We start from the raw sequence: 72089 nt of genomic DNA, 5'->3' as shown, positions 1-72089 counted from the left end.
CTGGTGTCAGTGAGAGGAACAGTGCCCCATCGCTGGTGTCAGTGAGAGGAACAGTGCCCCATCGCTGGTGTCAGTGGGGGCAACAGTGCCCCAAGAAGAAAGGCAAGTGAGGGGCTGTGCGAGTGTCTGGCGAGCTGGCCCTGGCGGAGTGTCTGGCGAGCTGGCCCTGGCGGAGTGTCTGGCGAGCTGGCCCTGGCGGAGGGCCTGGCGGAGAGCCCTCACCAAACCAGCTAGCTGTGTGTTAAGCAACCAATCTTCTCAATGCCCCATAGCTTTGCAGGGCACACCTGCATCACCTCGGATGTCCTGCAGACTTCTCCCAGCACCAATGGAAGCCAAGGATCAGGGTGTCAGGAGATACCAGTGTTAGGATGGCAAGTGTGACATGAACTACCAATGGCACGTGTCTCTTTGACCCTCTGTGGACTCCAAGCTGTATACAGTGTTAGGCTGTGTGTCATTATAGAGATCACAGGGAGGGCACATTCTAGGATGACAACATTTCCTAAACAGCTAGACAAGCAGGCACAGTGTTGTCATGCAAGGATCAGATGTCAAAGAAGTTGCAAGGACAGAAGGGTAAAAAAAAAACCCACCACAAATGAAGGAAAGAATGATACATCCTCAACAAGTGTAGAGTCTATTATTTTCTTCCTTTTTTTATTTTTGGGTTTACTATCTAATACATTTGTTCAGAAGAAGCTGTTCTAATTAGAGTTCAGCAACTTGATAGTGTTTATAAAAGTAAATGGGGAAGTAAGTCAAATTATTATTTTTTTTTTTACCATAAAAAGTTGAGCTTTAAGTTTAACATTCTCTGTGATGTACAGTATGTAGTATTTGTCATTGCAAAAATCATGAGCAATACAGATATTTTGTATTTAAACAGTAATTCTGTATTTGGCCCATTGAACAGGCTGCTCTGACTGAGGAGTACGCGTGTCTGTCGTTTGTCTCCATTTTAATTTTTTTTGTTCCTTCCTTTAGGCTATGCAAACTCCTACTGATGGGGTGTCAACCCCCAAAAGTAAGTCAGTATTGCGGAGCAGCATCGCCCCCTACCAGAGCTCTAGGTACCCTCTTGGAAGCCTAACTTCTGCTCGGCGACGTTCATCATACCGCCTCGCATCCAAGAGGAGGGTACCACAAAGCACACCTATACAGGTAAGTTCTTCCAGTCCATATTACACATTGTCCAGTTATTTAATGTGCTAGGAGGATTTTTATATTTCATCGGTTTATGTTTCTTCTATTTTATTTAAAAAAATACAGCCCTTAACCACTAGCCTACCGGGCACTTATACCCCCTTCGTGCCCAGGCCAGTTTTCAGCTTTCAGCGCTGTTGCAGTTTGACAATTGCGCAGTCATGCAACACTGTACCCATATGAAAGTTTTATATTTTTTTCACACAAATAGAGCTTTCTTTTGGTGGTATTTATTCACCACTGGGTGTTTTATTTTTTGCGCTATAAACAAAAAAAGAGCAAACAAATTTGGAGAAAAAAAAATTTTCTTTGTTTCTATTATAAAATTTTGCAAATAGGTAATTTTTCTCCTTCACTGATGTGCGTTGATAAGGCTGCACTGATGAGGTGGTACTGATGAGGCTGCACTGGTGGGCTTTGATGAAGAGGCACTGATGATGCTGCACTGATAGGTGACACTGACAGGCGGCACTGCTGGGCACTGATCATCGTTGCCGAACTCCTCTGACAGCTGCCGCTTATCGGCAGTACTTTCCTCGCGCTGTGACAGCGTGAGGAAAGTGCTGCCGATAACTGGCAACTGTATTTACTTTGTGATCTGCTGTGTCAATGGACACAGCTGATCATGTGGTAAAAGGCTGCTGTGATTGGCCTTTTACCTCATCAGGTCTGTAGGACACAGCAATCACAGAGATCGCCGGGTGCACGCCCCTGGGGCTGCGCGTTCTGGCAGGACGTCATATGACGCCCTCCCAGGACTGGGTTACTGCGCTGTAGCTGTCATATGGCTATAGTGTGGTTAAAGTATAACTAAAGGCAAAACTTTTTTTTTTTTTTTTCCAGTTTTGGACAGAGTGGAGAGAGATTAGAACATCTGTCAGTTGTTATTGCTGTGTCCCCATTAGGGAGATCCACCCTTCTTCTCCTCCTCCCCGCAAATTGTCTGGATACAAGGTTAACACAGCTAAAACCGAGATCATACCAGTTAATATCCCAACACTGTGTCTCCAACAGTTACTCACTTTATAGCTCAAAGTCGGACTATATTAAATACCCTGGTCTTAGATTGTAAGCTCCAAGGAGCAGGGCCCTCCTAACCTTCTTGTATTGAACTGTATTTTTGCTGTATTGTCACCCGTTATATTGTAAAGCGCTGAGCAAACTGTTGGCGCCATATAAATCCTGTATAATAATAATTCACATTACACCCACGTATCAGACTTTATACAAGCAAAATGTCCTCCTTGTATATACTGTATAGAGATAGCAAATCTGCTTCATAAATGGACACCCCAAGCCTTATCCATATATCTTGAGACAGCCCAGCAATCAAGATGGCTATCATTCCTAAACCTTTATATTTATTTGAAACCTTACCTGTAAGGGTCCCAGCTACAGACCTTAACCTCCCTGGTGGTATTCCCAAGTGTAGCTCAGGGTAAAGTTTCAGCACCACAAGCGGTAACCCCGAGCTACACTTGGGAATACCCTGCAGCGCTGCTCCGGGATCTGTTCTGCACTTACCTTATCCTGCGCTCCCGCGATGTCCCTCCTGCAGTGTCCCCTGTAATGTCCTCCAGCCGATGCCAGCATCTGTCTTCTGGGTTCCGTTCCCTGCAACGTCAGGACGTACGGGGGACGGAACCGGCGGGAAATTTAAAAATGTCAAAAAGTTTCATTCACTAAATACACTAAAATCACACAGTATAACATTCCTGTATCAAACCATTTCACATACATTTTGTCCCGAGTGCTTTGTCCTGTGTCCTGCCTGCATTTTGACTGTTCTTTCTGCCTGGAAACTGAGAAACGTCCATGGCGTCCAAAAAGGTCAAAAGCGGTTTTAGACCAGCTAGAGAACAGCGAGAGTAAATTAGAACTACTTGCAGAATTGAGTGATAATGATTCGTGGGGAAATTCATCATCAGACACTGAAAACGATTTTGCGACTTTGCTCAGTGATGTGAGAACTTGGCGCTGTATTTCAAATTTCAGTGTTTTTGGTTTGATTATATTATTGAATTAAATTTATTATTATGTTTATTATTATTAAATTATAATTTATGATTTCATGTTTCAAATTTTAACATACCCGGGATGTTTACTAGACTCTTGTTCGGACAGATTTCAGTGAGTTATTCCTAAAAATTACAGGTCTACAATAAAAAAAATACATTTTTTCATGCAAAAAAAAGTACCGCTTTTAGCACAGAAATATGGATATAATTAGACTGCTAGGGAGGTTAAGAAAACTTCAGATAACTATATTTAACTGTATATGGGTTAGTGGTTCAGAAGTTACGAAATACTATTATGCCGCACACTTTAGACATTTTTTTTTTTCCATTATGTCTTTTATTAAATTTTCCCTTAAGAAAAAAAATACATTACAAAACCATCACAAATCTTTTTACGTCATACATATAAATTTTATCCCCAACACACCCCTGTCCAATCTCATCTTATCCTCTCTTTGCCCTCCTATTAATCTAGTCATATATACAGTATATATAGATCTCTTCAACCATTTAAATTCTCTGGTACTACTATCGGGGGACCTTTTTTCATTTTTAAATATTTTTTTCTGAAGTTCTAAACTTATACCATTTACCCCAAATATTTCTAAACTTTTCCATTTCATCTTTCTACATGTAACAAAGTTCCTTCATCCTACTAACATATATTCTACTCTGTCTATCCAATACCTCATTGTTGGTGGATCCTGGGCCTTCCAAAACCTGGGAATTAAACCCTTTGCTGCTCCAATCAGATGATATAATAAACTGTTTTTATATTGTTTTACAGACAACTCTGTTCTATAGAAAAGACATACCCATGGATCCTTCTGGATAGATGTCCCCCAAATCTCATGTATATGATAAATTATCTCCTGCCAATATAACTGAATGTTTGGGCATTCCCACCATATATGAGCCATTGTCCCTATTGCCCCACATCCTCTCCAACATAAAGGTGATACTTCTTCTCTCTGTTTTATGTGCCACACTCGGTGTACAATACCATCTAGACAAACATTTATAGTGAATTTCAACTATATTCGTGTTCATTTACCCGTGCATTAACGGCTTGCCGTCCAGCCACTGTGGAAAAACGGCCACAAGGTGGCACAATCACGTTTTAAAACGTGATCCGCGCTCCCTAGGTTTTCGCGGGGGGGGGGCACGCGCGCGCCTCGCCGACCCGCAGGTGTCACCATTTGATCCCGGAGGGATCAATCATTCGATTTCAGCCAGTGATGTCCGGCTGAAGTCGGATGATCGGTCCCTGTCCTGTGTTGACATTTATACAGGACAGGATATGATGTAACTCTGCTCTGCCTGGGCACATAATGTCCCAGAGAGAGAAGAAGACATACAAAACGTGAGTAAAACAGCACATACTTACAGTTAGAACACACCTAGGTCACATTTAACCCATTGATTGCCCAACCCCCCCAGTTAAACCCTTCACAGCCCTGTCACCAGTGTCATTGTTTACAGTGCGCAGATTTTTACTGATCACTGTATTAGTGTGTAAGTACTATGTGAGATTAAAAAATTGCAGCACCCATCATTTTATTCACTAGGGTGTCTGCTCTAAAAATTGTATAATGTTTGGGGGTTCAAATTTCCTAGCCAAAATACTGATTTTTTTTTATTTTTTTTTTTTTATTGTGAACAAAGTGGCAGAAAAGGCTTGATCTTCAGGTGGTTAGAAGAGTGAATGATGTGTGGCATAAACTTCTAATGCTGGGCGTAAAACGCCCCCACCCCCCAAAATGACCCCTTTTTGGAAAGTAGACACCCCAAACTATTTGCTGAGAGGAATGTTGAATCAATAGAAGAATTTATTTTTTTTTACCACAAGTTTTTGGAAAATGACAAAAAAAAATTTTTTACACAATTGTAATTTAAATAATTTATTGCTCATGCATGCCATAGGTATATGTGCAATTACTCCCTAAAATACATTCTGCTACTTCTCCCCAGTATGGGGGTACCACATGTGAGAGACATTTTGGCGGTCTAGCCAAGTACAGGACCCCAAAATCCAATAAGCACCTTCAGGCTTTTAAAGAGCTTTATTTCCTCATTACACTTCCTGGCTACCTATTACAGTTTCGGAGGCCCTGGAATTCCAGACTAGCACCAACCCTCCCCCCCCCCCCCCCCCAATGACCCATTTTTGGAAAGTAGACACCCTAAGGAATTTGATAAAAGCATTGTGAGTATTTTGCAGATCTCGTTTGTTGCCACAAGTTTTTGGAAAATGAAGAAAGAAAACAAAAACATATTTTCTCTTTTTTTTATATATATATTTCAAAACCTTGTGAGAAAAAATTAGATCTGCAAAATGCTTACCATGCCTAGTTTTAAATTCCTTGGGGTGTCTACTTTCCAAAAAGGAGTCACTTGGGGGGGGTTTGGTGCTATTGTGGCATTTCAGGGCCTTCGAAACTGTGATGGGTAGTGAGGAAGTGAAATGAGGAAGTTACGCACCTTCAGGCTTTCAAAGTGGTCATTGGATTTCAGGCTCCTGTATGTTGCTAGGCTCCCAAAAAGTCTCACGTGTGGTATCCTCATACTCAGTAGTAGTAGCAGAATGTATTTTGGGGTGTAATTCCACATACACCCATGGCTTTTGAGAGCAATATATCATTTAAGTGACAACTTTGTGTAAAAAAAAAAAAAAAAAAAAATGTTTTTGTCATTTTCCAAAAAGTTGTGGAAAAAAATAAATCTTCCATGGACTCAATATGCACCTCAGCAGATAGCTTAGGGTGTCTACTTTCCGAAAAGCGGTCATTTGGGGGTGTTTGTACTATCCTGGTATTTTAGCACCTCAAGAAATGTGATGAGCAGTCAGAAAGTAAAAGCTATGTAAATTTCAAATTATCTATACCATAGTTTGTAGATGCTATAACTTTCACACAAAGCAATCAATATACACTTATTGGGATTTTTTTTTTACCAAAAACATGTAGCAGAATACATTTTGGCCTAAATTTATGACGAAATTTGAGGTTTTTGGAAATTGTTTGACGGAAATGAAAAAATATTATTTTTTGGGGTTTTTTTTTTTTTTTAATTTTGGGGGTTTTTTGTTTGTAGCGCAAAAAATAAAAAGCGCACAGGTGATCAAATACAGCCAAAAGAAAGCTCTATTTGTGTGAAAAAAAGGACGTAAATTTTGTTTGGGTAATATGGGTTTAATATTTATCAATCAGCTGCTGCACCTATAAGGTTCTAATGAGGAAAGTGACAGGATCTGCATCCCTTTTTAGATGTGATTTCCCTTTTGGGAGTATCTCTTCTTGGGGGCGCAGGTAGCCATATTGCACAGCATTTTACAGAAAATTACAGAGCTGCAGATTGAAAAGGAAATGTAATTTTTAATAATATTCAGTTACAATATGACTTGAGTCGTTGTATACGCTATATTATTTTTTTCTAGTTTTTGTTTTCAATTTGCAAATTTTCTTCCCCACAAACTGGAGTTACCCTTTTAGATGATAAAGTGCTATTACGTGTGATGTCCTACATGCCTTCCCCTTATATCATGGGTGTCAAACTGGCGGCTCTCAAGCTGTTGCCAAACTACAAGTCCCATGAGGCATTGCAAGATTGACAGTTTAAAAGCATGACTCCCACAGGTAGAGGTATGATGGGACTTGTAGTTTCACAACAGCTGGAGGGCCGCCAGTTTGACATCCCTGCTCTATATGCTCGAAGGCCAGCAAAACCTTTTCTTTGTGTATACTGGTCTGTTTCTACCTATCTTGTTAATAAACATTTGTTTAAATCTGGTCATTTTATGTGTTTTCATACAAGGAATCTTTGTATTGACTGTTTCAGGAAACCCTTGATCCACAGAAGGCAGCTCTGTTGCTTCAAAAACAATGGACTATTTACAGCGTGACACCGATGTATAATTTTTCATATGACAAGCTAAAGGAATACTCAAAGCATCTATCTGCCACTATAGCAGCTGAAAAGCAGAAGGGTGTCGCTGTTGATCCGGGGTCAGACTTTAACCTGAAAGCCAACTTTTCCTGTCTTCCTGGACTCAAAGGGAAAGAGAGGGATCCAACTGCAATACTAGTTCAGGTTAGTATATCTGCACTGGACTATTCCTAAAAACTAAATCTGGGCAAAATAAAAAAAAATCTGTAATATTGCACATTTCACCATGTTTTGCCTCTAAAAAAAAAAATACTGTAGTTATTGAAAAATATATGTTGATCTGCCAAAAACCCAGAATAAGTTTTCCCTACCCCCCATGCACATATGCCCCTAATGACGGCTTGTTGTGGATTGCTTTTACTGCTTGTTCATAATATATATGTTTGCTTTCATTACTATCCTCACCAGTTGCATATAGTCACCTTCCCTTTACTTTCCCCCACTGCTTTGTTCAGTTGCTGGGAGCAAAGGGTAATATTAGGAGCTTCCAGGTATGGGGTGCAAGTGTGCATGGCTAAGTAGCAGGTTCACTTTAGCATTGCCCACCCTAGCAGTGCAGCCTTTCCTTCTGCACACCACAATTCAATATTTTTTTTTTTCTTTTCACTGCTAGATTACTGGAAAATCCCAATCCCAGCTCTCCAAATCGGGCACAGAGGAGCGGATTGTGTGGACTGGTTGGTTCTGCGGGACATACACAGAGGAGGACATATTAGAAGTGTTACCAGAGACCTTCACCTGTCTTCCACTATTTCTTATTAACGGGTCAGAGTCATTCACGGCTATAGTGGGCACCTGGTTCCAACAGGCATTTGACTGCTGTTTTGGTAAACTGGTGATCAGGTCACATGATCTTAGATGGTTGGTGGCTATGTGCGCTGGATATGAAGTACATGGACACGTGCCCACCACAGAACTGGTATTCTCTGTGCCAGTCGAACCACACATGGACATCTCTCTTGCCATTCATCCGGAGGATTTTAAAACCCTGTGGAATGACATTCAAAAATCTAAGGATGAGGTGACGGTGGAGGAGGTTGAACATTTATTTCAATGTCTTTATTCACATTTCTTCAGACACTTTAAAATTCACTTATCGACGACACAGCTGGTAAAGGTGACCGTGGCTGTGGTCTCGGCACACTGTGACGGCAAAGTAAAGGTAAGCTTTTTGCCTTGTGAGTTGTGTAAATGTATATTTTAGTAGCTGTGTGTGGGGTGTTCAAAGGACCTGGTGCAAGGACTGGATGGATGGATAGATTGATTCCAGGGCCAGACAGCCAGTTTTAGACCTGGCCTACATGCTACACCCATATTTTAGGGAGTAACACAAAGCATGGTTGCGTTACTCCTTTCACACCTCTACTGCAAGCAACAAATTAACACCTGGCTGAGCCCCTCATGTCAAAAGTAAAATAACTAAATTCTTAACATGAAAATTGAGTAACAAAATGTGCACAATAAAAAATGCAGTAACAATTAAACACCCGACTGAACACCTCTCAAATGAACATGGTAATCATCCCATTGTAACTACATATAATATAGAATTCAGGTGAAACTAATAAAAAAATGGTGATTGGTAAACACAAGGCTGAGCACCCCTAAAATCCCAAATGTACTAATGAAGAGGAATTCTGTGATGAACCAAATTGTATATAATTTTCATTTATGCATATTTACTAAGTGGTTAAGCAGCTGAGCACCTTACATGAACCACAAAGTGAAAATAATTAAACAATACTGCATACACATAATAAAGTAAAGAATGAATGCAATAATGTTTTAAACAAACCCCCAAGAGGGCTCCCCTCAAATGTCAGATACTCAGTGTACAAAACGTCTGTGATAAACTGATATAGTTCAAAAAATTCTTTCATATGAAGATTCTTTAGTCCATATTCAATCCACCAGTGATTTTCTGCTTAAATTACCCACCACTTGTGCTTCCTCCACCAGCTAGTGTGTACGCTCACCTCCAGTTTTGACCTATGAACTTTATAGGAACCATGTGCTTTTACTGGATGAATTTCCAACCTGCTCTCATCCAGAATCTGCTCCTTTTTAAGGCTCCTTCAGCGTCTCCTTCACATCGATCAATACTCAAAATATAAATAATATGGGACACTCCATAGTGTAGTAGATTCTTATTTTAATGCTAAAAAGACAGATAAAAAGCTACTCCACTTTAAAACCGGGTCCACAGACCCATACAGGCATGGTGTTTACTAATCAGCCTGGTGTTTACTAAGTGTCAGGGCTCCCAGGTATGACCAGAGATGTGTGACTGACGCTGGGAAACGCAGACTTCAGATATGGGATAAACAATATAATTTATTAACACTAACAATACAAACATAAACGCAGTGCAATACTAAACATAATACAGTGCAAACAAACCAAACCAACCACCCACAGATAACAGTACATACAAGCAAGCGTCGTCAGGCAGGCCGGGTCAATATCAATTGGGCAGGTAGGTACAGGGGGAGCAAGCGGAGAATGGTCGGGGTCACAGGCCAGGTTCAGCAGGTAGCAAGCAGCGTAGTACAGAGGGTCAAGCAGAGGGATGGTCAGGGTCACAAGCCAGGGATCAGAACAGGTAGCAAGCAGCGTAGTACAGAGGGTCAGCAAAGGAACAGAAACAGGATGCAGGACAGATACAGGGCCCAGGACAAACACACACCAAGGCAGAGTCTGTGGGTCTGGCCATCCCTTAAATACCCCAGCATAATCAGTTCCAGGTGTTAGCTGGCTGCAAAGTTGAGTCTCTGATTGCTGGGAGCACCCGCTGGCCAGCCCTGGTACTGCAGATCAAAAGGCAGGTGAGTCCCACCATTGCTGGCCAGTCCATTCCTGACACTAAGCACCATATTTCACTATTTCTCCATTTGTTTCACCTCGGATTGAATTCTATATTATATGTAGGAACAATGGGATTATGATTACTATGTTCACTTGATGGAGAGGTGCTCATTTGGGTGTCTGTTTGTTACTGCATTTTTGATTATGCACATATTGTCACTCCATTTTCATGTATTTATATGTTAGTATTTTATTTTTGAGATGAGGCGCTCAGGCAGGTGTTTATTTCTTGCTTGCAGTAGTTAAGTAAGGTGTGAAAGGAGTAGCGCAGCATCTGCTTATCTATATTTATTTGGGTTGTGGGAACATAATTTGGTGCTTGCAGCCACTCGCATTTTTTTTTTTCTATTTTTTTTGTGACCAGGGGGTGGCACGCATGAGGATTTATCCATTTATTATAAAGCACCCACACCCCCCACAACCAAACTGCTCCTCCTGTTACCTGAATTGAAGGGTGATTTTTGGTGTAGTTTGTTTTAATTGTCGTGTGTGGCTCCACCCTTACAACCAGGTCACTGAAGTGTGGCTTGGATTACATGACTACAAGTGCCATCTACACTGTTAGAGGGGACTCAATGGAGGATGCCAGCAGCAGGACGGGATGTCACAGCAATTGTAGTCCAATTGCATTTCTTCCAGCCCTACAACAGAAGCTCCACACAGACCCAGTGCTGGGGGTTAAACTTACATAAGAGCCTGTGCATTGCATTGAGTCACCCTGATCTACGTTTTTTGCAAAAAGTGAACTTGGCCTTTAACGTTTACCTCCCAGGTTTCATTTCATTTTAAATGGTTTGAACAAACTATTTAATTCACTTAGGGCTCGTTCACACTTGACTTTATTTCTAACTCTTGCCAAACGCCCCTATAGCATTTGACAGGCGTTAGACAGGCGTTTGGGAAGTGTTTTTAGCGCTCCCAAAACGCCCTATGTGTGGTTTTGAGACATTTGATAGACTTTGCCAAGCAGTAAAACCGCACCACAAACACCTATAATGAAGTTAAATGGTATTAACGCTCTGCAAACACCTGCTAGGCACCATAGACTTGATTGGGAGGCTTCAACTCCTCCTGACTTGACACAAGGGGGTTTATTTACTAAAGCTGGAGAGTCCAAAATCAGACTCCCTTCTGCACAGAAACCAATCAGCTTCCAGGTTTCATTGCCAAAGCTTCATTGAACAAGCTGAGGTTAGAAGCTGATTGGTTTCTATGCAGAAGGGAGTCTGATTTTGGACTCTCCAGCTTTAGTAAATAAACCCCAAGGCGTCCGTTTTGCCACAATACGATGCTAATGCTTCAGTGTGAACAGCACTGTGTGCTGCCATGTGCAGAATTTTCATAGGCGTTTGAGAAGCATTAAAAACGCCTGCCAAACGCCTGTCTGACGCCTGCTGACAAAGCTAGTGTGAACTGAGCCTTAGTGATGCAGTAGCTGTGTGTGCTGTATGAACTGTTTGTATCCTCATACAGTATACCGTGTTGTGTACCGGCAGAGGGGCGGGGACTTCCTATGCCACTTTCAGAACAAAATCAAGTCAGGCCGAGTCAGAGAGGTAGACTGGTGAAATCACAAACTCGACTCCTAGAGTACAAAGCTCCCTGTGAAAGGCTGAGCACCACGTAGCCCGACTCCTTTTGTTCTGGGAGTGGAACGGGAGGGAGGAGGTAGGTACATGCTCATTTCGTACCTGTAGTTTCACTTTAAGCTATTAATTGCCTGCTGCTGTTAGTATTGCAGTTTTTTTAACCAAGGGTTCACTGAGGAAGGTGGGTGGGCAGCCAACAAGAAAACAGCCCACTGTGTTAAAAAAAAAAAAACAACTTACCTCTATGCTGCAGCATCGTTGTAATGCTGCAGCTGCCCTACCCCGCCTCCAAGCCCGAGAACTGAGCAATCGCATGATTGCTAATTTGCTCAATTCTTCCCTCCAGCAGTTGCAGCTGGCTCCAGCTTTTAGCAGAAGCAAAGCCAGATGTCAATCGGACAGCTGAGTGAATCCTGACAATGTTGTCAGGATCCTTCCAGAGCCTGGAGCTGCTGTGCCTTGTCAGTTGATAATGGGCAATAGCCTGCTATCAGCTGACTCTGGGTCACAGGAGAGCAAAAGTAAAGTGCACTCCTGTGACCCACAAGTGATACATGGCCAGAAAAGCTTAGGCCATACTTCTTTTCTAATATAGGTGTTCACTTGTTGCATCCCTTCATAAATCCCTAAAATAAGGGCTTCATTACTCCTTTTAGGATAATGAATGAAGCCATGCAAATTGTCAGGGCCTACTACATAGACAGCATTGTTCCCAAACACTACGCTGATGCAGCCTGAGACAATTGTGTGCAGTTTGGAAACAATGGCACTATAACACTGGGCTGTAGCTGCGCTATAAATCGTCAGTTCTGAATGTACAGTTGGCCTGGAACCATAAAGGAAAGATTGCATGGCTTTGCTCACTATTTTAAAGTGGTTCTAAAGGTAATTTTGTGGGGGGGGTTTTTGTTCTTTTCCTTAATGCATTCCCTACATTTTAAAGTAAAAAAATATTTTGCCACTTGCTGAGCCCTTCCCACCCCAAAGTCTTACTTGACTCCAGCATCAATCCAGAGAGCAGTGGGAGCCATTAGCTCCTGCTGCTGTCAATCAAATCCTGTGAGGAGGAAGGGGGGGGTTAGGGCTGAACCATGCTGTGCATGTCAGTGGACACACATAGCCCCACTTGAGATCCAGTCGGCATGTCTAAAAAGAAGAGAAATACCTCCTGCGCTCAAAGGACCAGATATGGCATATGTGGAAGAGTCTTCATAAACCTTAGCATTCAATCCAATAAGGCAGTGCTGTGCATCCCCCTAAGCGCTGGGGTAGCCCAGCATGGCACTCTAAAATAAGAAACGAAAGAGGCGCAGAAGCCTTGCGCATTACCTCAATAAAAAACTTTAATCATAAAATGTTGTAGATATATACTCACAAACCTCAAATATACACAGGCATATCATGACCAATGGTGGTCCATGGTCTGGAATGGTGCGTGAGTCCCACAAGCAAGAGGAAACTTGAAAATGGCTGATGCTTTTCAAGGGGCGATCCCCCCCCTTCCTCAGAGCCTAATCATAATGATGTGCAATCGCCCCTTATACAACATCCTTTGACTCTGGCCCCAGTTCCTGTAAATGGGCTTCTCCCATTTGCGGGTGGGCAGACCTGGGGGGGGGGGGTGTACACTAGACATGATACCCAACAACATATAAAAAAAAAAGTGAGAAAATTATGAGCTGCCAAAAAAATCCATAATATAACACAAAAAAAAGTCTAAAGATATACAAGCTGCTGCAAACACATAAAATGTGTGAAAAATATAAGCTAATGTGTAGTGTTGCGCTGCTGCAAAAACATTAAAACATAAAAAGCATAACATGAAGTCCAAAAACACATATGTGAAACTACAACGTAAAAGTCCAAAAAGAAGAAAATGTAAGAAAAAGACTCCAGCGAATGTGGATGGAAAGAGCCATATTTCTACTGGAGAGTGAGCCTGCAATTCCAGTGCTGTAAGTCTTTAAATGGTCTGCATCACCACGGTGATCATATAGTATAGGTGGACCCTCACCTTCATGTGTGGACCCGTATAAGAAACAGGTCAACCAGGCATCTCCCCTCCTAATGGGGGTAAAACAAAGATCTCTCTTCTGTGGATAATCCTCCCCTCATATATGGCCACTGTATTTTCCGAAAGGACCTTTTGGCGGTATAGTGGACTCTGTAGATGGAACTCCACAACCATATAAAGCGATCATAGTGCAGCACGTTTGTTAAAACCTCATTAAAGTTTATTCAAATACATGGTAACAGTAATAAAAACCGCAGTGTGATGATAGTGGTGAAGCTGTACAATACACAGAGCAGTGTCTCTTACTGTGCTAACAGTGCTCCGGCTCTGACGTCACCTTGCTCCTCCCCACGCGTGTCGTCACACTTCACGTGACTTCATCAGTTGAAGCTTTACACACTTTGGGATGGTGCATTTATGATGATACTCAGCTTTGGTCATCTCCGGCTATAGAAATTCTTTTCAACTGACCACGTTTTCAGTAGATTTTTTTTTTTTTTTTTTTTAACCACTCGCCTATAGAGTAGTAAGGAGGACTGGTAAAACGCTTGCAAAACATTTTGTTGTATGCATAGCCTCTCCAAGCTTAGCCATTGAGGCCTCTTAAGACTTAAGACAGGTCATAGGTTTCCTGTTTGGCATCCCTAACTGATCTTCTTGCACAGTCGCACACTTTTGGCGGGCAGCTGGTTGCTGGAAAGTTCACTACATCTGTGCCATGCTCTTTCCATGTCCTAAGGACTGATTTACTGTGATCAGATATTCAAATCTGTAGCTATGTACAAGAGTTTAACCCTTTTCCTTTGACTTGATGTGCAAATAGTGTGCTCTTAGAGGCTCTGTCCTTGTGCATATCTACAGATCTGACGGAACCACATGAAGGTATTTCCAGATGCTTCTCTACTATCTGCCTAAACCTGATGGAATTTCCCCAAAGTTGGTCCCTGATGAGTAGGGGGGTAGCCTTTCTGTTTCTAGACCTAAGGCTGGCCATAAATGGATTACTTTTTTTTTGATCAGCCAGTAGGCTGGTCAAAAAAAATTGAATGGATTCTCCCATCCACAGAAACAAGGTGGATGGAAGAATCCATCCTGCTATACTATTGTATTTTGGCAGGAGAGACTTGTCCGCTGAAAGAGGTACACTTATCAGTTCTACAGCTCATTGGCTGCAGCAGCGATCAAACAAAAAATTTCCAACAAGCACTTTTGTGAGAAGTCGATCGTTAAATCAACTTTTCATGAAAGGGAACGGCCATAGATGGAATGAAATTCGCCCACTCCTGTTGAACTAGCCATAATACGATCCATCTGTAGCCAACTTCAGGGATATTCAGTGACTTGGAGAATTCTTTGCCTTGCCTTCACCTTTTCTCAGGGCTGCTTGGTGTCGTCTCTCATCTTCATGGTTTAGGTCAGCATTTTGGTTTTTTTTTTTAGAGGAACCCTTTAAAGTTCAAATCTGAGGGAACCCCTACCAAAAATTAACAGGTCACAATACATTGACATCATCTGTAAATTGTAGATATAATAAAGAAAATAGGCGGTGTGGTGCCCCTAGAGTATTTGACACCTGGGGCTGATCATTTTTGGACTCCCTTGCATTGTTGGTATGTGGGTCATGGTCTTTGGGAAGAATGCCACTCTTAGAGACTTCTAATAGATCATGTCAGTTGTTACTTATGTGATAGAAAAAATGAGGAGCTCCACTTGTCCCAGGCCACTGGGGATACCCCAATAATATGCAGGCTCCACCAGATGGGAAGAATACTTAGCAATCTCTGGTTGAGGGAGGCTGGATTAGGTTATGCCGTGATACTGACTAACCAGCTATTGAATCTTCTAGGATACACATGTATTATTTATATTACAATTGCTTGATACTCCTTGACTACACAGCGATTACCTTCGTTTCACTAAGGACTCGTATGCACAGGCATATGAAAAAAGGCAATATTTTGGCACATTGGAATCACTGGGGTTATGTACAGCCACCTATACTAATGAATCATAGGATTCAGCTTTACGCAGGTATATGCGTCTGTGAGCATAAGCTAGAATTGGTGTACACCCCTGGATGCAGACAGAGGCATATATCTATATGAAGGTTTATGTTCTGAGCTGCATATTCCCAAATACAGCTGTATGTGTTAATTATTTGTATAGGTGTCTATACATAACACCTCTGCTTCCCAGGTGTTGAAATACAGCAGTATTGTATGTTCTATGCCCCAGTTCGCCCGTGTGCATGAGTCCTACTTATGTAGCTCTTTAAAATAATTGTCTACACCAGTGATGATTTATGCATGGTATATTGAAAGGGGACCTACCTATGCAATCAGTTATTTTATGTATTTGCATTGTAATTTAATTTAAAGCTGAAGGTCCAGCATGGATTACTTTTGCATAGTTACATTGGTCCAGTTTGGACCAATAGAAGTGTGTACTATATGTTTCATACCTGGCCGACCCCCCCATGGAAGCTGGAAATCGCTGTAGTAGACATCGGTATTGCAGTGATTGCTGCTAGCTTCCAGGTCTTGTGCCCCGGGGGCTGCTTGCTTGACACTGGCACCATTCAGAGAACACTGCATTTTCTCAATGAATGAAAAACATTCTCAGATTGAATGAGATGGAGAAGCAGGCCATTGACATTACAAACTAGACCTTGCCAATAAGAGAACACTTTGCATTAATTGAGAATATACAAAGTTCTCTGAATGGCACCAATGTCAAGCAAGTGACCTCCTGTGTTCACTACCCAGCAGAGCACCTTGAGACACAGAAGCTAGCAGAAATCACTGTATTAGTGGTGCCTACTACAGTGATTTCCAGCTGCCACAGGGATCGGCCAGGTATGGCATATACATACATGCATTGGTCCAAGCTGGACCAATAAAATCCGATTGGAAGCAGGCAGTTGTAAAACAGACTTTGTCTTTTTACATCCACCTCAACATAGAGAACAATGTAAGGTCATATGTTCCTCATCAGTCTAGCGCAGTGGTTCTTAACCTGGGTTCGATCGAACCCCAGGGGTTCGGTGAGTCAGTCTCGCGGGTTCGGCGGAGGTGAAGACCCACACCGGACTCATATGATTCGTGATGACATGCCCCGCTTGTCCATCATTGGCTGCAGGTGGTCACGCAACATCGCTTAGCCCAGTGGTCGGCAAGCCGCGGCTCGCGAGCCACATGCGGCTCTTTACACGCTTTAATGCGGCTCTTGTGTGCCGGGCGCCCGCTCCCCTCCCTCCTCTTGGGCGGCAGGGACTCTGCAGCGTGATCCAAAAAAAAAAAACAGCCAGGGCAGCGCGCTCAAATGCAATGATTGGCCAGTCTCGCTGCCACTCACATCCTGATAGCCAGTGATTGGCTGTCAGGATGTGTGTAGGCGGGGCAGCGTGACGAACGTGAGAGGAGCTAGGCTCCTCTCACAGTCCGCCCTGAAGACCGGACGGCGCGGGAATACGGCGAGAGGAACGCGCGGAGCAAAGGTAAGTGAATTGACACAGGGGGGACTTGGCTTACTACTTGCTACTTACTACTACTATATAAGGGATGAATTAATATGGGGGATGAATTACTATAGGGGGGATGAATTACTATAAAACAGTGGTTCGTAACCTGGGTTCGATCGAACCCCAGGGGTTCAGTGAGTCAGTCTCGCGGGTCCGGCAGAGGTGAAGACCCACACCTATGATTCGTGCAGTAAATATTCATTATTATGTTTTTGTTTTTGTGTGAAAATCATGTTTTAATGGTTTTGTTCATTTTGTGCACCTATGTATAAATATATACCTATGTTTTGAATTTTAAAAATCATATTTTATTTTTCCAATTAAGAAGGGTTCGGTGAATGCGCATATGAAACTGGTGGGGTTCAGTACCTCCAACAAGGTTAAGAACCACTGGTCTAGCGGATCGGATAACAGCAGATGTAAACAGACATCCGTCCACCCCATAGAGAATAGCGGGCTGTGTCTGTCCACAAGTGGAGCGGACATAAACCTGTCATCCACCTGCTCAGCAGGGATCAGCAGGCGGATCCACTTGGCAGAACCCTTCCATGTGAAAGGAGCCTTTTATGTTGCATGATCAAAAAAAACCTGAGAACTACCAAGGGAATGGCTATTACTTATAGATCTGTACAGTTGATTTGCACAAATTTGTCATTTATTCTGGTCAAGACTAAAAGCAATATCTCATGCAGAAAATGCATTTCTTTATAGATGTTTATTTTTATTCTTCCTTTTTTTTTTTTTTCGCAGTTCCTCAGCAAAGACCATCTTGTACGAGTGCTTGGATTTCTCACAGAGATTGCAATAAACAATATTCAGTATTAACCTCAACCCAAGACTGACTTGTGTAACATATAATGTATAGGACTAAAAGTCACACCCCAAATGTGTATAGGAATCGTCTACAGGCCATCTTGCACTAAGAAGACCCTTGGAGTGAAAACCGGATCTCTTCGGCATTACTACTCCTTCTGCCTGTCTGGCCCATTCATGGAGATGGCTCAAAGCACTTGTTTTTTTTTTTTGTATATATATTTATCTGGCAGTTCCAGCATTGTCTGTCAGTTTGTCATAAATTGTCAAATAAAGATTTTCTCAGTAAGTTCTTGAGTATGTATATTAGGAGTCGCATATAAAAAGTAAAATAAGCCATTCACCTACACAAAATGTTCACACTAAACCTATCAAATGGTCAACGATGGTAAAGCTCACCTCCAGCCACAATGTGTTCCTCAGACAGGGAAGGGTTAGAACCTCATTAGGCTTTAATTACTTTCCATGTTCCCATAGACGGTATTTTTCTTTTCTATTCTGTCTGATATTTTAAACAGGAAGTGAGGAAAAATATCCCTCGTGGGCATACGGACTGCAATATAAACCTGACAGAATAAAACCCTCAATAACATGAAACCAATCAGACTGGAGTAATGCTTTTAAATTCTACCTTCTCTGGGAGAAGCACAGGGCTGCTGACCTCCTTGTGAAAATGCGAATTGCCTGGCTTTTATGAGCAGTTACATGTGAATGGCAGTTCCTGCCATTGATTTTACAAATCTGGCCAAGCAGCTGCTGGCCACATCTACCCACACACAGCTTGTAGACAGAAAAGGTAATCACTTGTGTAAATGGACCCCATGGGGGAGATGTACTAAAACTGGTGTACTGGTGCAGCTGCGCATGGTAGCCAATCAGGTTTTAACCTCAACATGTTAATGTGGCTCTAAAGACCTGAAGGTTTTTTACATTCACACATTCTATGCAAGAAGGTAACCCCCCCCCCCCCCCAATACTTACCTGAGCCCTCTCTTGAACCATCCAGCAAAGTGTACAGGAACTGAGGCTGTCCTTGGTCTTTCCCTCCTCATTGGCTGAGACACAGCAGCGGGAACCATTGGCTCCCACTGCTGTCAATCACAGCCAGTGAGGAGAGTGCGGGGGACAGGACCACGCCACTGCTCTGAGTCTTATGCCTGGTACACACTGTAAGTGTTTTTTGTTTGTCTTTGTTTTCGGTCAGCCTGGCGGGTTCAGCGGGAAAAAAAAAAAAAAAAAAACCAAGGGGCTCACTGTATTAATTATGTGATGTTAGTACATCGATCTCCCCGTTGAGCTATTGCGTTCTGACGGGGGGCTACCCCCTGTCAAAGCACACCAGTCAGCACGCACAGCCATTGGCTGAGAGTTCTGATCGGATGCCGATTGGCAGCTGTTTTTCCAGCATGCCCATCTGACAGAAGCCGACAGGCTGCTGTATACATGGGCTGAATCCAGCTGTTGAACCGGCCGATATTCGACCAGTGTGTACCAGGCTTTACGGACAGATTGACCAGGGCTCGGATGTGAGCATGCATCAGTGCCCCCATAGCAGGCAGCGTGCTATTGGGGGCATTGGTTAAGGGGGAGGAGCCAGCAGCACAAACTAGGGGGATTGGGGCTGCTCTGTGCAAAACCACAGCATAGAGCAGGTATGACATGTTTATTTTTTTTAAAAATTAAAACAAAGCTTTAATATCACTTTAAGCTTTTACAAAACGTGGAAGTGGATTGGGTTCTATGCAGAACCAGATTTAGCACCATGCAGCTTTAAAAAATAACCTCCATGTGTTGTATGTAAATATTGGCTTTCTGCTCTGACATCTGAAGTGCTGCAGTGTTGCATAACCCATCCCTTTCTCTAACACCTACAGTTGTGTTCAAAATAATAGCAGTCAGACATCACTAACCGGTACAATCACTGTTTTTGGTAGAAATTATATTTCTATATGGCAAATAATTTACTAGCAGGTGTAGTAGAGTAATAGAAATCCAACAGACCAAACAGTCATGACATGCATGCTGCTGATTCTGTGTAATTGAATCACTAATTGAAAGGGGCATGTTCAAAATAATAGCAGTGTGTAGTTCTATTAGTGAGGTCATTCATTCTTTGAAAAACAGGTGGCAATTATTGCCCTTATTTAAGTAAGGAAGGCAGCAAATGTTGTAGATGCTGGTTACAGTGCATTTCTCTCTGAAATTCTGAGGAAAATGGGTGGTTTCAGACATTGTTCAGAAGAACAGCGTACCTTGATTAAAAAGTTGATTGGAGAGGGGAAAACATATAAAAGAAGTGCAGAAAATGATAGGCTGCTCAGCTAAAATGATCGCAAATGCTTTAAAATGGCAACCAAAACCTGAAAGACGTGGAAGAAAGCGAAAAACTACCATTCGAATGGATAGAAGAATAGCCAAAATGGCAAGGACTCAGCCAACAATCAGCTCCAGGAAGATCAAAGAAGGTGTAAAGTTACCTGTGAGGACTGTTACAATTAGAAGACGCCTATGTGAAGCCAAGCTATCTGCAAGAAGCCCCCACAAAATCCCACTGTTGAAAAAAAGACGTGCTGAAGAGGTTACAATTGCCAAAGAGCACATTGACTGGCCTAAAGAGAAATGGCGCAACATTTTGTGGACTGATGAAAGTAAGATTGTTCTTTTTGGGTCTAGTGGCCGGAGAAGTTTGTCAGACGACCCCCAAACACTGAATTCAAGCCACAGTACACTGTGAAGACAGTGAAGCATGGTGGTACAAGCATCATGATATGGGGATGTTTCTCATACTACAGTGTTGGGCCTATTTATCGCATACCAGGGATCATGGATCAGTTTGAATACATCAGAATACTTGAAGAGGTCATGCTGCCTTATGCTGAAGAGGAACTGCCCTTGAAATGGGTGTTCCAACAAGACAACGACCCCAAACACACCAGTAAACGTGCAACATCTTGGTTCCAGGCCAACAAGATTGACGTTATGGAGTGGCAAGCCCAATCCCCAGATCTTAATCCAATAGAAAACTTGTGGGGTGACATCAAAAATGCAGTTTCTGAGGCAAAACCAAGAAATAGAGAAGAACTGTGGAATGTAGTCCAATCATCCTGGGCTGGAATACCTGTTCACAGGTGCCAGAAGTTGGTTGACTCCATGCAACACAGATGTACAGCAGTTCTCAGAAACAGTGCTTATACAACTAAATATTCATTAAGTGATTCAAAGGAAAGCAAAATCTTCAAACATTTTTCAGTTTATATAGTGAATGTTTGAGTTTGTAAAGAAGAATACAAACACTGCTATTTTTTGAACAGTCTAATATTCACTTTTCTTCAATTTTTTTAGAGGAACAACACAAATTTGATATATTTTTCTTCATGTTTTGATTTGGAATAGAAGGTGTAGTGTTCCCAATGCATTTGTGTGTATGGAAATAAAAGCTATCAGAAGGATTTTGAGCTTTATTCACTTTTTTCAACACACTGCTATTATTTTGAACACAACTGTACATCTGTCAGTGCAATGCATAAACCTAAAGAGAGGAAGCACATTGCAGAAGCATGCCAGAGCTCCAGCATCAAACCCTGAAAATCCATATTTACATATTTAGTGTTCCAGCTTTAGGATACTTGGGATGATAAAATCATGTACAGGTATTGTACTGGCTAGCAATCATAAGTACAATATATTGGGGAATTTGCTAATCACATTCCCTGATATACAGATATATAGATAACCACTAGAGGGGGAATTTACAAATTTGTATATAAAATACAATAAAACATGGAACAGCAAACCTAAAAATATGAAAGCTGTCTAAAAATTCCTTTCAGATGTTACAATATTGCTGAAAATACGATATGAGTTCTGGCACACATCTAAAACATGTTTTGCATCCTTTGCTTGTGTATAAATAATCCATTCTATCTGAGATCTCATTCGGGGAATGCATATCGTATTCAAGGTTCATGACTTTGTTTTATTGAAAATGTAACTGCTGTGCAGACATGCTGACAATAAATTTGTAATGTATAAAATAAACTGTAATAACTTGCTGTGATTGTTGATTTATAATTTTCTATAACACTAAATTTGATCTGATCCTCACTGCAGAGCTATGTATTTTGTTGTGGTATTGGCACACCTTTGTTATGTCCTATGTTGGGATATCAAAAACTAGTAGGTTGGAGCAAGGGCTTAGTGGCTAAGTACATGCTTTTCTATCAGACCTGAACTTTGGTACTATAATAGAAACATGGAAGACTTATGTTAGAAAAAGATCAACTGGGTTTTCACATCTCTACTTATATTTCTCTAGCCTTTCCTGATATGTTTTGTTCCTCAGACCTTGCACCATTTTTAGTGACCATCTTTGGGCTATCTATCTGTACATTTTTGTATGTGGGATCTCTAGAACCAGGACACTTCATTCTAAAAGGCTTAACTAAAGTGCTATATAGTGGAATCAGGATCTAATGATCTATTTAGGGGAATTTGGATCTCCTTCCTGATGGTGATCCCACTAGTGATAACTAAACATCTATATAGGGTAGCCTTTCTCAACCTTTTCAACACAGAGGAACCCTTGAAATAACTTTCCGGTCTCAGGGAACCCCTGCTAAAAGTTACTATATCTACAACTCATGATCCATTAGTGTGGTGGTCAGTGGAAAGAATGTTTTTTACATTTGTGAACATTGGGAATAATTCTCCCTCCATTACAAATATCTAAAATGATTGATGGTTTCAGTGGGAACTGAAGAGAGGCAAAATTTGCTCAAGGAACCCATAGCAACCTCTGGAGGAACCCTAGTTGAGACATCCTTATATAGGGGAATCAGCCTCCCTCTTCCTGATGGTGATCCCTCTAGTGATCACTAGAAATTTTTATATTGGAATCAGGACCTCCATCCTCCTGCTGTGACCCCTCTAGCAATAACTAATGATCTATATAGGGGAATTAGAACTTCTTCCTCTTGTTGATGACTGACAGAAGAAAAGGATCGAGTGGATTCTGGCATCCCCACTTATGTTCCTTCAGTTTCTCCTGATATACACTATATTCCAAAAGAATTAGGACACCCCTCCAATTCATTGGATTCAGGTGTTCTAATCACCTCCATAGCCAAAAATGTTTAAAATCAAGCACCAAGGCATGCAGACTGCTTCTATAAACATTTGTGAAAGAATGAGTCACTCTCAGGAGGAGTGAATTCAAGCGTGGTAACGTGATAGGTTGCTCCCTGTGCAATAAGTTCATCCGTGAAATTTCCTTGTTACTAAATATTTCACAGTCAACTGTTAGTGGTATTATAACAAAGTGGAAGCAACTGGGAACAACAGCAACAGCCATGAAGTGGTAGGCCAATGACAGAGCGGGGTCAGCGCATGCTGAAGCGCACAGTGCGCTAAACTCACCAACTGTCTGCAGAGTCAATAGCTAAAGACCTCCAAACTTCACGTGGCCTTCAGATTAGTACAATAGTGCATAGAGAGCTTCATGGAATGGGTTTTCATGGCCGAGCAGCTCCTTCCAAGCCTTATATCACCAAGTGCAACGTAAAGCCTCGGATGCAGTGGTGCAAAGCATGCCGCCACTGGACTCTGGAGTGACCAATCACGCTGCTCAGACTGGCAATCCAATGGACGTGCCTGGGTTTGGTGCTTGCCAGGAGAATGGTACTTGCCTGACTGCATTGTGCCAAGTGTAAAGTTTGGTGGAGGGGGATTATGATGTGGGGTTGTTTTTTAGGGGTTGGGCTTGGCCCCTTAGTTCCAGTGAAGGGAAATCTTAAGGCGTCAGCATACCAAGACATTTTGGACAATTCCATGCTCCCAACTATGTGGGAACAGTTTGGGGATGGCCCCTTCCTGTTCCAGCATGACTGCACACCAGTGCACAAAGCAAGGTCCATAAACACATAGATGAGCGAGTTTGGGGTGGAGGAACTTGACTGGCCTGGTCCTGACCTTAACCCGATAGAACACCTTTGGGATGAATTAGAGCAGAGACTACAAGCCAGGCCTTCTTGTCCGACATCAGTGTCTGAACTCACAAATGCGGGTTGAAGGGTTGAAGCTGTTATAGCTGCAAAGGGTGGGCCAACTCAACATTGAACCCTACGGACTAAGACTGAGATGCTATTAAAGTTCATGTGCATGTAAAGGCAGGAGTCCCAATACTTTTGGCAATATTGTGTATTTTGTCCCTCGGACTTTGCACCGTTTATATTGACCATCTCTAGGCTTGCTCTATCCATATATTTGTATATGTGGGATCTCCAAAACCAGGACATACTATTCTAAAAGGTCTAACTAAAGTCCTATATAGTGGAATCTGGACCTCCTTCCTCCTACTGGTGATCCCTTTAGTGCCAACAAAAGATCTATATAATGGAATTGGGGCTTCCATCCTCCTGGTGATGATCCCTGGTGATGATAACTAAAAGTCTATAAAATGAAGTTGGGATCTCCATACTCCTGCTGGTGATCCTTCTGAGGATAACTAATGCTCTATATCAGTGGTCTCCAAGCTACAGCCCTTTGCTTGCTTTTATCTAACCCTTGAGACATAATTCCTGCCACTAACAATGGGGCACTATTCCATCCACTGACACCAATGATGGGACATGATTCCTTCCACTGACACCAACAATAGGACACTGTTCCTCCAACTGGCACCAACAATTTCTCCTCCTTATACCAAAGACTGGCAATTGTTTACTCCCACTAGGCAAAGTTGGCCCCACTAAACTTTGAAGGACATTAAAGTGGCCCTTTCTTTGGAAAATCTGGAGACCCCTGTTCTATATAGTAGAATCGGGACCTCCTTCTTGCTGGTGATCCCACTTGTGATAACTAAATATCTGAATAGGTGTATCAGGAACTCCCTCCTCTGCTGGTGATTTCTCAAGTGATAACTAAATACTGTATCTATAGAGGGGAATCCCTATATACTGTAGACACTCCAGAATACTTTTGCTTTCCCTGCTGCCTGGCAATACAGTTTGCTCATTTTGCAATAATTTGAAATGATCAGCCTCCCCCCACAATTATTTTTTTTTTAAGTAGTTTTGGATAGCAGTATAACGCCAATACTGGGCTTGTAATATATTATGTCGTTTGCATCACCCTAGCAGTGATTATGATAGGGCTGTTTTTACTCCAGTATAGCTCTGTCATTTGGAATATGTGTGATGCAAAGTATAACACCAGGGCAGTAGAGGCAAAAGTTGCCAAGGTGAGATGTGCTGTTCAGTATGTATGGAAACATAGAAGATGGTGGCAGTGTTTTAGCTATGTTTTTCAAATAAAGGTATGCCTTTCAAAAAAAAAAAAAAAAAGCTCTAATTCATATACAGTGAAACACCACTGTATGCCATGTATAATGCACTCTTAAGTCACAGCACACAATGTACTTATTTACCAAGAATGCATTGCTAAAAATGACTACTAGAGGTTCATTAGTCAGACTTCAGGTACTGCATTGATCCAGGAACAAAAATCTCTGATACAGAAGTCATGTCTCCTCCAGTATTGCTGTGCTGCTCTTCTAGCATCTTCTGGGTCACTGCAACATCCAACTTCTGACTCCTGAAACTTGATAAAGGAATGAAAATGCCAAAAGCTTTTAAAATACAATAAGTTTTATTAAGAACATCATAAAGAAATCTGCTGCCCCTCTGGCCAGCAAGACATTCCATGGGGCATGGGAGAAATGATTACATGGGACTGGCCTGCAGAAGGAAGAACACGTGGCAAGTAGAGAAGTGACACCTGAGCAAAGTTCGGAGGAGATCTAGGGAAACAACCCATCAACTGACCTATCTTTGTTGGAGAACTGATTGTGCTTTGGAGGAAGACAAGGTTTTATAGAGGGAGCAAGGGGTGAAGGGGCTGAAGCAGAACACAGAAATATGTCCTAAAAAGGACACTGAGATTGTTTCAAATGACTGAGCGGTTACGATCTCTCTCTCTTTCTATATATATAATAAATGTGTCAATTTCTGAAGCAGGGAAAGTAGCTAATCTGCAAATTGACGGATCTTACTATACAGACATTCGTAATAATTGGTTGTCTGTGCCTGCCCTTAAAGTCCAGAGGAGCCATATCAAGTCTAGCCCCCGCCCCAACCACTGCTTCATCATAAATGACGCATAATACACAGGAAGGAAGATTTCTACTAGCTTGTGGGATTCACACCAAGCTATCCTATAACATGAGGAGAAGAGCCCAAACCCAGGTCCAAGTTTTTTATGTCCATAATATGAATATGACTGTTAGAGCCTTGTGATTCCACCCTAGAAATGTCCTTAGAAAGGGTAGTTGTTTTCTAGACAATGCATTGAAGTTATCTTATGCGGTCAAATAGTGCTTTGTGTGGTCCTTTAGGTTTATTTGGAGGCTTGGTTCTATGTCTAATACTGCCCTGAGTTGAACTGACAAGCTGCATTCCAATAATATATAAGTTCATCCAGCACTATGGTCACCTTCACCATGTAAATGTGATAGGTGCACTGTAGAGATAGACTTTCACCTGTAGTTTGAATTCTGATTACTCTCTGTGTTCTTGCTCTGGCAACAAATAGCAATAGCTGCAGCTCCTTTGCCGCCTTTTGGATTTAAAACAACACAAGTGTTATCAATTGGATATGATCCAAGAGCAGTAGAGCTTCGTGTATATCCATTGCAACCAGTCAGGGTCCAGCCATCATCACATGACACCGTCACCTGCAATGCCAACCACAGCAATGTTAATTTCATATTATTACAGTCAGGAAAAAAGACGTGTATTGCTTATCTCTAAGATATCTCCATGAATGGTTGGTAACATCTAACACAGTTGTGTGCAACAGAAGCTGCAGCAAGCCAGATAGAGTCCACCTTATTCCCTGCCAGGGCAACATTCAGCATAATCTAGCTCTTTCCTCCCCAGAATGACTCTTAGTGACCCCCCCCCCCCCCCATTCATTGGATTTAAAGTAGTGGTGAACCGAAATGAAAATTCTGATACCAAAACCAAAAATTCAGGTTGCACTTGGCCGAAAACCGATATGGACAGTTTTTAAAAATGAATATATATTTTTTGGAAAAAAATACACCTTACTGAAAAAAAAAACCAATATATACCTACATTTTTTTGTAAAATATGAAATATGATGTTTACAGCAAGTAAATAGAAACCCAACATGTCATGCTTTAAAATTGCGCACGCTCGTGGAATGGCGTCAAACTGCGGTACTTAAAAATCTCCATGAACGACTCTTTAAAAATTTCTACAGGTTACCAGTGTAAGGTTACAGAGGAGGTCTAGAATTATTGCTCTTGCTCTGACGTTCATGGCGATACCTCACATGTGTGGTTTGAACACCGTTTACATATGTGGGCGTGGCCTATGTATGTGTTCACCACTATGTGTGAGCACGGGGGGACAAGGGCACTTTTTTTTTTTAATTTATTACTTTTTTTTTTTTTACACTGTCCCTTTATAAAAAAAAATTAATCACTTTTATTCTTATCACAAGGAATGCATGCATCCCTTGTGATAGAAATAATTAGTGACAGGTCCTCTTTATGTAGAGATATGGGGTCAATAAGACCCCACATCTCTCCTCTACAATGTAAAGCATTAGATAAATAAAAGCATTGATCTAGTGCTTTAAAAAAAAAAAAAAGTGCCATTGCTCCGCTCCTCCAAGGGCATAGAGATGAGTGGAGGCCATCTTTCCTTCACTTATCTCTATGCCCAGCGCCGGGATAGCACGGTGGTTTCTCAGGTAAGGCTGAGAACTGCTGAGCGGTGGCAGCAGCGGGCTGTGGGGAGGAGCGGCAGGCGGGTGGCGGCAAGGGGAGGCAGCAGCAAGGGGTCGGGATTATTTTTGGCACCTGTATCAGTGCTTATTTTCATATCGGCCAACGGCCAATAGGGGTGTTTTCAGCCGAAACGTTTCGGCCACCGAAAGTTCGGTGCAGCCCTAATTTAAAGTGATACTAAAGATTCAGATTTTTTTTTTTTAAATAACAAACATGAGATACATACCTGCTCTGTGCAATGCAGTTACACAGAACAGCACCGATCCTTCTCTTTTCAGGTCCCTCGCTGTCCTCCCCCTGCTGAGTGCCCCCAGATCAAGCTACTTGCTCTAGGGGCACTCGTGCATGCTCACTCCCAAGCCACCTCTGTCTTTAAGACACGCAGAGCGTGGCTCGGCCCAGCTCCTTGCTCCCTCCTCACTGGCTGTGATTGACAGCAGCGAAAGCAAATGGCTCCCGCTGCTGTGTCACAGCCAATGAGGAAGTAGAGACCCGGGAGAGCTGCTGCTCTCGTGCACCTCGCTGGATCGCGATGGGCTCAGGTAAGTATTAGGGAGGGGGGGCTGCATTACTGCATAGAATGCATGAAGGTAAAAAACCTTCAGCTTTTAGAACCGCTCTAAGTTCTTTCACTCAGGGAAGCTTAGCCTAACGTAGCCATTACTTTGGGCAGTCTGCCTAGTAATGCCCACTCTTCCAAATTGACATCCACCTATCAAGGCATTTTAATATTTGACTATCTTGCATCAGGACTGAGGGCTCTTGAGAGGGCTGCTGAGACAGGATGCTGCGATGTTTTTAGAAAGCTATATCTAGCACCTCATTGGCTCCTTCCACAAGCAGTGATCTGCCTGTATTGCATAGAAAAGTAAAGAGAACAGGTGATAATATCACTGAATTCAAAAAAGGAGTGTAGGGCACTAGTGCATGCTCACTCCCGAGCCGCCTCTATAAGACTCACAGAGCCTGGCTCGGCCCTGCCACTTACTCCCTCCTCACTGGCTGTGATTGACAGCAGCGGGAGCCACCTGAACCAGAACAAGTATACAGATTAAGGAAATCGGGAAAGCCAAAGTCAGTGATGATAAAATCAGCCGAACCAAAGAATTAGGATATACGCCAGATAACCAGCATTTTCAGAAGGATAGGACAATAGAAAACGTCATATTCCTCACATGGCAGCATTCATTTTTTTAGTAAAGGAGCATAGAGTATACCCTCCATCTAATCACGATGCTCTGCTGCATCAAAAAGTTTGGAAAAAGAATACAACATTGCACACTAAACCAGAACGTAGAAGGAGTACCTTTTCGGTGAAGCCCACAGGAGCATGCTCTTTGACTTTGCAGGCAATACTCGGAGCATGACAGCACAAAGCATGGGAGGTAATCTCATTTTTCCCAATACACACCGGGTCCTTTTTGCCAATGTGGTGCACCGGCCTCACGTGATCACTCAAATGTCCATTCAGGGAGTGAGAGCTGCAGCCTGAAAAAGAACATTAATAACTACTTAAAGCAGAACTTTCCCTATAAAAACTTTATTAAAAAAATAATGTTCTTTAGCAAGGAACATACATTCCACATTAATAGTTATGCTACCAAAATTAGGGTGTGCTGTAAATTGCCTCCAGCATTGCTCCTGTTTCTTCTTGCCCGAGACTGCTATTTACTGAAGACCAGAGCCCCTGACCGCGCAGTACTGCAATCCGGTGCCCACTGTGTCTGGAGGACACAGTGGAACATCGATCGCTGTACGGGAACTCTGTGTGAGGTCCTGATCATGTGATCACTGATTGGCCAATCAGTGATCACATGAATAGTAGTAAGCAAGATGTCACTTGCTGACATCATTGCTTACTACTAGTGAAATCTGTGAATGATCACAGAGGTCACATGGTACAAGTCTATTCACAACAGCCTTGTACCATGTAACAAGCTGTGACCAATCACAGCTCTCACAGTATTTCTCAATGGCTGAAAGAATGCAGCCAGAGAGAAGGAGAAATTATTGCTTTTACAGCCTTTATGGGTTTAAAAGCAATCAGTGTAAAAATAAAATCTTCATTACCCCCCACAAGTAGTACAGTGTCACTATGGTGACACTGTACTGCTAGGGTGACAGTATGTTAAAAAAAAAACATAAATTATATAAAACAATAAAATAAAAATGTAAAAATAAATTTAGAAAAATTATATTTTTTGGTTATAAACTAATTTGGGTTTATTTTTTTTTACTAAAAAGATAGCTGAATACATTTTGGCCAAGATGTATGAACAAAGATTTATTTGCAAAATTTTATAAGAAAAACACTTTTTTTCAAAATGTTTGGACTTTTTCATTTATATAGCATAAAAATAAAAATCCCCGTGGTGAATAAATACAACCAAAATAAAGTTTTATCTGTCTCAAAAAAATGCTAAAAATTTTATATGGGTACAGTGTTGCATGACCGCGCAATTGTCATTCAAAGTGTGATAGCACTGAAAGCTGAAAATTGGCCTGGATAGGAAGGGGGTGAAAGTGTCCTGACTAGAAGGGGGTGAAAGTGTCCGGACTTGAAGTGGTTAAAGACGACATTGAGACAAGTGTAGCCTGAGCACCGGCCTCCAGCTTTCATTAACAATGCAGCGACTGAGCTTGGGTGAGTTTAATTTCACTGCTAATAGAACTGCCTGGAATCTTTTATATTTGCCCCTGCAAAAAGGCAGATGAAGATTGTGACAAAATCAGACTCTATAGTACAATTTTATCAATCAAACATGGTTTTAGGCATTGGGAGCTGGAAAGGAGGTCATAAGGCAGCTTACAGAGGGAGGATGGTTGGGGGGACCTCAGCAGTATATGGTGTTCTTTCACAGTCCAATGAGCAGATGGTGATTGGGGATGCTGTAAAGCTGCAGTAAGTGAATAATAGTGCGACTTCTGACTATTCAGTGTGGTAAGAGTCTGAATAACAAGACTGGTTTAAACAGAATTCAGAATATTTTGATGGGAAAAATAGCTGTCCTATTATTATCTTAAAGCGGAGTTCCAGCTGAAAAAAAAAAATAAAAGTCAGCAGCTACAAAAACTGTAGCTGCTGACTTTTAAAATACAGTACAGTCACTTTAGTCCCTCGGTCCAGCGGCGTCCTCACCAAGGCTGGTTTCACTGGACGTCTTCTCTCCCCGGCGCCGGCATCTTCAGTATGGGCACCTGGCTGTGACAGCTTGTGGCTTCACAGCCAGGTGCCCACTGCGCATGCGTGAGAAGCGCTGTGCTTTGTGAATGGCCCTGTAGTCTTCTGGGACCTGTCACGTGTCCCAGGAGACTACGGGGAGAGAGAGGAGAACAACTTTTTCTACTAATCGCCTTGGCGATCGCTGCGGAAGTGGGAGCGGGTACCTGTCAAATTCGGGTACCCGTTTACCCCCGCTCCCCAAAGGTTCCAATCCTTACCCCCACTCCCCAAAGGTTCCAATCCTTACCCCCGCTCCCCAAAGGTTCCAATCCTTACCCTCGCTCCCCAAAGGTTCCAATCTTTAATAGGGAGCGGGGGACAAAGGCTTAAAGCAGAACTTCCCCTTTTGGGTGGAGCTCTGCTTTAAAGCATATGTTCACCTTTTATAACATGTTATGTGTTACACCCATATTCAGGGTGTAATATGTTACAGATGCACCAGCCTCCCCGTTTTGACAGCGAGCAGGGGGATTATCCCCCTTACTCGCTGTCACAGTCTAAAAAAAACATGGCCATGTCATTTATTCACAGTGTCCTGTGAATGTGAAAACTACTAGTACTGACAGCCTTTGTGGATGTCGGCTTGTAGTTCTCAATGAGCTACCAGGGTGATGTTAAGTTCTCTTGTGGTCCATTGATTCTTCCTGCTAAAGTGTAACTGCCTGCCCGTAGCGGAGGTATGGGCCTACACACACACAGACAATCTGCAGAACTGTGACATTACACCCATGATCTGCTGATTATGCATGCAGTGCTTTACAGGCTCCCACCAAAAAAATAATAAATGCATATTTTTTACCTGCAAAAAAAGTGCATTTATTATTTTTTGTAAAGGTGAACTTATTGTTTAAAGATCATTTTAATTTATTTTTAAAGTTCTGTCCCCTATGGAACAAACTAGATATGGCACTTTGTCCTATGTTTCTAAGTGCTTCTAGTGTTTCTAGATACAAGGGTCCAGGGGCAGACTGACAACTCATGGGGCCCCCGGGCAATAGGGGATCATGGGGCCCCTGTGTCCTTGCCCAAACTCAAAAAAGCCTATGAAAAAGGTACCAGGGGCATCTCATGGGGCCCCCTACTGACCGCGGGCCCTCGGGCAGTGCCCGAGTTTCCAAATGGTCAGTCCGCCCCTGCAAGGGTCCAAACTTTTCACCTCCCTTCTGCCACGGTTGATCTGATAACAGCTATAAGATGGCTTATTCACAGCTGCAGCTTATCTCCTCTATGAACACTTTAACTGGATAGGCAGCGGCAAAAGGAATGCAGAGGGAAGGGGCGACATGTCAGTCTCTGCATTCCTATTACCATTGCCTGGCTCTGAAAAGGGTTGAAAGCTGAAACAAGCTGCCGCTATGAATCAGCCATCTCCTTCCTAGATGTTTTCAGAGACGCTGTGGCACGGGGGGAGAGAAGCAGGTTTGATCCCATAGCAAAGGTTAGAAAGCACTTAAAAAAACTTCAGACAAAGTAATAGAGAACTGAAAAAATATGATGGATCTTTGAAATTTTAAATATTTTTTTAAATTTAAATGCGTAACTAGCTATTTGGCTGGAATTCCCTTGAATTCCTTGAAAATAATCAGTCATTGCAATGTCCAGTGATGTACAGTATTTATGAGTTTGCTTTAAAGTGGTTGTAAACTCTTACATATACCCAGTGAAATGACTGACCTCAGGCAATACACAGAGATTAAAGAAATCCTCCTACATAAATTGTACCTGTTTATCTGTTGCAATCTGTCGTTGCATCAGCTCAAAGTCCAGAATTTACATTGGATATACTGTATCAGCTCTGAAAAGCAGGGGTGGAGAGCTGAAATTATATTAGTGAGCAGAACTTTGATAGCTGATTGGAGGGAAAGGACACCCCCCCTTCACACAGCTCACAAGAACAGAGCCGAAGGCTGTCAACCACAGGCTGTTTGCTGGAGCTCCTTCCCATCACTATTTTTCTATTAGTGTCAGGAAAACTTCAGAGGTGACTAATGCTGATAACAGAGGGACAAGTCAGCAGACAGAAATTAAGCTTAGTGCTCTGGACTGAGACAAGTACACACAAAAGAGGGATATGTTTTGTTCATATTTCATGCTTGAGGTTTACAATGACTTTAAATTATTAGTGTGTACCTGTTAGAACATGGTCCTCCTCTGAGCAGCTGGCAGTGGTCATGGTGTTAGTATCATCAGGAATACTAGCATTAACCTGGCAATTTGCTTTTGGCCAAACACAGCATCTTGCGATAGCATATACCCCGTCACCTCCAAATGCATTGTGGGCAATGCAGGTCTTCTTACCATCCTTATCCTGTGGGTTGAAGAAAGCCAGTCAATATCATCAGTCATATGTATCTTCCAGAATCCTGACCTGCGTAACAAATTGTACGCATAGCTATCAATATGGTGTCAGCACAACAGACAAATATTGGGCTTGTGCAATACAAAAGTTCCAAGTGTAGAAAAACAGTTGATCTGATTAATGTTTACTCAATTCAGATCAGTGGATGATGAATTCTGATTAAGTGGCAGAGATGACTCAATGTACATATTGATATTGTCTGACACCTATATATGTTATCTGAAAGTTATCACATGGTGAAAAATAGCTCACCTAGTGAAACAGATTTAGCATAGAAAGAGTGCTTGGGACATGATGGTGCACCTTACAGCTTCTCAGCTTTAAAGTAGATGTTAATGCAGAAGTTGTGAATGAGGCTAGTGCAGGAGGGTGTTCCATTTGTATGTAAAACACCATTACTAATTTAAAAAAAAAAAATGTATATTACCTATTATTGGTGGTTTTACTGGTGGGCGCTTGACTGCAATCTTTCAGGGATCTATTAAGCTAGCTTTGGCTGTGGAGGAATGGGGAGGATGCCGGCATAGTTTTAGCAGCAGCAGCACTTCTTTCTGTGGCTACACAGATTTTGAAGGGTGAAAAATGGTAGACTCTAGTCACACCATGCATCCCAGCATGGTGCCTTGTATCCCAGTGCTGGAACAAACATGCTGGGTTGACAACACTATAACAGGTTTTTCAGCCCATGGTTAGTGTTGTCAGTATTAAACAGAAAGGAGTGGAGACACAAAGATACTGGCAAGGTCATCAGGTAAAGTGCTGTGAAAAAGTATTTGTCCCCTTCTTTTTTTATATTGTTTTGCATATAAAAATATTCAGATCATCAAACAAAATTATTACACAAAGATAATCAGAGTAAATAGTAACCCCCCACCCCCCCTTTGCTAAATCATCAATGAACTGTCGTTAACCACATTTTTGGAATGCTGAGTTAAATTACACTTGCCACACCCAGGCCTGATTACTACCAGACCTGCTGAATCAAGAAATCACTCAAATAGAAATTGTCTGACACAGTGAAGCACGCTAAAAGATCTCAAAAAGCAAAACATCATGCCATAATCTAAAGAAATTCAAGAACAGATGAGAACTAAAGTAATTGACATGTATCAGTCTGGAAAGGGTTACAAAGCCATTTCTAAGGCTTTGGGGCTCCAGTGAGCCTTGGTAAGAGCCATTATCCACAAATGGAGAAAACTTGGAACAGTAGTGAACCTTCCCAGGAGTGGCCGGCCTAGCAAAATTATTTCAGGCATGACTCATCCAGGAGGTCATAAAAGAACCCAGAACAACACCTAAAGAACTGCAGGTCTCAGTTAATGTCGGTGTTCAGGATTCAACAATCATGATTCTACAATAAGAAAGAGACTGGGCAAAAACAGCATCCATGGGAGAGCTCCAAGGCAAAAGCCACTGCTGACCAAAAAGAACACAAAGGCTCGGCTCACATTGCGAAAAAACATCTTGATTATCCCCAAGACCTTTGGGCAAACATTCTGTGGACTGATGAGACAAAAGTTGAACAATATGGAAGGTGTGCATCCCATTACATCTGGCATAAAACTAACACAGCATTTCATAAAATGAACATTATACAGTCAAACGTGGTGGTAGTGTGATGGTCTGGGGCTGCAGGGCTTTGCAGCTTCAGGACCTGGACGACTTGCCATAATTTATGGAACCATGAATTCTGCGCTCTTCCAGAAAGGAGAATGTCTGTTTGTGACCTCAAGCTCAAGCGCACTTGGATTATGCAGCAGGACAATGATCCGAAACCCATCAACAAGTTCACCTCTGAATGTCCCAAAAAAAAAAAACGAAATTAGGGTTTTGGAGTGGCCTAGTCAAAGTCCTGGACTTAAATCCCATTGAAATGCTGTGGCATGACCTTAAGCAGGCTGTTCATGCTCGAAAACCCTCCTATGTGGCGGAATAAAACAAGAGAGGGCCAAAATTCCTTCACACAAATGTGAAAGACTCATTGCCAGTTATCACAACACTTGGTTGCAGTTGTTGCCACCAAGGGTGGCACAACCAGTTATTTGGTTTAGGGGGCAATTACTTTTTTAACATAGATCAATATATCAAAAATAGTTCTGCGCTAGTTACATAATAATAATTAATATAAATGTGATACTACACAGACTGCTTCTACAAACATTTGTGAAAGAATGGGTCGCTCTCAGGAGCTCATTGAATTCAAGCATGGTACCATGATAGGTTTCCACCTGTGCAATATGACCATCCATGAAATTTCCTTGGTACTAAATATTCTACAGTCAACTGTTAGTGGTATTATAACAAAGTGGAAGCAACTGGGGACAACAGCAACTTAGCCACGAAGTAGTAGGACACGTAAAATGACAGAGGTGACAGTGTGTAGAAGACGCCAACTGTGTGCAGAGTCAATAGCTAAAGACTTCCAAACTTCATGTGGCCTTCAGACTAGCACAATAACAGTGAGAGAGCTTCATGGAATGGTTTTCCATGGCTCAGCAGCTGCATCCAAGCTTTACATCACCAAGTGCAATGCAAAGCGTCAGATGCAGTGGTGTAAAGCACGCCACCACTGGACTTGAGAGCAGTGGAGACATGTTTTCTGGAGTGACAATTCACACTTCTCAGTCTGGCAATGCTATGGACGTGTCTGGGTTTGGCGGTTGCCAGAAGAATGGTACTTCCTGACTACATTGTGCCAAGTGTAAAGTTTGGTGGAGGGGGGATTATAGTGTGGGGTTGTTTTTGAGGGGTTGGTCTTGGCTCCTTAGTGCCAGTGAAGGGAACTCTTAAGGCGTCAGCATACAAAGACATTTTGGTCAATTTCACGCTCCCAACTTTGTGGGAACAGTTTGGGGATGGCCCCTTCCTGTTCCAACATGACTGCACACCAGTGCACAAAGCAAGGTCCATAAAGACATGGAGGAGTAAGTTTTGGGTGGAGGAACTTGACTTGCCTGCACAGAGTCCTGACTCAACCCGATAGAACACCGTAAATAAATTACTGTGAGCCAGGCCTTCTTGTCCGACATCACTGCCTGACCTCACAAATGCGCTTCTGGAAGGATGGTAAAACATTCCCATAGTCACACTCCTAAACCTTGTGGACAGCCTGCCCAGAAGAGTTGAAGCTGTTTTAGCTGCAAAGGTTGGGCCAACTTGAACCCTATGGACTAAGACTGGGATGCCATTAAAGTTCATGTGTGTGTAAAGGCAGGTGGCCCAATACTTTTGACAATATAATGTATACTGGAATTTCTGATGACTAGTATGAGAGGTCATTGAGTGCACTGCTGCTAGTTTTATTTTATATCACATTTTATTACGGTTAGTGCATTTTGTGCACAATTATGTTTATAGCTCCATTGTGAATCCCTGATGTATTGCTTTTATAACATAAAAGCATTCCATTTACCTATTTCTGGTGAGTGCGGTGTGTGAATTACACAACGGGTGTGAACACTGGTCAAGATCTCTTGTTTTTGGGAGACGATTGTATCTGATCAAGTGTATTGAATTCTACCTACTTTTGGAGTGGGACTATGACATTTCTGCACCAATTTATTTTTTTTATTTTTTTCCTTTTTTTGTCAGTTGATTTATATTATGTATATATATTTTTTGTGCTCTTTCTTTTTTGTGTTATTAGTGGAATCGCTAAGGAGCAGCAGCATTATATATCTGAAATTATTTTACACTAATTTTGGCACTGGTGGATTTTGTAGCATTAAGGTAGTACCCGTAACTGTGCAGATCCAATGGTGAGAAGATGCTTTAGTTTATCTGAGGTCAGTAAATGGTCAGGATAGTGAGCAGGTAAGGTTGAATAGAGTTTTAAATGCACTGTAAGTTAAACCTGGGTTGTGGCTCCCCAGCTCTTGAGGCACTACATGACTCAGTGTATCCTTCCCATTAAGTATGCTGAGGCTTTGTTAAACTTTGAAAGCCTCAAGTTGGTCATACCATTTTTCAGTTATACCCACTGCAGGTAAAATTACATTCTACAGCCTATTTAATGTAAGATGTATGTTCTATACACCTACCTCTACTTGCTCCCCTTTCCTTTTTCCATTTTTAGAAAAACTGGAGCAGCTGAACATTTCTTCATTCTCAGTACATTGGACAGAGGTAGTTGCTGTTCGGGCAAAGCCTGATGGTTTGGACCAAACCGTTCGACACAAGAGCTCCTCGTCTAAGAAAAGAAGAAAAAAAAAACAGTTATATGTCTTGGCTGCTTATGTTTGGCAGTGAGAAGTGATGGCTTTCAGGTAGGATAGCTCAGATGGGTTCGGACTAAGATCCATACACATCTGAGCTCATCCCTGATCCTAATGAGGAAAACGTCTTCTAATGGGTAGTCTCATAGCAGTATAGAATTAAAAATATATGTAGTCTAATATTACAGTATTAATGAAGGGGTAAAGAAAAATAAATAATACATGAACATGAATATCATTTCAGATAAGAAGAAAAACAAAGTATGAACAAACTGAACTGCTTCTTGTTCTGTCCATTGCAGTGTACCCCCAGCAGCCATAGTATGTCAACATGCCATGGGAATACAAAACTTTGTGTTATCCAGAGAGCAGTTTGCTTTGGCAGCTGCTGGAGTTTACAGTTCAGGTGTCTCTTTCAGGCTGAGAAGATATAATGGACAATTTGCTTTATTGTTGGCTTTGGAGTAAATCTATTTGCAGAGACCCACCAAAAGAAAAAAAAAATAGCAGAGGGTCTTACCCAATCTGTCCAAGACTAAAAAACCCCCAAAAAACTAGGCAATCTGTTATCCCATAGCAATCAACCTGATTCTGCCTTGCTGTAAAACAGAATTAAACAATTTGATTGGGTGCTAAGGGGGTCAGAGACAATTCTTCCATTTAACATGTGGACAAATGTAATAAAGAGCGCAGGGGAGGAAGCAATTGATGCCGCAATGTTCTTAGTTACAGTGCCTTACCACTGGCTAGTTTAACAGGTAATCCAGCAACCCTATTGGGAGTGATTAGTCTCTGGTCGTCAGGGAACCAGGCTTCGTTGATGGTGTTCTTAGTAGAGAACTGGATGAGCCGCTGTCGCAGTTCAGTTACAGTTAAGTCTGGTTTGCCATTTAGTATCATTGCTGCAATACCTAGAACACACAGTTACATAATGGTGACCAACAAACCAATTTGGCAGAAGAAACGGTAATGATATCAATACATAAAACATCAAAATGTGAGCTTTGTATGCCAGCACTATAAACCCTTATAAACTATGAATACCTTATTCATACCTGGAGACTTAGAGGGGGTTACCACTTTCAGTAAAATATCTCACTCTCAGACCACTGGACTGGGACACACAACAGTATCCTCCAATTACTATTTGATGGTTGTGGTAGAAAGACAATAGACCTCTTGCCTTGGAAATGTATTGATTTTAGTAGATTTCCAAAGCTTGAATGGAGTTGACCTTTTCCTTTAGCTGGAAAGCAGACTCATTGTGGGTGGACCTGGACTGCTGCCATGTGATTCAGTCTACCAAACAGCACTGTTCTGAGGAAAGACCCCCAATTCTAGACATTGCTGCACCACTTTACTAACAGTGGAAAGGCCCTCAGGTTAATCATAATGATACATATTTCGTTTGCATTAAAGAGGACCCAAAACTAGCATGCAATATTATGTTACATCCTTTTTACACAGACTTCAAGTAACTCTGTCAGGTTGGTATTACAGTAATAATTATGATACAGTGTTAGTTATTGTTGTAAGATGACACAGGCCTCCACAGTGGGAATACCAAAAAAATTAACATTAGGAAGCCATTATTAGACCTAGGAAAGCCAAGGGCTTCTCCCCATAGTAAAAGATACATAGACATATTAAAGAAAGCAAATGCAGTAATCTAAGCTACTACTCAGAATTTTTCTATTTATGTAAAATGCCACAGGTTACTGCAATTCGCATAAAGCCATTGCACTTTGCATGGCCCAGTGGATTTTGTAGGTACCCGTACCTGCCACATGCGCTGCTGCTTGTGAAGTTCCACTCTTAGATGTAAAGCAAGTGCTGCAATCACTAGAGGCCCCTATAATATCATCTCCTGGAGCAAACAAGTCAACACAATTTCCAAAATTTGTACCAAGCACTCCCATTGTTACTGGCTGGTCCTCATAGTTAGTGGCTCCAACTGTTATAACCTGTATAAGACAAAGGCATCCAACAAACACATTTTCTCACAGAATAAAAAAGGCAAACCAAGGTGTTACTCTAAAGCAGAAATTCTCAACCAGGGTTCCTCCAAAGATGCTAGAAGTTCCTTGAGCTGTGACTGGGTTACCTCCCATTTTAAATTTACAGTTTTTGCATAGTCTCAAAGCCAATGCCACTTGGCAGGCCCAGCTACACGACACCAGTGATATTTTTACCTGTCTGTAAGGTTGGCATTCTGATCACCACTGTAAGGAGGGCTGTCTTCACACTGGTTACCACTGTAAGTAGCATGGATACCCCTAACCTCAATTAACTGTTTTCATCAGGGGTGAGATCTTTGACCAATTATTTTTGGATTCTTCAAAGTTACAAAGGATGAGAAAGACTGCTCAAGAGACCAATATATATTGTTCCATGGCATGATGAATAAAGCTTAAAGCAATAAAACATTTTTTCATGATCCAGGGTTACCTGCAAAGTTTGCTCTGCAAATGACTGTCACAGAATCATGCAATCTCAGGCCTAGGTGTAACGGCTGAGTTTAGCAAGGAAGCGTTACTGTATGTGTAGTTAATTATATGATTAATTAAATTAGAATTGAGTTGCCTCTCCTGCCTGTTTCTAAGGTCCCTCAAAGATTCTAATACCAAGATTTCCTGCAGCATTTGGTGTCTTTTCCCCCTTTCACAAGGACACCATGAAGGTGCCACAGTCCAACAGCCGCATTTGTCTGAAAATCCATAGAATGAGCTTGACATTGGCTGTGTATTGCCACCTCAACCTGGCTAATCTGTAAATTCTGTGGGATAAATCTGAACTATGAATTCCCTAAAGTATACAAGTAGACAGCAACATGGATCTATTTGACAAAAAACAACTGAGACATGAAAACATTTTGGATGGAGATGGCCTTTAGGCTGTCAGGACCTTAACTATTAATCTGGCCATGGATGGATCAAAATTTTGATCCATCTATGGCAGGTCCTGTTTGAAAGCAGTCGATATAGTGGTCAGCTGCTCACGAATGGTCTTACTGGAAAACTTTAGAGTACTCAGCTGGACTCCTTTGCTGTCAGAATACAGTGACACAAAGGAGAGGATTCCCCCAACCACCTCAATTGTGTGGATTGGGGAATTGGTTTGTGTGTTTTCGCTCAGCCCTCTGGCTGAGAAAAAAACTAAACCATGTATGGCCAGCTTTAGCCTATTTTGGACTTGTATATAATCAGCCCAAATAATAGACAAAAAAGGCCCCTGATGGCAACCTGAATTTAAAATTGCCAGGATGGTCAATCCACTTTTACATCAACTACACCTGTAGCATGACCATTTCTATTATCAGTTAAATCAAGGAGAAAACTGGGTAAGTGCTGAAAGGCTTTTTCTTCTACATTTGTCCATAACTGGGCATGATCCACTCTTCTGCTGGACAAGTTGGGTCAAATTTCCTGAATGAGCATAGGAGTATAAAAGTGGTCCTGGCTAAGGTCTGTTGTACAGCCCTTATGCAACCAAATGGCATTAGAATATCGTAAAAATGTAGTAGTAACTTTTTATATAAATGCTAGTAGAGCAATGGACTACTTTGCTTTCCTTTTTGACTACTTTTTAAGCCTATTAAGGGATTAATCTTTGATTTCTAGTGAAGTAATCAAACTTTGTTCCAGACCACAGTACATTAGTTTTTCACACCTCTGGCTCAGATGCTGGAGAATACAGACAGGCATCATCCTTATAATTGCCAGCCGCTGCAATGATCACCACACCAGATTTGATGAGTGTACGGCTGGCCATATTGAGTGTTCGGCTATATCCCCCAACAAAGGGGATAAGAATGATCAAGGGGCTATAAGGCTGCTCAATCAATGTCTTCTTGATGTACTCCAGACCTGAAAAAGATACAGAATTTCTTGTATTGAAAAATGTTTTACAATTTAAAAGTTTAATGAAATACTGTATGGGCAGCTTTAAAAGAAAAAAAGTCTTAAATTGGATTGCATTAGAAAAATCAGATTGTGGACTTTATTTGTCTTATAGCCACAGGAGTCACAAGACTTTCTGCAGCTCTGGCAACACACAGTAATCTTTCTCTTTGGAGCCCTTACAGGTAGATTGCATATAATGTTAATTCTGTATTTTAAAAAAGCCACCTCTGATATCCATTTATAAATGACCCAAACAAGGTTGGTAAGTAGATATGATAATGACAGGACTTTAAACCCTGTCATGTATTTCAAACATTATCAGGAGGTATACCTACCCATTATACTGCCACTCACTGTCCCTTTACCCTGACAATTCAGAACTCGCAGGCTGCGGAGATTGACACCTTTGGCAACACCCGCATCTCTTCCATTTAGGACTCCAGCCATATGTGTTCCATGACTTTCACATTTACTGGCCTGCAAAAAAAATAAATATATATTTGACATAACAGGTTCTTACTAAAAAATTAGCACTCTTTTTATATATGTAGTGACCTAAACATACAACAGATTACAGACTACAGAATTATTATTACAACAGAATACAGAATTATTATACAACAGATTACAGATTACAAATTAAAGTGTAATTCAAATGGTCAGGCCGCTCATACTGACAAGTTACAGTTTAATGATCAGTGCATTTCCTCCCGACCCCCTCCCTATACTATAAGGTTTGTTAAAGTGGTTGTAAACCTCAGACATGAAATATGAACAAGCTTATCCCTCTACAGTGTGTACTTGCCTCAGATAAGAGCACTAAGTGTCATCTCTGTCAGCTGCTTCGTTCCTCTGCTATCAGCAGGAATCACTTCTGCCAAGTTTTTCTGACACCAAAACAAATGGTGACAGTGGAAGGACCTCCAGCAGATTGACAGCCTCAGCTCTGTTCCTGTGTGCTGAGTGAAGAGGGGTGTGTCCCTTCCCTCCAATCAGTGCTCAGAGCTCTCCGCACTGATCTTTGTAGAGTTTAACTTGAGTTCCCCTTTTTTTGACAGCTCTACATGCTTTATAAATTCAGCAATTTCAATGGCTGTAAAGAAGATAAGACCGAGGATAGATAGGTACAATTTATGTAGGATCTTTGTTTCTTTTTTTTGTATTACCTGAGGCCAGTCACTTCATTAGGCATATGTAGGGGTTCACAACCACTTTAAGGAAAGCCAACTTGTTTGAAACCCACCTCCATTTTAATTCTACCTGATCATTTCTAGTGCCCCTATCCACTTGTGCATCCTGTAACACACAAAAAATGTACCCGCAGCATTATCAGCAATGCAGCATACTACAAGGCACACTGTACGCATTGTACTGCAGGCATGTTGGCGGCTACTGTACATGTGTGTTGCAGTAATACTAAATAAAATGCCCATTTGACCACTTCTTGTTGCAATAGCTTTGAAAACTCATCTCTGATAAAATAGTATTTGTAACTAGCATCACCCACAAATCAACTGACTGGTGAAGGGGTCCCCAGGAACCCTAACCAGTTCACTACAATGCCTTATGAAATAATAATTTTGGGCGTCACAAATCCCTAATGTGTAATCATAATTCTATGATAGAAAAGTGACCCCGGTTCTGACAGATATAAACAGTGTCTGAAACATTAATTTCCCAACCCTACTCACAATTTTCTTCCAAAATGGGCAATGGTGATAAGGGGTTGCCATGAATCCTGATGAATTTAAGGAGGGGGGGGATGAGAAAAGCTATACTTTTTATTGTGGAAACTTATAAGAAAAAAAGAACTTATAAAAGTATTTAGTCAGCCACCAATTGTGCAAGTTCTCCCACTTAAAAAGATGAGAGAGGCCTGTAATTGGCATCATTGGTAGACCTCAACTATGAGAGACAAAATGAGAAAAAAATCCAGACAATCACATTGGCTGATTTGGAAAGAATTTATTTGCAAATTATGGTGGAAAATAAGTATTTGGTCAATATCAAAAGTTCATCTCAATACTTTGTTATATATCCTTTGTTGGCAATGACAGAGGTCAGATGTTTCCTGTAAGTCTTCACAAGGTTAGCACACACTGTTGCTGGTATGTTGGCCCATTCCTCCATGCAGATCTCCTCTAGAGCAGTGATGTTTTGGGGCTGTCGCTGGGCAACACGGACTTTCAACTCCCTCCAAAGGTTTTCTATGGGGTTGAGATCTGGAGACTGGCTAGGCCACTCCAGGACCTAGAAATGCTTCTTACGAATCATTAACCACTACTCTCAGAATACGATCTTTTAGCCAGTTTTCTATTCCTTTACATACAAATTTTTCCAAGCCCGTAGACTTTACCTTACACATTAGCCGTGTGTGGGGAACTGTGTCAAACACTTTTGCAAAATCCAAGTATACCACATCCACCGCCACCCCTCTTTCCAAGGTTTTGCTCACCCCCTCATAAAAAGAAATCAGATTTGTTTGACAACTTCTGTCTTTAATGAATCCATGCTGTCTGTTGCTTAAAATATTTTTTTCCAGCAAGAACTCATCTATGTGGTCTTTTATTAAACTCTCCAGTATCTTCCCAACTATAGAAGTTAAACTAACAGGTCTATAATTACTTGGTAAAGATTTTGACCCCTTTTTAAATATTGGCACCACATTGGCCTTACGCCAATCCAGTGGTACTATGCCAGTCATTAAAGAGTCCCTAAAAATTAGAAACAATGGCTTTGAAATGACAAAGCTCAATTCTTTAAGGACTCGTGGGCAGGGGCGGACTGAACATTTGGAAACTCGGGCACTGCCCGAGGGCCCGGGGTCAGTAGGGGGCCCCATGAGATGACCCTGGTACCTTTTTCATTGGCTTTTTTGAGTTTGGGCAAGGACACAGGGACCCCATGATACCCTATTGCCCGGGGGCCCCATGAGTTGTCAGTCAGCCCCTGCTCGTGGGTGTATGCCATCCAGTCCAGGTGCTTTATTCACCTTTATTCTGTCTAAATATTTTTGGATCATATCAATTGTGAGCCAATGTGGATCATCTGGAGCTGTGTCAATACCATGCCCACTATGGACAAGAGCTCCCCCATGCTCCTTCTCTTTGTCCCCAGTAACCCACTCTAGATTATTTTGTAAAGGGCCTACATGCTTAGACCGGACCTTTTTACTATTAATATATTTGAAGAATTTTTTGGGGTTGGTCCTGCTATCTTTTGCAATCTGTCGTTCGTTTTCAATTTTTGCGGCCTTTATTTCCTTTTTGCATATTCTGTTATATTCTTTGTAATGTTTAAACGATGATAGCGTTCCTTCATTTTTATATTGAATTCTTATTATCTATAGCCTTTTAAACTTGTTGCCCATGGGAGTATATTTTGCAGTGTGTTCACATACAGTCTTTTTGAAGAACTCCCATTTCTGTGTTGTGTTCATCAGTGCCAATATTCCTTCCCAGTCTAAGTCTTGGAGAGCCGTTCTCAGCCTCGGAAAATTAGCTCTCTTGAAATTGAGCGTTGTTTTTTTTTTTTTTCATATCTATAAAATGCATTCTATTTTAATAAAGAAGGAAATGACTGACCTGTCGGTAGAATCTGGTGCCATCTTCCTCTGGTACATTCTCAAACTCTGTGACGAGAACCTTCCCTTCAATTTCTCTGTGATTGCTCTGTATGCTGGTGTCTAGGAGATATACTTCCACCAGATCTCCTGTATCTAAACAGAAAAACATATTCATGGAATATTTAATGCATTCTAATTTTCAATGGCAGCCAGTGATCATTCATTGGGTGACAATGCATTACCTGTGGTGGTATTTGCCCTAATTGTTGGATTTTGCACCTTCCTCTATAGGCCGCACCCCTGCTCTAATCATGTAGGTGTCCAACTTCTATAACTGTTATACTTTTTAAATAGCTTGTATTCCAGTTTGCCAACTGTCCAGAAATTTACAGACAGTCCAGAAAATTGTTTTCTAACTTAACGTGTGTTAAAAAACTATGTCAAAAACATACTTTTGCTGTCTGAATATCAACCAAATCCACTACTTTTCTCAAATCTAATTAGTAATAGGCTTCAAAGCCCAACTGAGGAACCACTTAGATTGTTCATTCAAAAGTAATAGCTATAGGTGAAGCTATGGCAAGCTAAGGCAGCCTTTGGCTACTTAGATACTGCCACAGTGAGATATCTTGGCGGGCGTTTTTTTTCTCATCCCTTGTCTCCACCCTCTATCTGCCTCCGAACACAGTCCCTTGGTTCCACCCCCTACCTACCACCCCTTTTAGAGACTACAGAACCAAGTATCATTTTGTGGTGCTAAGCGATTTGTATGGAATTTGTTAATGATAACAAGAAAAGAGTAAAATAGATCCCCTGCACTCAGCAACAATAGACCCTCCTCCCCCAACAATAGATGCCTAACAGCAAAATACCCCCCCCCAGCAAAAATGGATCCACTCCAGCATGAATAGTATAATAGACCCCTGCCGCCAACAATAGATCTCCCAGTAGTCAGCATCAATAGACTCTCCAGCAACTCGCAACATTAGATCCCTTCTTCAACAGTAGATCCCTCCCATTAACAATTCATTACCCCCCCCAGCAGCAATAGATCATTCACCAGCAACAATAGAGCCCCCCTTAGGGTCAAAATATATCCCAGCAGCCAGCATCAGCACACCCTCCGGCACACCTTAGCACCCCTTGCCATTACATACATTCAGTGCAGGAGGTGACAGAACTGCGTTCCCCCTGCATTCCTGCTGAAAAAAAGCCCTGCCAGACAGGGCTGTGCTGTATGGAAGAGTTGTGTAAGTATCAGAACTGGATGTACATTTGCCAGGTAAAACCACTCCTTAATATGTATTTTATCTGTGTATTTAAAGTGCAATTAAACTCAGAAGAAAAATGATAACAGGTAGGGTTTTTATGACAGAAGAGACCCTATGGGTATCCTCTGTTAGAACTTCTTCTTCCTGCCTGTCAGCATTAATAACAGTGGCTAAATGGTTAGTAGTTCCGCGTGGCAGTACTAGGGTCATTGGTTCAAATCCCAACCACGGCACCACCTGCCTGGAGTTTGCATGTTCTCCCTGTGCCTGCATGGGTTTCTTCCAGGTGCTCCAGTTTCCTCCAACACTCCAAAGACATGCTGGTAGGTTAATTTGCTCCTGTCTAATTTGGCCCTAGTATGTGTATGTATGAATGTGAGTTAGGGATCTTAGATTGTATGATCCTTGGGGGTTAGGGACTGATGTGACTATACAATATATATGTAAAGCGCTGTGTAAATTTACAGTGCTATATAAGTATCTGTAATAAATAAATGAATGTACACTGAGCCCTGCATGTGCAGATCAGCATACATTTCCAGCACCACTTTGTGCCTTGATGATGTGACACCAATGCGTATGTGCAGCAATGACATCATCACGATTCAGCCAATTAAGCTGCTGAAGACCCAGATTGAAGACTGGGGAAAAAAAGGAAACACCCATGACAGCAGAGAACATTGACATCACAGCGCTGGAGGAAACTGCTTGGCCGGTAAGTCTACCATAATGTACTGATTTGCAGTGCATACGAGTACATTATGAAATAATGTAAAAAAATTAATTTCTTAATGCAGAGGTTTAAGTCTGCTTTAAATCTTTGTCGGGAGTTACAATTTAAATAAAGCTATAATTAAGAGTCTTACTTGGGGGGTTGAACTGGTTTCCTACATGTGTGGAGACAATCCTATCAAGGTTCCAAGGGACACTCTGAGCAAGAACATAGGCATCCTCTTCAATGTAATCAACATGCGGCAACTTCAAGGCCTGGAACAGAAATGAATCAATGCAAGTGTATCCCAACAATGTGCTGTCACAAGTCTAAAAAAAAGCATTTACTATAATACCCTACCCTCAGGGCCTATGCTTTGGATGGCAAAGAATCACAGGTAGCGTCAAAATATATTTTCAAACTATTTTTAATTTTATTCAACCTCTTTTAAACATTTGTGAGTAATTGCAGCTCCAGAACTGAAGGGTTGAAGGATGCATGGGGTGTGGACAAGAGTCCCAGACCTGTAATAACACTGTAGGTAGAATGTTAACACAGCAGAAGAATGTCGATCCAGAAAGTTAGGATTCCTTCCTAACAGTATCTTTCACTGATGAGCCACCTCAGATGCTGGGCAGCTCCTTGCCTGAATCCTTAGACAACCTTGCCTTGTGTCTTTTTTTTTGGCTCCTTTGCTCCTTCCATGAATTTCCTATTTTGGCCATGCCTTTGCACTTCATGTTTGCCAGATTACTGTGCTCACTCCAGCCAATATCTCGCTCCTGTCACTCCTGCTGCCCTCCATGTTTTTGTTACAACTTGTTACCGAACTTTGACTAGTTCCTCAACATTACTCACACTTAATCCCAACCTGCAACTACTTGTTACCAACCTTTGACTAGTTCTTCAACTTTGCTTACACTTACACCCAACTTGCAACTACTTGTTACCGACCTTTGGCTTGTTCCTCAACTACACTTACACTTGATCCCAGCCTGCAACCACTTATTACCAACCTTTCACTAGTTCCTCAGCTATGCTTACACTTAATCCCAACCTGCAACTACTTGCTATCGACCTCTGGCTAGTTCCTCAACTTTGCTTACACTTGATCTGAACCTGCAACCACTTGTTACCGACCTTTGGCTTGTTCCTCAACTACACTTACACTTGATCCCAACCTGCAACAACTTAATACCAACCTTCCACTAGTTCCTCAACTATGCTTACACTTAATCCCAACCTGCAACTACTTGCTATCAACCTCTGGCTAGTTCCTCAACTTTGCTTACGCTTGATCCGAACCTGCAACCACTTGTTACCGACCTTTGGCTTGTTCCTCAGCTATGCTTATGCTTGATTCCTACCTGCTATATTTGCTACTGGACCCCGGCTTGCTCACCTCCTGGTGGGGTGATCCTGAGGACCATGACCTGGTTCTAACATGCAGCAAAACCCATCTCCACCATCAGGAGTTCTGGTGAATACTTGTTAATGATTAGACCCAGCACCTCGTGTGAGCCGTGTCATCTGCCATGGTGACCTGCTTGTATTCCTATCCTGCTGGTTGTGGGAGCCTCTCCACTGCTATAGCTACTGGTCTCTGAGCCTGACCCCTGACTGTGACAAAGAGAGAGAAAATCTCTCTTGACAGGGGTCATAACAGGGGCGGACTGACAACTCATGGGGCCCCCGGGCAATAGGGGATCATGGGGCCCCTGTGTCCTTGCCCAAACTCAAAAAAGCCTATGAAAAAGGTACCAAGGGCATCTCATGGGGCCCCCTACTGACCCCGGGCCCTTGGGCAGTGCCCGAGTTCCCAAATGGTCAGTCCGCCCCTGGGTCATAACCCTTTCCATACTCTATCCAAATTAAAACAGGTTTGGCTATAGATACTCTTTAAAGATAAATAAAATGGAACTTGGTCAATCTTCTAAGTATATAAACTGGTCTTATATTTATCAATAGTTGTATGGAACAGTTTTATAAATAAACATTTAAAAAGGGTGCTTCTACGATACAGTCTTTGCAGAACATACTGAAATTTTAGTAAGATACTCGAGCAGGGGCTGCTTACTTTTTGGTTCGGTCTAACTGAAACACCATTCCAAGTTGCATGAGCTGGAGAAGGAGTAGGTAGTAATCCATTCACAGCAAAGTGGCAAAATAACTTAATTCAAGTGCTATCAACTCAGACTCCTAACCAATGATCCTCCAACTGACCCTCCACTTCGCCTCTTAAACTGAATTACACTTAGAGTATAATTTAATAATTGAGGACCCCCTCCCCTTCTCCCGCTACCCACTAGTCCAACCACTATCTATTCAAGTGTTTCTTAATGTTCAGCCCTACACCCAGTACACCCACATGGAAGAAAAATATATTTTAAATATATTTAAAAAATATTCTACAATATCCTACAATTTTGGCTATATTCAATATATTTAAAAATGTATTTCAATAAATAAATAAATTATATATATATATATATATATATACACTGTAGGTTGAAATGCATTTTCATTACAAAATATATGAAAAACATTTTTAAGAATACATTTTCAAATATACTGTATGTCATTAAAAATACATTCAATCTACATTTTTGGAATGCATTTACAAATATATGTAAAAATATATGTTAAAATGACTTTTTTACATGTTAAAAAAAATCTGAAGAATATGTTTTAAAAAAATATATTTAAAAAAATATTTTTCAGATATTTTGTAATATATAAAAACGCATTTCAACATTCAGTATATATATTGAAATATATTGAATACAGCCAAAATTGTAGGTTTTCAGATATATGTCAATTTATTTGGGAAGAATATTTTTAAAATATACTTAAAATATATTTTCTTCCATGTGGGCAGACACACTGTACATTGTCTTTCTTTTATTGATTTATTGACCAAATGATGCATCCATTCTTATTATTAATCGCAATCTAGCATTAAAGAAAACAAATGTTTAAAAGTGTAATAGCATATTTCTTATTTATCTGATAATAAAAACTAAAAACATGTTAAATATATTTAATCCTAAACATAATCAAGAAACTTTACAAAAACAAAATACATTCCGTTTTAGCTTTAAACGGCTCTAAAATCAGAGCTGAAAAGTAAGCACATCTTGGTCTATGTGTGTTTGGACATATACGATGTACAATTTATTGCTGTGCACTCACGTTTGCTGTCATCACACACAAATATTGTCAGGCATACATGACTTAAGCAATCATTGACTAGGGTGATGAATTGTGAAACCCTGTGCAAGTACAGAAGAGATTTGTTTAATTACTGTAAAGGAATGTCCTTGTCTGGCACAAAACTAACAGGACAGCTGTAGTGAAAGCTTAGGACAACACTTGCCTGTAGTTTTTTGCAGAGCTGTAGATATAACGTTAGACCCTACATACACGGTCTTTGTTCAATCTTACTTGTAGATGATATTCTGAGGAGCATCACCAAGTATTTATGAAGCGTTTCATGAGCATTTTCTTTTCTCTTTTCAAGTGGTTGTGAACCTCAGACATGAAACATGAACAAAGCATATCTCTTTATAGTGTGTACTTGTCTCAGTCCAGAGAACTAAGTGTCATTTCTGTCTGTTGTCTTCTCTGCTGTCAGCATGAGTCGCTTCTGACAAGTTTCCCTGACACCAAGAGCTAAAAAGGTGACAGCGGGGAGCGCTTCAGCACACAGGTGGTTAATTGACAGCCTCAGCTCTGTTCCTGTGTGCTGTGTGAAGGGGATGTGTCCCTTCCCTCCAATCAGCTTTGGGTTAATTATCTACTACCCCCAATTGCATAATCTGGTTCCTCCCATTGGCTCAGTACATCCTACAGAGATTTACAAACTGGAAGAAAAAAACGCAGTGCTCAGTGGTGGTGAACTGGTATTCTATACGATGTGTAGGGTATGTGCAGCTGCTGGGGTGTAGCGAAGTGGCAGGTCGCCAAAAATGTAAGTGTATTGTCCATTCCAAAGGAGTCAAACTCAGTTTCATAGCGGGCCACATCAGCATTATGGTTGCCCTCAAAGGAACAGTTGTATCTGTAAAATTAGATGTCAAGAGCACCGTACCTCCTTTACATCAGATATCAAGAGTCCCCCACCTTCCCTTTAATCACAGTGCATCCCCCTTACCCTGTACTGCTGCTGGGAAGATGTTGGAAGCAGAGCTGGGAAGCAGAAAGTGCAGGGTCTGGAGGAGGACCAGAGGAGGACTGGAGTCAGCTGCTGAAGTCTGCTGAATGCCAAGACCAGGGGAGGCAGAGACAAGAGGGTGCTGCACAGAGAGGTGCAGAATCTGTAGGAGTTCTGTCCTCCTCTCTACTGCTGACTGCTGAGACAAGGCGGGGGTGGAGACATAGGGGTGCCAGAGCTGTAGAAGAGGTGCAAGGGCCACATAAAATTGCCTGGCCAGCTAGATTCGGCCTTGTTTTTGACACATATGGTCTATTTTATGATGCACTGCCTTGTCTGTAGACGAGACCCCATGGTGACAGTGTCACTTAAAGCAGTGCTGTTAAAGTCAGCTGAAAACTTATTTTAGGCTAGGTTCACACCTATGCAGGTTGCGTTTGACCCATTTCTGCATTGTGTTTTGTGTTGTGTTTTTGCATCTGCATTTCTGCCGAATTTTTGATGCCTTAAAAATTTTGTTTTTCATTTTTGTTTATTTTGCTTGTTGCTAAGCAGACTTAAAATGCAAAACGCACCAAAAATGTGGCAAAAACACAGCAAAAATGCAATACATGCTTTTCTGCAGTGTGTCTATAGAACCAAAAACGCAACTTTTTTGCATTCAAAAAAGTCCCTGACCCTGTCCAAAAAACGCACCTGGTGAAAGCGCAAAGATGTGAACATGTCCCATAGGAAATCATGTTAAATGGACTGCACTGTATTTCTGCAAAATGCTGCAAAAAACGCTTACAGTTGCAAAAAAAGTATGTGAACCCCTTGGGATTACGTGGAGTTTTGCATGAATTGGGCATAAAATGTGCTCTGAACGTCATCTAAGTCACAACAATAGAAGAACACAGTCTGCTGAACATAATACTACACAAACATTAGATGTTGCCATGGTTTAATTGCACATAACATGTAAACATTCACAGTACAGGGAGGAAAAATTATGTGAACCTTTGGACTTAATAACTGGTTGACCCTCCTTTGGCAGCAATAACCTCAACCAAACGTTTCCTGTAGTTGCAGATCAGACCTGCACAACAATCTGGAATAATTTTGGATCACTTCTCTTCACAAAACTGTTTCAGTGTAGCAATATTCTTGGGATGTCTGGTGTGAATCGCTCTCTTAAGGTCATGCCACAGCATTTCAATCGGGTTGAGGTCAGGACTGGGCCACTCCAGAAGGCGTATTCTGTGCTGTTGCAGCCATTGTTTTGTTGAATTACTTGTATGCTTTGGGTCATTGTCCTGTTGCATCACCCATCCTCTGCGGAGCTTCAGTTGGCGGACAGATGGTCGTACGTTTTCCTGCAAAATGTCTTGATAAACTCTGGAATTCATTTTCCCATCAATGACAACAATCCGTCCAGGCCCTGAGGCAGCAAAGCAGCCCCAAACCATGATGCTCCCTCCGCCATGTTTTACAGTGGGGATGAGGTTTTGATGTTGGTATGCTGTGCCTTTTTTTCTCCACACATAGTGTTGTGTGTTCTTCCCAAACAACTCAATCTTGGTTTCATCTGTCCACAGTATATTTTGCCAGTAGTGCTGTGGAACATCCAGGTGCTCTTTTGCAAACTTCAAACGTGCTGCAATATTCTTTTTGGACAGCAATGGCTTCCTCCGTGGTGTCCTCTCATGTACTCCATTCTTGTTTAATGTTTCCCTTATTGTAGATGTGTCAACAAAAATGTTAGCATGTGCCAGAGATTTCTGTAGGTCTTTAGCTGACACTCTGGGATTCTTCTTTACCTCATGCAGCATTCTGCGCTGTGCTCTTGCAGTCATTTTTACAGGACGACCACGCCTAGGGAGAGTAGCAACAGTGCTAAACTTTCTCCATTTGTAGACAGTCTGTCTTACCGTGGACACATGAACATCAAGGCTTTTGGAGATACTTTTGTAACCCTTTCCAGCTTCATGCAAGTCAACAATTCTTGATCGTAGGTCTTCTGAGAGCTCTTTTCTGCGAGGCATGGTTCACATCAGACAGTGCTTCTTGAAACCAGTAAACCCAAAACAGGTGTGTGTTTTTTAAGGGCAGGACAGCTGTCAGCAACACATCCAATATCATCACACTGATTGGAGTCAAGGTTGGCTCACTCCTGGCTCCAATTAGCTCTGGGAGAAGTCATTAAGCTAGGGCCTCACATACTTTTTCCTCCCTGCACTGTGAATGTTTACATGTTATGTGCAATTAAACCATGGCAACATCTAATGTTTGTGTAGTATTATGTTCAGCAGACTGTGTTCTTCTATTGTTGTGACTTAGATGACGTTCAGAGCACATTTTATGCCCAATTCATGCAAAACTCCATGTAATCCCAAGGGGTTCACATACATTTTCTTGCAACTGTAGATGTGAACCGAGGGTAAAATTGCAGCAAGAATATGTTTTTTTAAATAAAAAGTCAGTATCTTATTATTCATTTGCCCTTTGGCTTATACAAAAAGCCGCGGTAAATCCCCAACCAACACTGACAAATAGGTCACTCACCATCTCTAACAGATCACTGCTCATCCGAACCACAAAACCCCGGAATAGTTCATGGAAGACATGAAGAATCTTAGTCAGATAGCTGTGCTTTGCTGCCCGGGTCTGCAGACGGCGGATCACCCTTTCTGTCTGAGACTTGTGTGTGTTTTCTTTCAGCACCACCACATATTGGCCAGACATTCTCCAGGCCTCCTGTAATAAAGCATCAGAAGGAGAGAACATTTGTTACAGAAGTGCAGTGACAGAAGTTACTTACAACACCTATTGGCTAATATGGGCAGCACAGTGGCTAAATGGTTAGCACTTCCGCCTGGTAGTACTAGGGTCGTTGGTTCAAATCCCAACCATGGCACCACCTGCCTGGAGTTTGCATGTTCTCCCTGTGCCTGCGTGGGTTTCCTCGGGGTACTCTGGTTTCCTCCCACACTCCAAAGACATGCTGGTAGGTTAATTGGCTCCTGTCTAATTTAGCCCTAGTATGTGTATGTATGAATGTAAGTTAGGGACCTTAGATTGTACACCCCTTGAGGGTTAGGGACTGATATATGTAAAGCACTGCATAATTTGATGGTGCTATATAAGTAACATAAATAATATGTACTGTCAATTTGTAGGGCTCTTGTACACTGCAGCTGATAAACTGATGTTCAGGAGCTGTTCAGTATTTTTGTCTGCAGCCCCTGAACTCTCCCTAATGTTTTCCCATGTGTCCATGTACATGATGTTGTTTACATTCATTTACAGGCAGTTGAGTTTACAGTCTTTTTTTAACGCACCAAACTTGCGTTCAGTAGATTTTACCGGCATTTCAAACACCAAATGCTTGTAAATGCGGTTAACCGTGTTTATAAGCGTTTGCATTTAGAAGCGTTTTTTAATTGTCCAGATGCTGTCCAGAGCCTTTTTTCATCATCAGAAATGCATGCAAAGCGTTTTCCATGTATTCAAATGGACCCGGCACACCAGCGCAGTCAGGTCCAGGTTTTACGTGAAGGAAAAAATGGTAGAACGTGCCGCATTATGCTCATGATGGGATCCATAGTGAATACAGCCAGAAAAGACAGGTCATCTCAACGCATACTGCTCTCTCTGCTTCTGCTCTCTCTGTTCCTCTCAAAATGTCTGAAATAGTTAATTTTTTACTATTTTTCAGTGAATTCTGGGCATTTGGGAACGTCTCCTGAGGTTATCTTTTAAAAACACTTCTAAACGCAAACGCACATAAACCTGATATGCAAACGTGGCTAAACTGACGTTTTTTAACCTCTGTTTTCCAGAAGTCCGTTTCCAAATGCCGCATGTACATGAACCCTTATGGTGTGATTATGGTTGTATATTAGTTTTTCTATCTCCCTTTCTGATGGTTCTAGGTTCTGGAATTCTACATTTTTTCCTATTTAAATTTTTTTTTCATTAAAACAAGATAGTTTTTACAATGTGCGGAAAAAGACTTCACAAGGGAAAGTTACATGACCTTTGGAATGAAGTGGTAACATATTATATAACAATGGCGTAGATCAGATACAGGAGTCTTGACAGTGAGGTAGACCAAAAATTGGTAGAACCCTTGTAGAACCATTGTCAATAATGGACTTGACTGCATATGACCAGGGTGGATTCTGGTCTGGAGATACAGTAGATATACCCTTTGGTTGCTAAATATGGCAAGCTGTCGAAAGCTCCCCAATGTGAGTTCAAGAAGGAAGAATCATGGGATCTGATTCTGTGTTGGAAATGAGGTTGGACTCAACATTGATTGTTTTTAATTGTAAAACATTACCAATTATTTATTTTCTATAAATCATATACACTTGCCAGCCACTTTATTAGGTACACCTGATCAATTGCTTGGTAACACAAATTGCTAATCAGCCAATCACATGGCAGCAACTCAATGCCTTTAAGCATCTAGATGTGGTTAGGACAACTTGCTAAAGTTCAAAAGTGAGCATCAGAATGAGGAAGAAATGGGATTCAAGTGACTTTGAACATGACATGGTTGTTGGTGCCAGACGGGCTGGTCTGAGGATTAAAAAAAACTGCTGATTTACAGGGATTTTCATGCACAACCAACTCTAGGGTTTACAGAGAATGGTCCGAAAAAGAGAAAATATGTCAGATGTCAGAGGAGAATGTGCAGACTGGTTCGAGATGATAGAAAGGCAACTCATGTCAATATGGACCAAAATCTCTGAGGAATATTTCCAACACCTTGTTGAATCCATGCCACAAAGAATGAAATCAGTTCTGAAGGCAACAGGGGGTCTTTTAATCCTTGCCTATGTTCTTTAATCACTAGACGATCGGGCTATAGCTGAATGACGGCTACAGTGCGGTCATTTAGTTTTGGGAGGGTGTCATATGACGTCCTCCAGAACTGCGCCTCCTGCTCGCCCCTGTGGTGCCCACTTGGCGAGCTCTATGATCGCTGTGTCCATTGGACACAGTTGATCACATGACATGGTAAAGGGCCAATCACAGCACCCTTTTACCACTTGATCAGCTGCGTCCAATGACACAGTTGATCACAATGTAAATACAGTTGCCGGTTATCAGCTGCACTTTCCTCACGCTTTCACAGCGTGAGGAAAGCGAAGAGCCAGTAATCGGCAAATGTATTTAGGCTTTCCAGTGCAGCCCCAGAGTCCATCAGTGCCGCCAGTCAGTGTCCATCAGTGCTGCCAGTCAGTGTTCATTAGTGTAGCCAGTGTCCATCAATGCCACCAGTGAGTGTCTATCAGTGCCTCCAATCAGTGTCTATCAGTACCTCCAGTCAGTACCGTTTATCAGTGACCTTCAGTGCCACCTATCGGTGTCCATCAATGCCACCTATCAGTGCCCATCAGTGCCGCCTCATCAGTACCCATCAGTGTAGCCTATCAGTGCCCATCAGTGCTGCCCATCAGTGCCCATCAGTGCTGCATATCAGTGCCCATCAGCATAGCCTCATTAGTGCACATCAGTGAAGAATAAAAATTACCTGTTTGCAAAATTCTATAACAGAAATTAAGAAAAAAAATTTTTTTTCAAAATTGTTGGTCTTTTTTGTTTGCTTAGCTAAAAATAAAAAAAACAGTGGTGATTAAATACCACCAAAAGACAGCTCTATCTGTCTAAAACTAAAATGCTACAAATGTGTACAGTGTTGCATGACCGCGCAATAATAATTTAAAATGTGACAGCACTGAAAGCTGAAAATTTGCCTGGGCAGGAAGGGGATGAAAGTGCCCAGTAGGCAAGTGGTTAAGCTGGTGCCATGACTGCTGCCCCAGGTTTCCTGTCTTTCAGTGTCCTATAGAGCTACCCTTATATGCAGGGACTAGAGTGTCTATCTATTCTGTGTGCATCAATAGAAACACATATATGTATATCATAAACGTGCAGCGCTGTAAACTCATGAAACATAAATAAACTCGAAATATCATACTCGTATATATAAAGTGCAAAATTAAATAGCTGCTAGCACTTAAGGTATCAGTAACTGTCCCAATGTAAACGTATATCATAAACGTGCAGCACTGTAAACTCATGAAACATAAATATCTTATATCATACTCGAATATATAAAGTGCAAAGAAGTGCGTGAATAGTGCAATCAAATAAATCACTTAGAGTCCGTGACGACCACAAATATTATACAGCAGGCAGTGAAAACTGCTAATATCCTTTACCCAAGTGTGCAAGTGCAAACGTGCGGTTATTGATGAAGAGAATCCACCGCCTCGGATGGATGTACACTCACCAGACTGCAAGTAAATCAGCACATCTGTTTATATCACACATCTGGGGGTATAATGACAGCTCTGGATTTACTCCTGCAGCTCCCTCCATCCGTCAGTTGGGGCAGGTGTCATCTAATCCAAGATGGCCGCCGCTCCTCGGTAGCGGCGGCGTGACGTCCGCAATGTAGGCTCCCTTCCCGTGCGGTTATTGATGGATTCTCTTCATTAATAACCGCATGTTTGCATTTGCACACTTGGATAAAGGACATTAGCAGTTTTCACTGCCTGCTGTATAATATTTGTGGTTGTCACGGACTCTCAGTGATTTATTTGATTGCACTATTCAAGCACTTGTTTGCACTTTATATATTCAAGTATGATATAAGATATTTATGTTTCATGAGTTTACAGCGCTGCACGTTTATGATATACGTTTACATTGGGACAGTTACCGATACCTTAAGTGCTAACAGCCATTTCATTTATCCATAATTAATTTATTTACATAATTTTACATATCATTTTTTAGAACTTGCTTTTATACTCTCTTTTTATGTGAATTTATGAATATGTAAATTATTACCTATACCCTACAGTACTAACGACTACTAGGTATAACACTAACTATAAGATCTCATTAGATGCGCTCGCTTATATTTCTTTTTAATAGAAACACATAGACCTGCACTTTAGGATTGCAAAACACTCCCCTGCTCCTCCCTTCTCCAAACTAACAGACTGACTCAGACTGTGCTGTCTGCAATTTTTCTGTGAAGAAGTTCAGGGAAGCAGCATTGAGAGAGCAAGAGCCAGAAGCATTGAAAATTGTAAGCTGCTAGTGCCAGGGTAAGAAGTTTAACAAATAGTTTACTGGGGAATGTTTATTATATTGTGCTAAATGTATTAAGCTAAAACCTGCTGAGGGTTTAATGTTACCATGACCGGCTTTGGGCAGGGTTAGCTTTTAATTTGCAAACATTTTACATCAGCTCAACTAATCTGAGCTTGATTTTGAAAAAGGAATATTTATTTTTAAATGCTTTTTAGTAGTAGCTTTGTGTTGCAGCATTTGAGCAATGCAGGAACTGTGGAGCTTAACACATGTCTAAAACCAAGATTAAATATGTAATATATTGCAACTTTCCAGTCCTTAGATGTGGCGGCTGCAGGGGCGGACTGACCATTTGGAAACTCAGGCACTGCCCGAGGGCCTGGGGTCAGTAGGGGGCCCCATGAGATGCCCCTGGTACCTATAATTGGCTTTTTCATAGGCTTTTTTTGGCTGTGAGTGAGGACACAGGGGCCCCATGATCCCCTATTGCCCGGGGGCCCCATGAGTTGTCAGTCCGCTCCTGGGCGGCTGCCTTGGTTTTCTCCTTTACTTTCAACTGGCGATCCTGCCAGTAATACACATCCTTGTCCTCGGGTGACAACGCTCACTCACTGTGCTGTGTTTATGGAGGAGCAATGTTGTCATCATTGGAAAGCCTCCCTCTCCTCATTTCTATAACATAGTGGTGAGGTGGTCTGTAGCTCACAGAGGTGAACTTGGCCACATTTATTTCAGTGCTTAAAATACCAATGCACAAGACAGCACTGTATTTTTACAATTATTGAACAGATATAACAAAACATTTTCAGTGATATATTGAACCACCCAACAGGGAGCCAATGATACAAGTTAAAGTATTGCTAAACCCAGGACCCTGCATTCACTATATCTGGCCTCCCCGGACCCTGCATTCACTATATCTGGTCTCCCCGGACCCTGCATTCACTATATCTGGTCTCCCAGGACCCTGCATTCACTATATCTGGTCTCCCAGGACCCTGCATTCACTATATCTGTTCTCCCCGGACCCTGCATTCACTATATCTGGTCTCCCCGAACCCTGCATTCACTATATCTGGTCTCCCAGGACCCTGCATTCACTATATCTGGTCTCCACGGACCCTGCATTCACTATATCTGCTCTCCCCGGACCCTGCATTCACTATATCTGGTCTCCCACAGTACACAGAACATGGAAATGCAATTAATTTAGTAAACATAAACTGCTAAATACCTTTTCTCATCAGCAGTTAGAGCAGTCTTGTGACTTCTATCAGTGTCCAGCAGATCACTGGTTAACTCTTGTAGGAGGAGTTTTCTTTCTGCTCTAGGAGAATGCAGAACCCCTGACCTCTGTCTGGACAGTGCTGATTGGCTTTGTGCTGATCACATGCACTCTTCCAAGAAAAAAAAAACTCTCTAACAATACACACCAAACTGAGCATATGCAAAACTCCTACTGTTCAGTCTATCTTATCAGGAGGTGGTCACTTGAAAAAGGGGAGGAACAGAGAAGAAAGGATCAAAGGGCCTTTTTACACAATGCAGAGGATTAACCCCTTAGGTTCCACCGTGAGTATAACAAGCATGCTTTACTGCATATACAGACTGATTTTACTGTTGTGGGTTTAGTAACACTTTAATTGTTAAGGTTTGTTAATACACTTTAAGTGATACCCTTTATTGGTACATTTAAAGCCCAACTCTAGCCCAAACTTTCTTCTTCTGTTTTGGACAGTACAAGGGAAGTCTTTCCGACTGGGAAACCAACAAAAGAAACAGATTTCTTGTGCGGGGTCATAGAGACAGGAAGTGAGGGAAAATCTCCCCCAGGTCTCACACTGAAATAAAAACCTGATAGAAATGTAAACCTTTCCCCACTTTATCCAAAACTGAAAATACACATTTCGGCTGGAGTTAGGCTTTAAATGACTGAAGCAAGTTTTTTTCAACACATTAGGTTTTTCTCTTAGATAAAAATGCAACATGACAAAGTAATCCCTTGTTTCTGTGTATAGTTTGTATTGTAATTGTATATATACATAAAGGCAGCCATATTTACTGATTGCATGCACAGGCTTCACCTCCTGCTACACAGTGGTTGTGGTCTACGAGCAGCACAGTGGCTCAGTGGTTAGTACTGCTGTCTTGCAGCACTGGGCTCCAATAATTGAATTCTGGACAGGACACTATCATCAGGTTTGTATGTTCTACAGGTACTGCGGTTTCCTCCCACACTTCATATACATGCTGGCAGGTTAATTGGCCCTGGTTTGCATGCATCTGAGATAGGGAGCTTAAACTGTAAGCTCCTTGTGGGCGGGAACTGATGTGAGTGTCAAAGTGATGTATAAATTGTTGGTGCTATATAACTGCCTGGAATAAATTAATACTTCTCCTTCTCACAATTCAAGTTTTTGGGTCATGTGACTTGTTGAAAACAATGCATTTGCTGCATGGCTGCTATCTCATCACAGCTACTATTATTATTATACAGGATTTATATAGCGCCAAGAGTTTGCTCAGCGCTTTACAATATAACGGGAGACAATACAGCAATAATACAGTTCAATACAAGAGGGATAGGAGGGCCCTGCTCCTTGGAGCTTACAATCTAGGAGGGAGGGGCTAGTGGTAAAAAAGGTAGTAACTGTGGGGGGTGGACTGGTTGGAAGAGTATAAGATTCCATTATTAGCTGAGGGCAGGATAGGCTTCCCTGAAGAGATAGGTTTTCAGAGATCACCTAAAAGTGAGCAGAGTAGGCGATAGTCTGATAAATTGGGGTAGAGAGTTCCAGAGGATGGGGGAAGCTCTGGAAAAGTCCTGGAGACGAGCATGGGAGGAGGAGACAAGGGAGCTAGAGAGTAGGAGATCTTGCAAGGAGCGGAGAGTACGGTTTGGGTGATATTTGGAGACAAGATTGATGATGTAATTTGGGGCAGAGTTATAAATGGCTTTATATGTTATTGTTAATGTTTTGAATTTTATCCGTTGGGCAACGGGAAGCCAGTGGAGGGATTGGCAGAGAGGGATGGCAGATACAGTAAGGTGGATGAGTCTGGCAGCAGCATTCATGATAGACTGAAGAGGGGATAGCCTGCGATGAGGTCGGCCAATGAGGAGGGAGTTACAATAGTCGAGGCGAGATATAACAAGGGAGTGAATAAGTTGCTTAGTGGTTTCCGAGGTTAGGAACGGGCGTATCTTGGAGATGTTGCGAAGGTGAAGTCTACAAGATTTGGACAGTGATTGGATTTGGGACTGAAAGGACAGATGGGAGTCTAGGATTACACCTAGTACCCTGGCATGAGGGGAGGGACTGATGATTGTGTTATTAATCTTGATAGAGAAGTCAGGGGAGGGGGCACGGGCTGGGGGGAATAACTATTAAACTATTAAAAAACTATTAAAAAAACAGAGTAATTGCACTAAGCCATTGAGAGCTCCTCCTAGTGGGTAGTCTACAAATCACTATAATATTACAATTAACAGAAATGAGTAAAGGCAAACATATAAAAGGCATATCAGAAATGATGTAAAGCTAAACACTGCTATAATAAAGTACATGCTCACTGAATATATACTATATTTGTCTCTTAAAACTCACTAAATTGAAAAAGAAATAAAAAAAAACATAGCATCTCCCAAGTTGTAAAAAACAGGCTACCGAAACTAAGGCTCCATTCACATTAGCGCATCTCTAAAATCGCACGATTTCCAGTGCAACTTTGGAGCGTGACTTTGATGTGACTTTGATCCGACTTTGCATTCACTGGACCAAAGTCACATCAAAAGTCACACCAAAGTAGTGCACTAACTACTTTCAAGTTGCACAGATTTGAATGGTACTCATAGTGAAACATGGGGCGCGACTTGTCATGTGACTTTGGACCGCAATGTTGCATGACAAGTCGCACAAGGTGAATGGGCTCTAAAGTAAAAACATCTATGACAGTGGTTCTCAACCTGTGGAACCTCAGGACCCACATTTGTCATTGGTTATTAAGTCACGACCCAAAAATAATTTAATTTCCGAAACATATTTTATTAAACAACGTGTGCAGTATTCTACAATGTATATGCACTTTTTAAACAGTAAGCAAACGGCTTCCATCCAAAATGTAGTAATTACAGCGCTAGTGAAAATGAAAGTCCCGGCCCCAGTCCTGGTCGTCTTAACATTTATATCATTGCGGCCAGCGGTTTTTATTAAGGGCACTGGGTGTTTTATTCAGGCAATAAAGAGGCCTGGGGGGCATTTGCCCCGTGGCCCAGTCCTCCCCTGGTCATGACCCACTTTTGGGTCATGAACCATTACTTGAGAAATCATCTTCGGCATCCTCCACTATAATTCACAAGAGTGATACCATGTGCAACCAAACCATGGAATGACATCAATCGAGGGAATGCATTTCACAGCGTTTTTATCATAAATAGGTCATTTGGATAATTGGGTATACTTTAGTGTACCATGCACATTTCAAGATTTAATGGTAGACCAAGCTGTATTTTGTACCTTGTTACTCCAGAGGAAAACCCCAGGAGTCATCTTCTCACTGTCAACTTGGGCATCTTCTTCCATGACAAGCCTGAGGACAATCTCTTCTTCATAGTCAGCCTCATCCGCCACAATCTGGAGTGGTCCAAGGACCATGCAGAAGGTCAACAACAAAAAGGAGCCAGGTAGGATCATGGCGTGACCCTAAGCAAACACTGCGGTACAACCTGAAATAGATCACAGGTCCATGATCATTACACTTGACAGGAAACAGATGGACAGACAGATAATTAATGGCTATAGGAAGAATTACAGTACAGAGACCTTACAGAATAAGAAAAATCGGAAGAGGGCTAGAATACTCACGAAGTTTGCTGTCTAAAGCCCAGATTTGGGTGGGGAAAAGCAGAATCACACCACCTCTTGTCTCATCGGATGATCCAGTCTGGTTACTGATTACCTGGGTTTGCTGAACCTGAATCCTAGAGTCAGATTACAAAAGAGAAATGCTTGTATGGTGTAATGCCACCCCCTCATACAAACAGACGCAGGACTGAGCATGCAGTGCCCCTCCACTCCCTCCAAAATTCCTGTGCGAGATCAGCCGGGATGCACACACGCTAAACATACACACACACACATACACACACATACATGCACACACATTACCTCTGCCCTCTGATGGCACTGCTTTCACCCTCCTTGGGCACAGCAAGTCATTCCGTCTGTTCCCTGCCCCCCTTAACTAATTCACTCTCCAATTATCCGCCTTGCCCACTGCTCATTATTTGTGCTATTTTGGGAAACATTTTGCATATTCTCCGGAGCTAGTTTTTAAATCTTAGCTTTTGATCTTAAAATGTCTCAGTTTTCAGCAGCAGTTGATCTTTTAATTAAACATACTTGTGTTTTCCATTACGGACCCAAAGATTCAGCAACATTTTCTACTTTGATATGGTCAAAGGATAAGGTCACCCACGACCAATTTTAAAGGGGTCAGTACAGACAGTTCAACTGATTTCAACAAAAGCATATCACTGCATCCTCCATATTGTCTAACAACAATAGAAAGGCCATGACACACTATGGCAGTGGTCTCCAAACTGTGGCCTGGGGGCCAGATGTGGCCCTTTGCTTGCTTTAATCTGGCCCTTGGGGCACTATCGACAATGTGGCATAATTTCCTCCCACTGATAGAAATGAAAGAGCACAATTTCTCCCAATGACACCAATGATGAGGAACAGTTCCTCCAAATGACATCAATGATGGGGCACAATTTCCTCCAATGACACCAATGATGAGGAACAGTTCCTCCAAATGACATCAATGATGGGGCACAATTTCTTCCAATGACACCAATGATGAGGAACAGTTCCTCTAAATGACATCAATGATGGGGCACAATTTCTCCCAATGACACCAATGATGAGGCACAGTTCCTCCAAATGAAATCAATGATGGGGCACAATTTCTCCCAATGACACCAATGATGAGGAACAGTTCCTCCAAATGACATCAATGATGGGGCACAATTTCTCCCAATGACACCAATGATGAGAACCAGCTCCTCCAAATGACATCAATGATGGGGCACAATTTCTCCCAATGACACCAATGATGAAGAACAGTTCCTAAAATGACATCAATGATGGGGCACAATTTCTCCCAATGACACCAGTGATGAGGCACAGTTCCTCCAAATGACATCAATGATGGGGCACAATTTCTCCCAATGACACTCAATGATTGGGCCCAATGACACCAATGATGAGGCATACATCCTCCCAATGAAACCTATGTTGGGGCATTGTTTTTTCCAACTGACATTGGGACCTTTTATGTTCCCAATGGCCATAATCCATCCCTCCTAAAGTCTGAAGGACAGTAAACTGGCCCTTTGTTTGTTTGTTTGTTTAGAAAGTCTGAAGGCCTCTGCACTAAGGGGTTGATTTACTATAGGCACATAGGCTGGGCACTGTGTAAAGTGCAGTTGCACTCTGCAAGAGCAGTTGCTCCAGAGAATAGTAAATGAGCAGACGCTCTGTTGACTTCCATCATCCAATCATGTGCAAAAATTCTGTTTTTTCTTTGCACATGATTGGGTATTCTTTGCAAAGTGAAGCTTTACCTCATTTACTAAGTTCTGGAGCAACTGCACTTGCAAAGTGCACATTCTATTATGAGTCCCTGATCTCCATCTGCAGCAGACTGGGGACACATCAGGGGTCATCTTATGGGCATACTGTTATACTATAATGTATAATTTGACCTTCTGTGTATACCTATGTGACAGCAATACAGTTAAAGCTGAAGTTTAGGTATGACAATTTTTACATAGTTACATCTTGATTACATCATCTTGGACCAATGTAGCTATGTATGTGCCATACGTGTGGGATCCCCATGGAAGCTGGAAATCACTACAGTAGGCACCGCTATCACAGTGACTGCTGTTAGCCCCTGGGCTCTGTGCCGAGCAGCTTTCCTGCTGCTTAGTGAACACAGGAGGTCACAGCCTCGGCACTGGCACCATTCAGAAAACACTTTGCATTTTCTCAATGAATGCAAAGTGTTCTCTGATTGGCCAAGGTGGAAATTGTGATGCCACTGCACTGTCACTGCACCTCGTCCAATCAGGGAATACTGTGCATTAATTGAAAAAAAGTGTTCCCTGAATGGCAGCCGTGCCAAGCAAGTGACTGTCTATGTTCACAATGCAGCAGGGCAGCAGCTCTGCATGGGACCTGTAGCAGCAGAATCTATTACAGTGATTTATATCTTCCAGGAGGATCCCACAGACAGGGCTGTGGATAAGGGGGTACCACCAGTCCTACTGTACGGGGCCCAGGCCAGCAATCGGATGTGCGTAGGGAGGGTGATTGGCATGGTGGGAGTGCAATTGCAGGAGCTGAAGCCTGGCTTCTTCTCCCTACCGCTGGCATTAGGTTGCTGCAGAGAGAACTATACATAGTGCATAGTTAGTCTGGCTGAAAAAAGTAAAAATCCATCCAGTTCAACCAAAAAACGGGATTGATTTCAGTAATTGCCCCCCGGCCGCACCCATCACCCTCCCTGTGCACATGGTTCCCCATGTCACCCAGACCCTTCTTTGTGTGCCCACACCCCCCCAATGCTCCTGGGTTCCCTCCTCTCCCTTCCACCGGTAACTGCAAGCATACAATAGGATCCTTCAGGATGATGAACACAATAAATGATTGGTACCGATTACTAACTGTATTCATTTATATCTGAAGCATAGTAAACTGTGGGGTTTTCTTTGTTTCTTTTTTTGGGGGGGAGAGGGCTGTCAGGTGTGCTGTATGGGGCTCTGTGGTTTCTAACAGCAGCTTTGCCCACAGATATGGCACATACTGTATATATTTACACTGGCCCAAGCTGGATCAATGAAACTATGTGAAATGCCCTCTAGTGTAAAATAGCTTTTTTGTGTGCATGGTTATAGGCTTGTTAGAAGCCTGGGCATGAGTCAGCCTGGGAGTAAGTCAGCTACGTTACTTCAGGTTAAGGCTGAAGGGTTCTGCAAGCAAGTCCGTTCTAGAAGCAGTGGGTAGGGGGTGAGGAGAGACTGATCTGCATACTTAGCAGAATCTGGCCAATCCCCAGGCAGGAGGCCTGTCAAAGTGTCAGGGCAGAAGCTGAGGAACGGACAGGCAGGCCTAAACAATGTAACGCACTGGCTGACGACAACCACCACCCACAGACCGAAGTCCCTCAGGGCACAGAGTCTAAGTCCCAGGCTGCCCTTCACCAGGGCCCCTGATGGTGGGGATGGACTTGACGCAGCCAGGAACCAGGTCGCGGCCCCCGAGACACCTCACTTGCGATAATGGCCGCCGCCAATGGCGTGTAGCTGGTGGAAAAGACAATAGAGTAGTCAGGCAGGCCGGGTCAACAACAACGGGACAAAACGGTACAGGACAGCAGACGAGAATCACAGGTCACGAGCCGGGTTCAGCAACAGAGGGTCAGATCAAAGGAGAATGCAAAAAATAGTCGAGTCACAAGCCGAGTCAGATTCCAGGAGAGTCACGAGAGTCAGAACAGAGTAATAGCGACACAAAGACACAAGACACAAGTGCAAAGAGCATGTGCGGACCACAGGCTTATATGTCATCAGCCACACCCCTCTGGGGGATGGACCTCAGAGACCTGAAGGCATAAAGGATTCCCACCATGCTCAGCAGAAATCCAAGATGGATGCCAGCACATGGAGTAACATAACCTCTGGGAAAAGGTAGGACCTTGACACAAAGAAGCTTGGTCAGCCCTTAAATATGAGAGAGCCTGAACAGCAAGGGAGTTGGTTGGAAGATGGAGTGAGGAAGTGCTGCTGGAGTGGAGCCTGGGAGGGGGCCCCAGAAGAGGGGAGTCAGTCTACAGGCTAAAGCTGGACAAAATGACCTCCACTGCCCCCACAGTCTACCGAAGAAAGACAGCCTGTCAGCAGGGAAGGTACCAGCCCAGCGTAAGGCCTGAAAGCAGCTTCAACGTTTAAGCTACAGGAATAGGACAGTGTGAGTACTTCTACACAAACGGGGCCAAAGAAGGGATAGGGTGGTCAGGTGCAATACCCAACTAGTTCTCCCTGTGACTAATTAATTTTTATGTCTCAGAATCCCTTGCCCTGGGATACTCTGAAGACAGCCAGAAGGATGAGGGGATTTTTATCTGGAGTCTGAGGAGGTTCACTTAAGGGGACCAAGTGCTCCTTACAAAGACTGATTGTCAATCTGTCAGAAAGGAAGTGCCACTCCTAAAGGAGTAGAAAGTCTAGGATTCATTTTTGTGCTTTTTGCCATCTGTTTTGTCTAAGACGTTGTCCTCCAAGTTATAATGGAAAAACAGAATGGTGGTGGATGAAATCCTTTATTGACATCCTTTACATGCAATATAAGAACATGACAGCTCCAAGACAGGACAGAGGAGCAGTAGACGCGTTTCACACGAACACGTGCTTAGTCATGTAATGAGTGATGTCCTGTCTTGGAGCTGTCATGTTCTTATTATGTTGTATGTAAAGGATTTCAATAAAGGATTTCATTCACCACATTGTTGTTTGTGCGGCCAACCATTCTTTTTTTCCATTGCATCTGTGATCACGGATCGGACCAGCACATGCATGTCTGTGGAGGGGTTATGCAGATTTGGCACTCACCTGGAGCAGATCTTTTGCTCTTTCAGTGATCCTCCAAGTTATTCAGTTCCATTGGGCATCCCATATACCCCTAGACCCTATCCAGGTTGTTAGCCCCTAATAAAACAACAATAACCCAGCGCATTGACTGTTTACTGATGTTGAATGAAGGTGTGGAAAATATGTGTCGCCGAGCCGTTCAGAGCTTAGGGGAACCCAAAAACTCAGCGGCCTTCAAGAGGGTAACGCTACATAGGTAAAAATACTGCTAATTCATCTATGAAGGAGAAGTAAGAGTCAAAGCTCATTTGGCTGTAGTTCTTCTGTGCATCACAGAAGTTCAGTTCGTTCTGCACTCCTGTGAATCATTTTTAGCCAACAGGTGGCTAAAGTCCGCTGTTGGCTGACATCACTCAGCCAGTCCAGGTTGGGGAAAGATCGCAACCATATTGTTGGGTTTCACCCAGGAGCCTGGACTGGCACCTGGCTCAGCCTCTCATTGAGCCACTGAGAGCCTGAGTCAGCCCCTCCCGCCCCAAAGACAGGATGGCACCTCCAGAGGCAGGGGCAAGGCTAGCATTTTACCCCATGGCTGAGTCAATGGTTAAAATGGGGAACTGAGAAAGAATATGGGGTGCCAGTCACTTTTTAGAGTTTTATTGCAGAACAGTTTAGAAGGTGGGTGTTAGGGGTCCCATATGCCATGCAGATGACTTACAGATGCTCCAGATCAAGATCAATATTCAGCTTCACAGTGTGAGAACCTTTAAGCCGACCCGGCAACACTGCAAGCATATTCCCAAATTTCAGTGCGTTCTCCAAGTGAGTCAGGAGGCTCTTCTGAGAGACCAGTCTTCTTCCTGGCTCTCTCTCGCAAGGGGCCTCCCCTAGATCCTTTTCTTAGCACAGCTGGGCAGGATAGCTCAGGACCACTTTGGCATGTATTAGGCCCCAAACAGGCTATTGGGCCTAACAGTAAAGCTCCATCCAGCAGCACTTCCCTAGGTATCAGTCCAAGGGAAGAGAGTGAGAACATGCCCTGTCCCAAATATTTATACCCCCCCCCCTTCCCCAGCATGCACCAATGGCCTAAACCTCCTACTGGATTGCCTGCAGAAAATAAAAAATATTCATAACTCAGTCTGTGAAATCTCAAACTATGGCCAGTGGTATCAGTGACACCTACTGATGACAGTGAGAAATCACAACCCAACTGAGTTTAGGGAAGACCAAGTGAAGAACTACACAATTAGTCTGGCCTGACTACCACACAGCCAAAAACTAAATTTAGTATAGTAGCCCCTGTTTAGAACAAGAGGGCTACATACTTGCAATAAAATATTTAAACAAAAAAATTCTTCCACATAAATAACATACCGACAATCAAAACACAAAGACATACATACAGTGGGGAAAATAAGTATTTGATCCCCTGAATATTTTGTTAGTTTGCCCACTTAGAAAGAAATGAAGAGTCTATAATGTTTATCATAGGTGTATTTGGAATGATAGAGACAGAATATCAACCAAAAATCCAGAAAAAACACATAATACAAATGTTATAAATTGAGTTGCAGTTCAGTGAGTAAAATAAGTATTTGATCCCTACCAACCAACAATAATTCTGACTCCCACAGACTGGCTATGTGGTCATGTGGTATTTAAGAAGGTGCTCCTAACGACAACTCGTTATGTGTATAAAAGACACCTGTCCACAGAATCTCTTTCTTGGGCACCACCATGGCAATACCAAGATCTGTCAAAGGACGTCAGGGACAAGATTGTAGACCTGCACAAGCCTGAAACGGGCTACAAGACCATCAGCAAGAAGCTTGGTGAGAAAGAGACATCTAAATAACTCAGAGAAGGATTGGGAGAAAGTGCTGTGGTCAGATGAGACCAAAATTAAGCTCTTTGGCATTAACTTGGCTCGCTGTGTTTAAAGGAAGAAAAATGCTGACCATGACCCTAAGAACATCACCCCTGCAGTCAAGCATGGAGGTGGAAACATTATGCTTTAGGGCTGTTTCTCTGCTAAATGTATAGGCCAACTTTGCTGCATTGAGGGGCCAATGGACGGAGTAATGTATTGTAAAATCTTGGATGAGAATCTTCTTCCCTCAGCCAGAACACTGAAGATGGGTCATAGATGGGTCTTACAGCTAAAATAATTACCCAAAACATACCGCCAAGTCAACAAAGGAGTGGCTCAAGAAGAAGCACATTAAGGTCATGGAGTGGCCTAGCCAGTCTCCAGACCGTAATCCAATGGAAAATTTATGGAGGGAGCTGAAACTTCAAGTTGCCAAGTGACAGCCAAGAAACCTTAAGGATTTAGAGAAGATCTGTAAATAATAGTGGACCAAAATCCCTTTCTGAGATGTGTGCAAATCTGGTAACCAACTACAAGAAACATCTTACCTCTATGCAGGGGTGGACTGACAACTCATGGGGCCCCCGGGCAATAGGGGATCATGGGGCCCCTGTGTCCTTGCCCAAACTCAAAAAGCCTATGAAAAAGGTACCAGGGGCATCTCATGGGGCCCCCCACTGACCCCGGGCCCTCGGGCAGTGCCCGAGTTTCCAAATGGTCAGTCTGCCCCTGCCTCTGTGCTTGCCAACAAGGGTTTATCCACCGAGTTTTTCTTGGGGATCAAATACTTATTTTACTCACTGAACTCAATTTATAACATTTGTGCCATGTGTTTTTTCTGGATTTTTGGATGATATTCTGTCTCTATCATTTAAAATACACCTATGATAAAAATTATAGACCCTTCATTTCTTTGTAAGTGGGCAAACGTACAAAATCTGCAGGGGATCAAATAATTATTTTCCCCACTGTAAGACCCTTGTTATACTACATAGTCACTAGTTTGTGGATATTAGCCCATCACACATAAAGGAGCTTGTTGGACATCCCATTCAAAAGCCATAGACATTAATATTGAGTTGGCCCACCTTTTCAGCTGTCTCCACTCTTCTGAGAAGGCTTTCTACAAGATTTTATAGTGTGCCTGTGGAAATTTGTGTGCATGAAGCCAAAAGAGTACTTGTGAGGTCAGGTACCAACACTAGATGAGACCTGGCAGGAAATGGTGTTCTGATTTACTCCCAAGGTGTTCAACAGGGTTGAGGTCAGGGGTCTCTGTAGCCCACTCATGTTTTTCCACAACAAACTCATCAAACTATCTCTTTATGGTTATGGCTTATGTACACGGCACGCTGGATCAGAAAAGGAGCTTCTCTGGCACAAGCACACAATTGTCTAAAAGGTCTTTTTTACTATAGCAATAACAGTATCCTTTACTAGAGATACATGAGGTCATTCATTTGGAAGGGAATCCACATACTTTTGGCCATATAGCTTAAGAATCAGTTCAGGTGTTATCATTTTAATATAAAATAAACGAAAGCTGCCTATTCACAAATTGAATTTCAAGCATTTCCTGCCACAATTTGATTTGTGGGTGGCCCCGATGACTACACCCAGCTCTACAAACCTTGATCTCAATATCAAAGGAGGTGGGAGGACAAAATTAATCCGAACAGTGACTGTAACCAGCCAGCTGCTGTCAGTTTGGGTATTCTGACAGCCACAGGCCCTGGCTGTCTGAATACAATAGCCGGGGAGATTCATCCATACGCACTGTTTAGTGTAGATAGAGGAATCTGTTAGATATCTTGCGTTCAGCCTACAGGGTCAGCATGATCACCCTAACTGATGCCTACATGTTATGCTGAGCTTCCATGATTGAATGAACTCAAATACAATAAATAAGAGATTGTAAGCTCCAAGGATCAGGCCCCCTTAACCAGCTTGTATTGAACTGTATTGTTGCTGTATCGTCTCCCGTTATATTGTAAAGTGCTGAGCAAACTGTTGGCGCTATATAAATCCTGTATAATAATAATAATATATGCATATGCTCAGCGGGAAGTAGTTAATGCTACACTGTATGTGGAGGAAGCAGGAGCGCATCGCTGCATGGGAGCACCTTAGAGAGGAGACATCGGAGGATCAGTCACACAGAGGGAGAGAGACTGCCAGAACATAGAACAAGGCATTAATCTTTATCCCTGCATCCCTGATGTTACATGTTACACCCTAAATAAAATGAGATAAGAAGACATTTTTCCATCCTCCTCCCATTTT

At 42.2% G+C, this 72089-nt stretch overlaps 2 protein-coding genes across 3 annotated transcripts in view; one reads left to right on the top strand and one right to left on the bottom strand.

Annotated features, from left to right (window-relative positions):
• CENPL (centromere protein L) overlaps positions 1-18259 on the top strand; it is an 18621-nt gene extending 362 nt beyond the window's left edge. Inside the window, exons 1-5 of one of the 2 annotated variants that reach the window (XM_089666623.1) lie at positions 1031-1164; positions 4012-4179; positions 7062-7313; positions 7783-8331; positions 17908-18259. In XM_089666623.1, coding sequence (XP_089522749.1) covers positions 4060-4179; positions 7062-7313; positions 7783-8331; positions 17908-17982 — 996 coding nt within the window. In that variant the 5' untranslated portion in view covers positions 1031-1164; positions 4012-4059 and the 3' untranslated portion in view covers positions 17983-18259. Of the gene's footprint in view, positions 1-987; positions 1165-4011; positions 4180-7061; positions 7314-7782; positions 8332-17907 lie in introns of those variants that run through there. The other variant, XM_089666622.1, reaches the window with a different exon arrangement.
• A 7336-nt stretch (positions 18260-25595) lies between these two features.
• On the bottom strand, positions 25596-63530 carry PCSK9 (proprotein convertase subtilisin/kexin type 9). The gene is made up of 14 exons (XM_089666530.1): positions 63447-63530; positions 63144-63259; positions 62796-63004; positions 53725-53916; positions 47182-47302; positions 45064-45197; positions 41815-41956; positions 41247-41443; positions 39358-39541; positions 38318-38488; positions 37404-37552; positions 33135-33312; positions 29088-29269; positions 25596-26698 (listed from the first exon to the last, which is right to left on the bottom strand). Exons 3-14 carry the CDS (start codon positions 62970-62972, stop codon positions 26501-26503), a joined length of 2025 nt encoding a protein of 674 aa, XP_089522656.1. The 5' UTR covers positions 62973-63004; positions 63144-63259; positions 63447-63530; the 3' UTR covers positions 25596-26500.
• Between the last annotated feature and the right edge of the window lie 8559 nt (positions 63531-72089).

Source organism: Staurois parvus, unplaced genomic scaffold (genome assembly GCF_062004578.1).
Source record: "Staurois parvus isolate SC_StPar_1 unplaced genomic scaffold, SC_StPar_1.0 ptg002753l, whole genome shotgun sequence".
Lineage (NCBI taxonomy): Eukaryota > Metazoa > Chordata > Amphibia > Anura > Ranidae > Staurois > Staurois parvus.
The sequence above is the reverse complement of the archived record's forward strand: the minus strand, read 5'-3'. Positions and strand labels throughout refer to the sequence as shown.

Coding starts and splice junctions, on each gene's coding strand:
- PCSK9 (XM_089666530.1), bottom strand. CDS start 62,972: ATGATCCTACCTGGCTCCTTTTTGTTGTTGACCTTCTGCATGGTCCTT. Junction 41,957..45,063: donor GCACCAGATTCTACCGACAG/GTCAGTCATTTC, acceptor TTTTTTTTGCAG/GCCAGTAAATGTGAAAGTCA. Junction 38,489..39,357: donor AGCAGCAGCGCATGTGGCAG/GTACGGGTACCT, acceptor TGTGTGTTCTAG/GTATTGCAGCAATGATACTA.